Source organism: Nicotiana sylvestris, chromosome 12, assembly GCF_000393655.2.
Source record: "Nicotiana sylvestris chromosome 12, ASM39365v2, whole genome shotgun sequence".
Taxonomy (NCBI): domain Eukaryota; kingdom Viridiplantae; phylum Streptophyta; class Magnoliopsida; order Solanales; family Solanaceae; genus Nicotiana; species Nicotiana sylvestris.
Window position 1 is genome coordinate 61,565,804 of NC_091068.1, and position 72,089 is coordinate 61,637,892.

General features: G+C 38.1%; 3 protein-coding genes across 3 annotated transcripts; 2 read left to right on the top strand and 1 right to left on the bottom strand.

Moving 5' to 3' along the window:
• Positions 1-19,878: 19,878 nt before the first annotated feature.
• On the bottom strand, positions 19,879-25,518 carry LOC138883114 (uncharacterized). Its single transcript, XM_070163774.1, has 2 exons — positions 25,174-25,518; positions 19,879-20,910 (listed from the first exon to the last, which is right to left on the bottom strand). Exons 1-2 carry the CDS (start codon positions 25,516-25,518, stop codon positions 19,879-19,881), a joined length of 1,377 nt encoding a protein of 458 aa, XP_070019875.1.
• Positions 25,519-26,952: 1,434 nt separating this feature from the next.
• Positions 26,953-27,339, top strand: LOC138883115 (uncharacterized). Its single transcript, XM_070163776.1, has one exon. It carries the CDS (start codon positions 26,953-26,955, stop codon positions 27,337-27,339), a length of 387 nt encoding a protein of 128 aa, XP_070019877.1.
• A 2,223-nt stretch (positions 27,340-29,562) lies between these two features.
• LOC138883116 (uncharacterized) lies at positions 29,563-29,907 on the top strand. The gene has a single exon (XM_070163777.1). The coding sequence runs from the start codon at positions 29,563-29,565 to the stop codon at positions 29,905-29,907; it is 345 nt and encodes a 114-aa protein (XP_070019878.1).
• The last annotated feature ends 42,182 nt before the right edge of the window (positions 29,908-72,089 follow it).

Here is a 72,089-nt window from a genome sequence, read left to right on the forward strand (position 1 = left end):
AAATTGATAGCCCTAATTAAAGGGTCAAATCTAGAGATAGTAAGACCCGATATTAGCATATATCACTTGATTTGTGCAAATACCCATTTGGGCTTGAGAAAGCCAAATCGGGCAAAATCACTCAAGCTACCAAGAGGTATAGAGTGAGAAATTGTGTGTGTTTACTATACCAAGAACTATATAAATCAAACTTTCCCTATAGTTTACAACCCGTTAGGCGTCCACCTAGGTCGAAGTCACGACCCTAGATTACTTTATCATTTGAAAAACACTCAAAATAAAAAACATTGTCTTCTAGTTTAATACTTGCAATCATTAGCTAAAAATATAAATAGAAACAACCAATGAATATATGGAAGTACAATCTAAGGCATATCATACATTTACTCTAGTTATATACCGAATCCAAATTCTAACTCCCTAAGGATTCGATCCTGAATCGTGTTGGGTTTATCATTGCTTCGACCACCTCACTTCCTAATTGTGGTGTGAGTTTGGGCGAGATTAATTTTTGGCGCCATTGTCGGAGAGTTAAATGGATTTAGATATATATCTAGGTTTTGTGTATTTTGTATTTCTTTTGTTATGAGTTACTAATTCTGTGTTTGAATTGATTTTAGGTACGAAAATGCCTATCAACAACGATCCCATTGGAAATGTGCCATTTTGGAAAACGTGGATGATGATGAAATGGGTGAGGTTCCTATTGAACCTCAAGCTAATAGACGAGGCCGCCCTCATCACGATATTGTGCCCGCCCCTCCCCCACCTCCACCGAGAGAGGTAGCCCAACGACAATTGCCAAATGATGGTTATGCAAGAGCTATAGTCCCGCACTGCGTTAGGGCGAGCAACTTCCAAATCACCAACGTGATGCTTACACTATTTGAACAATGGAGATTCTTCACTGAGGCTCCGAATCGAAATGCCTACAAGCATTTCAAGGGGTTAGTCGATAGTTGTTGGTGGAGCAAGCAAACAAATGTTTCTGAGGACGCGTTGTTGAGGCTATTTCCCTTTTCTCTACGGGGAAAAACATTGGACTAGTTAGAGAGGTTGCCCAACTATTCTATCACAACTTGGGATGAGTTGGCAGAAAAGTTCATTTCTAAATTCTTCTCTCCGGGACATATGGAAACGCTTCACGATGAGATTCTTGCTGTCAAGCAACAACCTAATAAGCCATTGCACGAGATTTGGGAAAGATATCGTACCATGGTTAAAGAGTGTCCGAAAAATGATATGACTGAGGCCATGATCCAGTAGACTTTCTACAGGGGGATCAACACAACTAATCAATGTGTGGTTTAACTCGCCGGGGCTAACTTCATGAACATGCCATGTGCCAAAGCTTGTAAAATTCATGATGAGATGGCGGATAACCCTTCGGTGTGGGAAAGTATAGCCAATGTGCCACAATGTGACCCTATTGTTATTAACCTACACAAGGAGCTACATGACCATGGGCAAGTGTCATGCCCCAAACTCGGGAGGCGCGATCGGTGCTCAACCGAGTGAACCCGGCCGAGCAAGCCTAATAGACACTTTCTATCCAACTCAATTATGATTAAGGGAAGACATATTTTCATTAATTAGACAAGAGGAGATCATGTATGTACATTACTAAGCCATTTCATTACTTACATTATTGTTAAGTTTCCAAAATCCATTCACATTATGACTCTAGTGGAACGAGAGTCCAAAACACAGCATAATTCGGTGACCTTTCTAATACCCTTATACAATCCACATAATGTCTACGGAGCCTCTACAGATACAAAAGAGAGTCAAAACAATGTCGGCAACAAGGCCCCGACAGCACCTCAAAACATTGTAAAATACGGACAAAAGATGCATAACCCCGGCATGAAATGGGGCTCACCAACACTGCCGCAAGAGGATGATATACTGTTAACGCTGGTCTGCACTGCCTGCTATGGAACCACCTGCATTCATTTAAGGTGCAGCTCCCCTGGCAAAAGGGACGTTAGTACCATTGAATGGTACTAGTATGTATAACTAAATATCATCTCATTAGAAAGAACAATATACAATAAGTAAGTCATAAATTCAATAAAAGCCTTAAACAACACCACAACACCAAATTAAGAAGCACATAAGCTTTCAAGTAAATTCTCCATAGCTTTAAATTGGGACATCATTAGTGTCGATACCTCGTCATTCACAATACCACAATATTTTTATACGGAGTCCGATCACGACCATATCGGCTAGGTTGTCTCATTGGAGACATTCACCACAATCACAATTCCAGTTTCACTTTCCAATTTCAATTTACAGCACAGTACCACCATGTGTGCGGCATGGCATCCGATCACGGCCCGATCGGCTAGGCCGTCTCACCCAAGACATTACCATTTTCCATAAACCATCTCATTTCATATTTCTTTCACATATGTCAATTCATTGGCACGTGTGGCTATAATTATCAGAGCATACATGGTAATTGGCTGCATTTCTTAATCCAAGTTCTTATCCCACATTTCACATTATTATCAATTTCAACAACAAGACTTTCAATTCAAGATAATAATTACACACGTGAGCCATTATAAATCGTTGACATATAGAGATTTTCACATACTTTGGCATAACAATCATTATTAGAACTCGACTTGAAGTTTAGGCATTTTTAGCATATAATCCACATCTTTAACACATCCTCAAATGACAAGTTAGCATAATGAGATCATTGAAATTAATATGGCACATATTCTTTTTTGCAATGTAAGTACATTGGGAGTAGCAATTTCTATAACAATCAATTTTTTAAACTTACACCAATTGCATGGACACCACGAGGGTCCAATTCTAAGAAGACGAGGTTTTAGCCATACATACTTGGATTCCGCCCTTTAGTGTAATTAAAACCTCCCACAACTTTTACAGCTTCAATCTATATCAACATAATTCAATTGTACCAACATTAGTAAACAATTCCCAGGTTTTTGGTCATGTTGGTATTTTATCAAACACCTAAAGTGCTTAGCATTCTACTACCTCTAGTAATGATGTTCTTTCATCCAATAATCCTTCCTTCCTACCAACAAGATATAATAAAACATCCTCTGACTACTAATTGCCTTCTTTAGCACCATTATAATAACCAATGAACTCACATCCACTAAATTTCACTAATTAACTCATTACAAAATCTCTACAACACCCAATAATATAGTTTAATTATTTATGGCTTCGAATCACCATCTCATAAGTGATAGTACTTATTTCTTGCTTATATATTCACTAACAATCCACCATGTAGGTTTAAGGGTGGAAGATTACCTCTTGTAGACCAAATCTTCAAAGTCAACTTTTGGAGTGTTCTTGAGATTTTGAAGAAATTCTATGAAATCTAATCAAAACCTTGTTGTAACTAGTGATTGATAAGTGAAATCATCATAAAAACACACTTAAAAACTCACCTTTATTGTGTATTGGAAGCCTTGGCCGGATGGGTGATGGAGAGAAAACCCCTAGTCCTGAAATTCGTTTATTTTTCTCTCTCCCCATTCAGGTATTAATAGGCCCAGGTGCAGTATTTTTAAACTGGTGCTATCCCTGTGCTATAAGGCTTTAGCTTATTGGTTTGCTAAAATCAGGTACAAAAATTTTCAATTGGTGTTATCCCTGTGATATAAAGCTTTAGCTCACTGCTTTGCTAAAATTCTTAGCTTCCCTCTTGTACTATAGTTGTGCTATGGGGAGATAGCTGACTATATTTTCTTTAATTTTATTGCTTTTAAATTAGAATCCAAGTGGTCCCTATCTTTACAACACTCAAGATTAATGAAATAATTATCCCCAAGTATCCAAATAGCTTTATGCACTCCAGTAATTTCTCGTGTAGTTCGGGTCTACATTAAATTGTATTCCTAAGATCGAAATTGCTCGATTTAGCTATGGAAATTCACGGGCTTTACATCCTCCCCTGCTTAGGATCATTCGTCCTTGAATGAGGAATAGTGTTCATCACTAGCATTTGGTGCATTTCAACTACCACATTACACACCAACAAGCCCCCAAAATTTCCGAAAATTTCGCAAGAGTTTCCTTTTTAACTGGGCCTATCTACCTATCATAGAACCCCAGAAACACATCCTAACAACATATATATAATTCACTGACGTAATATAACTCATAACAATACCAACCACGGCCTCATAAGCAACATATAACCAAAAAGGAACACTTTTACATCAACTGAACAAGTGGTATAGAATTCATAGGAAGTAACTTCATACAAATTATTACATAACTACGCAAACAAACGAGGGTACTTCTTTTTAATTTCTTCCTTGGCCTCCCAAGTAGCCTCTTCAACCTGCTGGTTTCGCCATAGCACTTTTACGGATGTGATTTCTTTATTCTTTATCTTTCGAACTTGCCTATCAAGAAAGGCAACTGGAATTCTTTTCGTATGACAGTTCTTCATTAACCTCGATAGTCTCAACTGGCACAATAAGCGACGGATCCCTGATTACTTTCTTCAACATGGACACATGAAATACCGGGTGCACTAATGACATCTCCGGTGGTAGCTCAATCTTTTACGACACCTGACCAATCCTTTCAATAATTCTATATGACCTAAAATATCTCAGACTCAATTTCCCTTTCTTTCAAAATAGCATTATACGCTTCATGGGGGGAAACCTTCAAGAATACCCAATCATCTTCTTTGTATTCCTAATCTCTACGACGAACATCCGAGTAGGACTTTTGACGACTCTGAGTAGTCTTTAACTGCTCACTAATGGTCTTAACCTTTTTCATAGCTTGATGCATGAGGTCTGGTTCTATCAACTCAGCTTCCCCAATCTTGAAACACCCAATGTGATATCTACATCTCCTACCATATAACACCTCGAACGGGGCCATCTGAATACTAGCATGATAGCTGTTGTTGTAAGAAAATTCAATGAGTGGTAAATGGTCATCCTAGCCACCTTAGAAGTCAAGTATGCAAGAACGCAACTTATCCTCAAATATATGAATACTCCCTTCTGCCTGCCCGTCAGACTATGGATGAAAGGTTGTACTAAGATTCACCTGCGTACCCAAACCTTTCTGAAATTTCTTCCAAAAGTTAGTTGTGAACTGTTCTCCTCAATCCGAAATGATAGAGATTGGAGTACCATGCAACCTGACTATTTCCTTAATATACAACTGAGCATACTATTTCACTGTGTCGGTAGATTTTGATTGGCAAGAAGTGTGTTGATTTTGTCAGTCAGTCCACGATTACCCAAATTGAATCAAACTTGCACAGAGTGAGCGGGAGTCCTACCACAAAGTCCATATTAATCATTTCCCACTTCCACATTGGAATTTTTATATTTTTTGCCAATCCACCAGGCCTTTGATGATTAGTTTTCATTTGCCGACAATTTGGACATTTTCCCACAAAGTTCGCCACATTCCTCTTCATGTCATTCCACCAATAGACTTCCTTAAGATCGTGGTACATTTTCATAGAACCTGGTTGTATAGAATACCTAAAAGCGTGATCTTCAGCCATGATTCTTTCCCAGAGACCATCTACATTTGGAACACATAGTCGCCCAATGTATTGTAGTGTACCATCATTCATGCCAAGAGAAAAAGCCATAGTTTTGTGCTTATGAATTCCCTCCTTCAAATGTTCCAAAATTGGATCATCGTATTACATTTTCTTGACTTCCGCCACAAGCATTGATTTAGCCCTATTCTGCACAATTACCCCTCCTTCATTAGAGTCCGCTAGACGAAACCCGAAATTAGCTAACCGGAGCACCTCCCTGGCCAATGTCCTATGACATACCTCCAAGTGAGCTAATCTCCCCATAGATTTTTGGCTAAGAGCATCCGCCACCACATTGGCTTTTCCCAGGTGATATAGATATCAATATCGTCATCCTTGAGCAACTCAAGTCATCTTCTATGCCTTAAATTCAATTCCTTCTATTTGAAAATTTATTTAAGGCTCTTATGGTCCGTGAATACATCCACATGGACCCCATACAAATAATGATACAAATCTGTAATGAAAGTAACACCGCCGTAAGTTCTAAGTCATGGGTTAGATAATTCTTTTCATGATTCTTAAGTTGCCTAGAAGCATAAGCTATAACCTTGCCATGTTGCATTAATAGACACCCAAGCCTAATTTTTGAAGCATCGTAATGTACCACAAACCCATCAGTACCCTCTGGCAGGGTTAATACCGGCGTCATAGTAAACCTTGATTTCAACTCCTGGAAGCTCCTTTTATAAGCATCGGACCATTGGAACTTAACCTCTTTCTGTGTCAATTTAGTCAATGGAGAGACAAGAGTAGAGAAGCCCTCCACAAACATCCTATAATCCCGGGCAAACCCAAGAAACTGCAAATCTCTATTGGAGTTGTGGGTCCAGGCCAATTCTTCACAACCGAAATCTTTTGAGGATCAACAATAATTCCTTCTCTAGAGACGACATGATCCAAGAATGTAATAGATTCAAGCCAAAGTTCACATTTTGAAAATTTTGCATACAATTAATGTTGTTGAAGAGTCTACAGAACTACTCTAAGATTATCGGCATGGTCTTCCCGACTTCGAGAATACACAAGAATATTGTCAATAAACACTATCACAAAGGAGTCAAGAAAAGGCTTGAAGACTCGATTTATAAAATCCATAAAAGCCGTCGGGGCATTTGTTAACCCAAAAAACATTACCAGAAATTTAAAGTGCCCATACCGGGTCCTGAAAGTTGTTTTCAGAATATCGTACTCCCCTATCTTCAATTGATGATACCCTGAGCATAAATCAATTTTGGAGAAGTACCTAGCACCCTGCAATTGATCAAACAAATCATCTATTCTTGGTAGTAGGTACTTATTTTTGATTGTGACCTTGTTGAGTTGTTGGTAGTCAATAAACATCCGTAGCAATCCATCTTTCTTTCTTACAAAGAGAACCGGTATGCCCAAGGCGACACACTCCGTCAGATGAAACCCTTCTCTAACAAATCCTTCAATTGTTCCTTTAGCTCTTTCAATTTTGCTGGTGACATTCTATAAGGTGGAAAGATGTAGGTTGCGTGTCTGGCATCACATCAATCCCAAAATCAATCTCCCTATCTGGTGGAATCCTAGGGAGCTCATCCAAAAAGATATCTGGAAATTCATTAACAACTGGCACACACTCCAGTGTGGGTGCCTCAACATCGGTGTCCTTAACCCGGACCAAATGGTAAATATATCCTTTGTTAACCATTTTCGTGGCCTTAAGGTATGAAATAACCTTCCCTTTGGCACCACATTATCCCCTTCCATTCAACCACTAGCTCATTTGGGAATTTAAGCCTCATAGTTCTAGTTTGGCAAAACATGAATAAAGCTAATCCATCCCCATTATTACATAAAAATTGGCTATCCCCAATTTAATAAGGTCGGTCATGGTATCCCGACCATATATTGTGACAACATAATTTCTTTAAACTCGTGCGACCATAATAGACTCACCAACCGGAGTAGATACAAAGAACAGCTCATGAAGATGTTCTTGTTCTATCCCAAATTTCATAGCAACATATGGGGTAACATAGGACAATGAGGAACCGGGATCAATAGGAGCATACACATTATGAGTTTGGAAAGACAATATACCTGTGACAACATTTGGATAAATGGAACTCTCTCTCAATATGACCCCTCAAACCACATCTATAACATATGGGTAAGTCCATGTAACAAATCCCTAAGTGCATTTTCCCACACCTGGGCATGGAGGCCTCATTTGCTGTTGGGATCTCCCTCCTGACCGACCTTGCTGGTGGGGTCCCCTATTGCCCTGACTAGGCCTGAAACGACTCCACTGCTGCTGCTGGGTAGGCACTGATGGTTGTGCACTGGCTGAAGACTGAGCAACAGACTGGGATGGCCTTGATGATCCTCCCCTGAAAGCTGATATTCCCACACCAAATGAATCCCCGAAGTTGTCCGTAGATCGGGCCTTGCTGCTACCCTTGCCCTCCATACTGTTCTTCAATTTATGGTTCTCTGTAGCCTAAGCAAATGCTACCATCTTCCCATAGTTCATATCAGAATTTAGGGTAGTTGTAGAAGACTTATTAATAACCAAAGAACTAAGGCCCCTTAAACAATCCTACGCACCCTGACCTCCATAGTGGGTAATATATGAATAGCATACTTGGATAGGCATGCGAACTCCATGTGGTACTACTACACACTCTTGCTCCCTTGCGTTAGATTCCCAAACTCAGTTGCACGGGTTGCCTTTGTCTCAGAAGGCAAGAAATGATCCATAAAAGCGCCAGCAAACTCATTCCACCTTATTGGAGGGCTCCCCTCCTCACTGGAGTCCTCCCACAACTTAAACCACAAATAGGCCACCCCTTTCAGATGGTAGGCAGCCAACTCCACTCCCTCTGTCTTAGTTGCACGCATAACTCTTAGAGTCTTGTGCATCTCATGATTAAATCCTGGGGGTCCTCCTCGGGATTAGCACCCGTGAACACAGGATCTAGCGGAAGAACTCTGTTTACCCTAGAACTGCCAGAATCCCCTTGCTAGCTAGAAGTGCTGGGTGCAACATTTGATCTTTGGGCCTGGGAAGCCACTATCTAAGCCAACATTTGTATGGCTCCCCTAAAGTCCTCATTAGTAACACTAGGCCCAAAAGCTGGGGCTAGAGGTGGAACTGGAACGTTAGTTTGAGGATCGTAGTACCCTCAGCAGATGTAGTAACTGGTGTAGTGGAATCAGACAATATAGTAGTCGGGTAAATTTCCTAACCCCTCGGGTTCTCACCTGCATCATCAATTACAGAATCGACTGCCACTCCTAGGGCATCGTTGGCTCCTTGTCCAGCTCTTGCTCTCTTCTTAGGTGCCATGTACTGAAACTTAGAGCAATGTACGAGTTAAAGGAGAAACAGTCTCACTATTTGTTTTACCGCATGAGTTAGAAACACTCTACTAGACACGGCTCCGAGACATCCTATGAAAGTTTAAAACCTTAGGTTCTAATACCAAGTTTGTCATGCCCCAATCTCGGGAGGCGCGACATGCGCTTAACCGAGTGAACCCGACCGAGCAAGCCTGTTAGGCACTTTCTACCCACCTCACTTACGATCAAGGGAAGACATTCTTTCATTAATTAGACAATAGGAGATCATACATGTACATCACTAAGCCATTTCATTAGTTACATCATTGTTAAGTTTCCAAAATACATACACATTACGACTCTAGTGGAATGAGAGTCCAAAACACAACATAATTTGTTGACCTTTCTAATACCCATATAAAACCCACATAATGTCTATGAAGCCTCTAAAGATACAAAAAAGAGTCATGACAACGCCGGCTACAAGGCCACGATAGTACCTCAAAACATTGTAAAATACAGGAAAAGATGCATAACCCCGAAATGAAATGGGGCTCACCAACATTATTGGAATAGGATGATGTACTGCTAACGTTGGTCAGCACTGCTCGTTATAGAACCACCTACATCCATTTAACACGTAGCACCACCAGCAAAAGGGATGTTAGTACCGTTGAATGGTACTAAAATGTATAACTAAACACCATCTCATTAGAAAGAACAATAATACAAGGAAGTAATCATAAATCCAATAAAAGCATTAAACAACACCACAATACCAAATTAAGGATATGTGACGACCCGACCAGTCATCTAATGAGTTACAACTTCGTTTTCCCTATTTTTGCTTCTTTATACTTCGTTATCCATGTTTTGTGGTATCGGATTGGTTAGATCGAATACGGAATGATCTTGGTAGGGTTTGAGACACTTAGTCTCTTTTAAGGAAGTTTAAGTTGGAAAAGTCAACTGGACGTTGACTTATGTATTAGAGGGCTCGGATGTGAGTTCTGGTGTTTCGGCTAGCTTCGGGAGGGGATTTACGACTTAGGAGTGTGATCGGAATGGGTTTTGGAGGTTCGAAGTTGATTTAGGCTTGAACTGACGAAGTTGATATTTTGGTCATTTTCGGTTGATAGGCGAGGTTTTGATATATGGGTCAGAATGGAATTTCGAGAGATGAAGTAGTTCTGTTGGATTATTTGGGATGTGTGTGCAAAATTTCAGGTCATTCGGACGTGGTTTGGTTGGGTTTTTGATCAAAAGCAGAATTTGGAAGATTTTAGGAACTTTGGCTTGAATTCTATGTGTTTTGGAGGATTTGATGTTGTTTGAGGTATTTTGATGATTGGATCAAGTTTGACTAAGGTATTAGGATATGTTTGTGCTTTTGGTTGAGGTCCCGGGGGCCTCGGGGTGATTTCGGATGGTTAACGGGAAGTTTGGATTGTTGTTGCAACTACAGAATTGTTGTTTCTGGTATTTTCGCACCTGCGGATTTGGGGGCCGCATGTGCGGCACCGCATATGCAGATAGGGGCAGCAGAAGCGACCAGAGGTATGTTTGACTGGGACTACAGAAGCGGCTAGGAGAACTGCATCTGCGATGTCGCAGATGCGGGCAAGGAACCGTAGATGCGGATGGATGGTAACTTAAGCGATTTCAGCAGAAGCGGAGGAATAACCACAAATGTGGTACCACAGAAATAGGTATGGGACCGCAGATGCAAAAAGGTCTGGGGAGCAGGTATAAATTGTCTTCTTCGTAAAATTTCGCTAAGTTTATCATTTTTGAAAACGAGAAAGAGGCTAAGGCACAAGATTTCAAGAGGAATCAAAGGATATCAGTTGGGTAAGTTCCCTAAGCTTAATTACATGGGTTTAAAATCATTTTTCCATTGGTTAATCATGGTTTTAGTGGATATTAAGGAAGACAAATTGGGGATTAGGGCTTCCGTTTAAGAGGACTTTTAATGGGGATTTGAGGGGTCATTTGGACTCTGATTTTAGTGTTCTTGATATGTATTGACTCGTGGGAGGATAAGGATTCTGTTGATGTGAAAATTATCGAATTTGGAGATGTGGGCCCGGGGGTCAGGTTTTGGTAATTTTGGGATTTGTGCCCTTTATTGTTTGTTTTTCCTTGGGCTTCGTTCCCTTGGCAAATTTTGATGTACTCGTTCTGATTTTGGATAGATTCGACGTGAGTGGAAGCCGATTCGAGGGGCAAAGGCATCGTGAGCTAGATATTTGACCAGTTCAAGGTGAGTAATGATTGTAAATGATGTTCTGAGGGTTTGAAACCCGGGATTGCACATCGTAGTGCTATTTGAGGTGGGGCACACGCTTGATGACGAGCGTGGGTCGTGCACTGTTGGGGATTGTGACTAGGTCCGTCCCGATTGATGATTTTACCGCGTATTTGATTGAAAACTATTGTCTATCATTATTATTTGGGTTGAATGCCATATTTGGGCCTAGTGGCAACTATTTGAACCTTCCAGGGCTTTTTATTGATATTTTCCTCACTGTTTTGACTTTATACTTGAACTCAATCATATTATTGTTCCACTATTTTCATACTCAGCCATGTTCACTCAGTTTTAAGACTTAAATGTTATTTTAAATGTTGTTTGGGCTGAGAAACACTGTCTTACTATTGCCCGAGGGGCTTGAGAAGATTTTTGACTGAGTAGGGCAGATGGCTTATGTTGTGAGGAAATACTGATATTGATTTGAGGTCGAGGGCCTGAGATATGTACTCCACGAGGTGGCTTGATTGCTATGAGGCCGAGGGCCTAGTTTTGATGTCACGAGATGGCTTGTTATTGCACTTGGGCCGTAAGGGGCCCCTCCAGGAGTCTGCACACCCCTAGTGAGCGCGGATACCCATTGTGATTGTTAATATCTAATTTTTCCTTATGTATTTCTTTTACATGCAAATTCTTTCAAATATCATATACATACATATATAAGTATGCCCAAGTGTTTTAGTATTTTTTTTCAATTTTTTAAAAGATTTTTAAATTGATTTATTGCTCAATAATTATTCCCAAAATTATCACTTTGGTGAATAACTTATTTTATTTTCATATTTATACCAAAATATAGGTAGGTTACTTTTCATATATTTTTACAAATTAATTTGGTATTTTAAAAGCTAAATTGCATATAATTGCAATTTTAGCCTGCTTTAAGATTTAATAGCATTTTATAATTATGAAACTGGTTCCAATATTTTTAAATTAATATTTATATACTATTAACGGATCCAGTGCTTTTAATTTGCTTTCAAAATCATTTTTTACTATTTTTATAAAATAAAAAGGGAAAACTGGCTATTTAAATTTTGGCCTCAGTTCCTTTCAATTGTAGCCCCATTACATTTAGATTTTAGCCTAAAATTGACCCAATTTCAAACTCAAATTCGAACTAGCCCAATTCCTTTTGACGCAACCCCTAACCCAACTCAAACGACCCAACCCAGTTCCCCATCTACCTTCTTAAATCTAGGCCGTTGATCATTCGGATCAACGGCCACTATTCGCCCTACCATAATTAAACACATGTGACTACCCTAATCCCTCATTCTCACCTGGATCGCCGCCTTTGAATCCCAAACCCTCTCAAATCCTCTAAAAAACTCTCCAAAACCCTAGCCTCCTCCTACCCCCTTTTCAACCACCGGTCACCGGAATCCATGGCTTCTCAGGCCATGGATAGTTGGTACTCACCTATCTTCACCAGTAAGCCAGGGTTGTTCGAAGCTTCGAGGCCTGACCTCGACGATTCCCTCTTCGATCTTCTCAGACTTTTGATTTCATGGCTCCTCCGTCCATGCTCCGACATATTCAAGATTCAGGAGCCTTATTCTTGACCTCTCCGACTCAAGATCGGACCTGTCTCCAAGCCTTTCTCATTTCTAAGGTTACTCCAAAACCCTAAGCTATTCAATGTCCTTTCACCGTTATTTGCTTAGATCTATACTGTATCTATGCTTTTCTTGCCATCTAAAGTGTTTTCCCCAAAAGTTTCTTTTCAAAATCGTTTCTCTTCGATTTTAGGGTTTCTGAAAGGATATTTTGGGAAACATCTTTCTGATTTTTCTTCTTCTTTACTTTATGTGTGTTTGTCCATAACCTGCTGGTATGATTACTCTTTATTACGCATGTACTGTCTTCTACCTTTTCTTTTTCTGCTATGCATGTTAATCCTTGCTTAGTTTTCTTTACTCTTTTACCATGTGTATTTACCGTTAAGTTATTTGATCTTGTTTACTCGACTTTGTTCATGTTCTTAAATGCTTCATCTACTTGTGTTCACGTTTGTATTATCTCCTTCTTCTGAACTTGTTTAGCTTCCAAGTTTTCTCAAATATGTTCTTCATGATTTTTCTTCCTTTGTCATTCAAACATGCTATCATATCTGTTTTGTTGAGACTCTAAAACAAATGACTTGCTCTCTCACTTCCATGTCTGATTTAATTTTGAAACCCTAGGATTTGGGGGGTTTCCTTTGACGATTTTGATTTTTGTGTTCGAGTTAAGGCTCCACTTTGGGACCCTGAACTCTCAGACTCACTATGAGTTTGCAAATTGAACCTGTATCTTTTTGCTTATGATTCTGAACTTCTCTTAGATTAAACTCTTTTCTAAATAATTTGACAATCTCTTCTTGATTCACATATTTGTGTGCTTTATATATGAGAACTCTTCTTTCAAAAGGTTTTGCCAACTACTAATTGATTCCGAATTCCTTTAATGGTGTTTACTTGATTGTTACTGATTTTCCCTAATTGAACCTTTCTTTACCCTTTTTCTGACTTGGTTCATTCGAACAAAGCTTGCAGCTATGATTTTACTGGCTGTTTGATTGATTCCCTTTCCTTATTTTTCACAAACCATGTACCATTGGACTTTTGCCTTAAATAAACCCTGTGTATTTACCCTTATTATGTTACTTTGGAAAAGGTTTTAATCAAATTCTTTCCTTAATTGTCTTATGCCCGTTCGAAATCAGAATCCCTTAACCAAAGGGAGACTTTATGTGATTGATTGCAAACTATTTCCCTTACCTTTTCTTACTTGTTTTCTGCACTATAAAAGGGGACTACCCTTCTACACTTGAACACACTTTGAATTGCATACTCTTACACACACACACTCAATTACAATACTCTTTCAATTCTCTACTCTCTTCTGAGATCTTTTGTACTGCTTACTTACAATTTGGCTTATAAGACTTCTGCTTTCACTTATTTGTTTCCCTGAAACTGGTATGTCCTAATTTTGATTCCAGCATTATCTTATGTGTTTACTTTACAGTTGCTACACTCTTGGCTACTTTCCTGTTCATGTTCTGTATTAAATATGCTACTCTCTATTTGCATCTGCTGTTTGTTGTGAATTCCCCATACCCCTACTCCCTTCTATGTGTTTGAGTTAAGGTTTATGGCATGGCAGTATCCAAATTGCTGCTCAGGTCTGAACCTAATCCTCAATGGATCTTAACTCCGAAAATGTGGCCTAGTAGACTGGTTAGGGTGTGCCAGTACTCCTTATTCTTGGGTATGACCACCAGTTTACGCTGGACTTGCCCTAAATCCCCTCTATTGCACTTTCACTTACTCCTAGCCTCTAATTTCTGCCCCCCCCTCCTATGAGCATTCCCTTGGGACTTTGAGTTACCTCTGAGCTTGGACATTTGGAGGCTGGCCCTTCCACACGGCACTATAATTTGATTCTACAATGACATTTTGGGGTGTAAGCATTGCCTGGAGTTCTTAAAGCTCCTTGGAACTTTGACACATCCCAGATAAGAGAAAGGCTTTGGAAATCTGATCTTTGGAAGTTGGTTTATTTCATATTTCAGACCTGGGGTCTGAACTAGGCTCTCCTTGGTTGGAATCTTTTATTTCTGATATATTTCTTATCTTTTTCTTATTCATTCTGGTCTGTAATTATCTTGTAATAAACTGCTGGGGTGTTAGTGAAAAAAGGAGGGTCAGTCCTGCATGCAAAGGGGTAGATACCAAGTTCATAGGGAATTACTATACTTCTGAAATTCTGCATCTCATGTAGATACCATGTTCATAGGGAATTACTATACTTCTGAAATTTTGCATCCCATGTAGATACCATGTTCATAGGGAATTCGTATACTTCTAAAATTCTGCATTTCATGTAGATACCATGTTCATAGGTTTTTCTGCACTTCATATAGATACCATGTCTATAAGTCGTTTTTGAAATTCTGCATATCATATAGGTAATATTCCTATAGGACTTCCTGCATTTTGCATATGCATCTATCACTAGGCAAGCCTGTTTATAAGATTTAAATAACTAACTGCATATAGATGACCTGCCTATAGGATTTCTGCATGACAATAACAGCGCATAAAATCAGTACCGCCTAGAAAGCATGCCTATAAAAGCTGTCAACCAAACCTGAATCGTCAACTCACTTATAAGCCTAAAATCAGTAGCAATAATTTTTAGCGCCTGCAGATCTTATGTCCTTGTAATTGACAATTCTTTTTTCTGCAATCAGTTTACTTCTTTATTTCTGAAACTAATATATATCATGCCTGTAGGTTCTGTTTAACACTTAGGCAAGCTTTAGGGTAAAAACTATAATTGCATCAGTCTTTGATAATTACAACCAGCAGGCAGGCCTAATTCGGACTTCTTATCTGAAAATATGTGATAAATCAGCCTGCCTTAATATTTATGTTTAATTCAGACCTTATCAGTACGTGTAAGACATGCTAAACTATATGATTTTCTCTGATTTAAGGAGGTTTATTTGAGCCATATTTGCTTACTTGCTTTCCCAATACTTTTTGTATATGTTTTGAATGTCGCCTTTGAATTTTATCTATTTTAAAAAAAACTGCAAAAGCCCCAGCTCCCTCCCCTTTAGGATTAGTAGTCCCATATTCCTCCGGGACTGATAGGATTGGGACGGGTAATAGCATGCAATAAGTAACGATACTATTCCGCGCTTTAATACCTTAATGGGGTGGGAAGGGTAGATATAGAGATGATGACCGATGCGCTAATATCACGTGCGACCCCTCTTTTTTGAGGAGTGATTGTTGTGTATTGCATTGAAGTGATCCATATTAATCGTAAACCTAGGACCCCCTCCCCTTATTAGCTTTCATCTCTTCTCGTGAAACCATTCAAATCTTTTTTTTTTCATAAATTTATGTCCTCTCTACTTACCTTCAAAAATTTTCAACCTAATTGCAATGTTGTATGCAAGTCCTTATTTGAGCCTTGATTGTTTACTTGTAAAGTCACAATTGTAACATGGTCGGGACCACACTAGTCGATCTTGAGGGCTGCCTAACACCTTCCCCTCAAGATAATTTCTAGCCCTTACCTGAACTCTGGTTTTTTCAACTCAAACCTTTCTTAAAATGTCCTAATGCACTATAATCATTAGGTGGCGACTCTTCAAAATTCCAAAACCCTATTCTCGAAATGGAATAGAGTTGTCCTCCCAATGTCGTATACCCGATTTCGACCCATAGAAAAATGGGGCGTCGACAACATGGCGACTCTGCTGAGGAACTTCTTTAGGCTTTTACCATTGCATGTTGCTTGTGACTTTGCTATCTCATTAATTGCTTTATTTACAGTCTTTTATTCTTTCACTACGAAACTGACTTGGCTCTTCATGTCTTTTCTTTCCATTAACTGCTTTCCTTTACTGCTTTATTTCAATACTGTTGTGATTACCGCAATTATTGTAATCATTCATCTTATGAACGTGGAAATACATGTCAATTTGTTTCATTCTTGTAAGCTGCATTTTCAATACCATATGCCACTCGTGCCAAACAAATACCATAGCGACGCTTATAATGAGTGGTTGCACTCTTCCAATATTATCACCCTTTAAAGTTGGCAAAGGCGTATTTGCCGTAAAACCAGTCGATCAGCGGTGCGGTCTACGGTTCCATGCCTTTCCCTCTTGAGTTGTCCGCTCAAGGGTACCTGTCTAATTCCCCAATAGAAACCTTACTCTATTTAACTGTGCATGCATTATGGTAAAACCTAGCCGAGTCAGTTATGTTTTCCTCATAATGACTCATTAAGATAACCTTGTCCAAAGTCCATCGGGTTTCCCTGAAACCTAAACAGACACCTATATGTTCTATACATTTATTTGGAGAACTAAATGTTTTTTATGCTGATTATTGGTATTAAATAGTCGAGTACGGTGGGTGTGAGGTATTAACCCTTTTGTTTTGCAGAAAATGAATGACAAAGTTCCTGACTTCGGTATGGTAAACATACCTTCACTCTTGCAGACTTGGTAGAGAAACCTCCCATCGAGCAACCAAATCAATGAATGGAAAGAGAGAGTCACCAAGGCTAGTGAGAAGCTAGAATACCTGGAGTATAGCTTGCTGGAATTGGAAGGGAAAGTGAGGAAAAGAGTCATCGACTATCAAAATGCTGAGGAAGGCAAAGGAGAACGTCTGGCGATAGCATTTTTACTGTAAAATTTGCGCGAGCTGGAGGACTTGATCAACGAGAACATTCAACCTGAAGAAGGTCCTTCTGGGACCAAGTAGTTAGGAGTCTTTCTTTTCGCTTTTAATGTAATAAGGCCAATGGCTATTAGTGACATTTTTCTTTTCCGCTATTTTAGTGTCGTTTTGGGATTCGTCTTATTTTTGTCAATAAAATGGGGCATTTAGCATTATAAGTTCTCCAAATTAACTTGTCTCTAGGCCTACCTCGGGCACAACGAGGCACCCAAAATAGGACACGATTTATATTCTTGCACAATATGTTTAAATATTGGAACATGTTTTCTTCATAATCCGCACTAACTTGTTACCTTTTTTGTTTTTCTTTTCTTTGATTATTCCCCTCCCCAAAGGTTAGATCATGCATTCTGGCACCATCATCTTACAGTACAAGATCCAAGGGCCCTCCGTCTCATCCTCCTCCGACTCCTATCCGGAACAAGAACAAAGGTAGAATGGGAGATTCAAGTTCCATAAAGGAAATTGAAAGAATTGAGATTCCTCAGGGTACCCCGATTTCTAAGAAAACTGCTGCCTAACTTTATCATTCTCTCCCAAGTTCGAAGAACTGGACCAAGTTCGAAACTTGGCAAATTTATCATTCTCTCCCACCACTCCTGATGTCAACTTTCCAAATGCTCAAAATCCCGCAACTCCATAGAAAACCCCACAACCACAGATGCAACCCACTCATGCTCAACACTGCAACACATGACACGCTCCAAACAATACTCCACTACTCATTCCTGAACCACTGAACACCACAAACAACCACCTCTACAACACTCCCATCTACGTAGATATCGTACCCCACTACACTCAACCAATCTCAAGTGCACCTGAGTCTGATGACAAGGACTCTCTTATCAGAAACTTGGCAGCAGAACTCAAGAAGTTGACTAGCCGAGTCCAGGGAATGGAAGGAAACAAAGGTATAGAGGGGCTGAATTATGAGGACCTCTACATTCAGCCCGATGTTGAACTTCTGGAGGGGCAAAAACCTCCCAAGTTCGAAATGTTCGATGGCACGGGAGATCCCAGAGCCCATTTGAGGACATATTGTGATAAGCTGGTCGGAGCCAGAAGGAATGAGAAAATACATATGAAACTCTTCATGAGAAGTCCGAAGGGGGATGCTTTATCCTGGTACATCAGTCAGGACCCCAAGAAATGGACAAGCTGGGTAGGTATGGCATCGGATTTCATGGATAGGTTCCGATTCAATACAAAGAATGCACCGGATGTATTCTACATCCAAAATTTGAAGAAGAAGCCAACATGATATATTTGTAGTTGATCATTAATCTGAATATAAGTCTAGTTCATATAAATCTAAGATATCTATTTATTCTGATAAAATTAGTTCTGTATAGCCTTGTTCCATTATGTTAATTATTTCAAAAGAAATTAAAATATCATAAATTTTTCTCCTAATGTCGTTATTAAGTTGGTTCAAGGTATATAACATGAGTGTTTTGTAATCATTATTGTTATCTAGTAAATAAGTGGGGTTGTTCATAAGATATTAATATTTTTCCTTATTATTCTTATCATGTGTTTACTAAACATATTCCCTTTAACATCTTTGTTTATTATAGAGTTCATCATGTTTTAATACGTTATACTGAACAATCTTTTCTGGTCACTACCATGTTTTTCTTGCTTCAATCATTTACCCTAACAGCGCCTCAACTCCGTCTACTCCCCTAAACGGCTTCCATGCCTACCGGTTTCGACCTTAGGATGGCATAGTCTGGGCTTAACTACTCTCAGCATTATTAGACATGGCAAACTTTCTCAAGATGTTCTTCATAACAGTACTATAACATGATAAACAGTTAAGATATTCAAGAGATTATTAGGAATATAAAAGTTTAGTTAGACATGATTGTGAATAAACTTACCTGATCTTGTAACTCGTTTGAATGTTCCATAGTTGTTTAAGAGACTTGTAAATAACTCAGATATTTTTTATAAGAGAGAGAAGGTGAGGGTGTGTCCTCTTATCTTCGGATTTACAAACTATATATAGAAAATTGAAACGACTCTTACTGTTTACAAATGACTCTTCATGAACGATCTTTACTGTTCATGAATATGACTCGTACTATTTACTTTACGACTTTTTTACATGACTCTTACTATTCATGAATGACCTTTACTGTTCATGAATATGACTCGTACTATTTACTTTTTGACTTTTTTACATTATTTGTTTTCAATAGTTGTCTTCCTTATTTGTCTTCTTGCTGATATCTTCATTCCAGTTGTACTTCTGGTACATGGTTATCTTCTCCGCTGCATTTTGAACATATATGATCTGGGTATTTGTGTCCTACTAATTTGTAGTATCTCGTCAATAATTTATTGGAAATAAATCCTTTCTTTAGTGCTCTTGTAGTTGGTTGTATCTCTGGTTTTAGTAATGATAAAATTCATTTTTGGACTTCATCCATATCTCCTTGTCGTAGTTCTCTTGAATTTGCATATATCATTAGTTGGTCCCTTGAGTAGTAGCTCCAGATAGCATTTTCTTGTAAATAATTGTTGGCTAGCTCTTGGATAATAGTTGCTATCCCAATTATTCTTTTGTTGGCATAAAAACATGGTATCTCGATTTTCGGTATTTCTGGTTGTTGTTCTATTTCTTCTGGTATTATCATATCTCGTGTCAATCCTATTTTTACAACTTGTATAATAGGTTTTATCTCATCGTATAGTATCTCAGCTGGTGCTGTATAGAATTTTATAAAAAATAAATTTCCTTTTGTAATTCTTTTGAATGTAATAAATGCTTTGTATAGCTCTGGTATTCCACTTATCTCTTCCCCATCATAGGTATATACCGTGCTAAGTAATCCGTAATTGTAACATATTTTTACTAAATTGGCTCTAGTTTTTGGCTGTGCAATAAGCCTATTATATCCTTGGAGTTTTTGGGTTAAATAGTCCTGTGTTGGATCTATTGTAGTAGTTGCTCTGGGGTTCAGGTTTAGGAATGTTTGAATTTTGTATATATTCTTAATATAGGTATGAGTAATATGGTTGTATATTTTGTTATTTTGGTGTAGGCTGTTGGCATAGGTTGAGGTTTGTGGTGTTGTAACTATTGTTTCTTTTGGCCTTTTCGGAGTAATTGGTTTATCAAATATGTTGTTTAAATTGACATTGATATGTGGCTTCTTGTTAACTTGTTTATTTGTACCTGCAGCTGTATATAAACCAACTGTGTTATGGGTTTTTTGGAGTTTCCCAACGTCTCCTTCTAACTCTGGAAGTTTTGAGTCTTCCGATCGACTTAGCTCCGCATTTTTATAGTCATGCTGCTGACTTGACTGGCTTTCTTCTAGCTGTTGCAATCTTTTTCCCATACCATCCATCTGTAAAGATAGAGTAGCAAGGATTGCAAATATATCTTTCGTTTCTTGTCTTTCATCAGTTTGGGTACCTTTGTCTTGATAGGTAGTCTGCAATAACATTCTTGTCAGTCCTTATTACTTCAATTGTAAATGTAAAATTTTGTATATTTAATACAAGCCTTCTTATTTCCTTCGTAGTTACTGAATCTTGTACTTTCCGTGTTATCCACCATTTTACTTGTGTATTATCTGTTCTTACAATAAACTTGTTATAAACGATATATGCCTCAAACGCTAACAAACATTTATATAATCCAAATAATTCTTTCCTATTTATATCCCATTTTAATTGTGGCTCCGTGTATGATCCTGAATAATATCTACAATGGTGTTCAATCTTTTCATTATTATATTTATATTTTAGAACTCCTCCGTAGCTGTGGTCACTAGAATTAGTTTCTACTATGTATATGAACTGTCTTTTTTCATCTGGAAAATATAGTTTTGGTAATTTTTAACACATATTTTTGATCTTCTTTATATGTATTTTATCTTGTTCGTCAAAATGGTATTCTACATCCTTTTTTAATTTTTTGTGTAATGGTTTTAAGTTTTCTGCTAATTTAGGGATATATTCTCTTACTTGGTTAACTAATCCTAAAAATGATTGTAACTTATTTTTTGTATCAAGTGTTTCATTTAAGTTAATTATTTTTTGTACTATATGAGTTTGCATTTTATTCCATTTTTATCTATTTGTATACCTAAGAATTCTATTTGATTTTTCGTCACTTCTGCTTTCTTTTTACTTAAACTAATTCCTGATATTTCTACAATGTGTATGAATTTTTCTAGTAATTTTATATGTTCGTTCTCTGTTCTAGAATATAACAGTATATCATCTATATATATTATGCAATTTTCTAATTGGTCAAAGTAGTTATCCATAAAATGTTGGTATCTACCTAGTGCATTTTTATATCCAAATGGTAATACGTTCCATTCGTAAAATCCTTGTGGTACTGTGAATGCTGTTAACTTTTTAGATTCTTCTTCTAGTTTTAAATGGTAAAATCCTGATTTACAGTCAAATTTACTAAAATAGTTATATCCTTGTATTTGTCTGATTTTTAGTATTTTATTTGGTATCGGATAATTATATGTTTTTGTTTTTGCATTTAAATTTCTATAATCTACAACCATACGACTTTTCCCTCGTTTTTGTTCGCTATGCTTATTTACTATAAATGCTGGGCTAGTGTGTTTACTATTACTTTCTTGTATGTACTTATTGTCTAATAATTCCTGTATGTGTATTTTAAATTCTGTTAGATCATTAAAATTATATTTCAAAGGTTTTTGTGTTATTATACTATTTTCATCTATTAGTTCAATCTTTATTTTTGTTTTATGTTTTTCCCATCCTCGGAGTGGATTATCATTATATAGTAATTCTAATTTATCTTGTAGTAATTTTATTTTATTTATTGAGAAAATGATTATTTCTATATTATGGTTGCTTTGTATTACATTTTCTAATTTTTGGGTAATCTTTTCACTTCCTTTAATCCAGGGTGTTGTTTTTCTTACTTTATTATTTACTCTTTTTGCTCCTAATTTTTGTTTACACGGGGTAGTAAACCACCAATGTGTTTTTGTTATAATATGTGGGTATAATTTATCTAAAAATGGCATTCCTAATAATATATCTTTATTTGTGAATTCGTAACTATATATTTCTTCTATGGTTAATATTTTATCCCATATTTGTATTTTTATATTTCTTGCTTTATATGTTATCATACTTCCTTCATTATTAAATCCTGTTACTACTATGGGGGTTTTTAGCTTTTCCCATTTACTTTCTGGTAAACAATTATGTCTACACATATTAGCTTCTGCTCCTGTATCCACCATAGGTGTATAATATCTATTATAATATCCTTCTACTATTATTTTGGAAAGTATGTATATTTTTGGCATTATATCAAAGTTCTTTTTATTATTATTTTCTTATTTTCATAACTTATTGTTAATTGCCTATCTTCTAATTTATATGGTTTGACTTTTTCTAACCATTTTATCCCTAGTGTAATATTTTTATCTCCTTGATATATTTTAAAATTTATTAATATTGGTATTCCTCCAATAATTAATTCCTTTTCAGTTGTTTCTTCGTTTTTTCTTAACGCTTTTGGTAGTTCTGAATTTTGTTGTTCTATTGTTACTATCTCTTGTTCTGGTATTAGTTCTCTTATAACATAATTCTCTTCCTGCCCTGTATTTATTAGTATTAAATATTTTCTTTGGTCCATTATTCCTGTTATATAATAATGATGTGGGTTTATTTCTTCTATTTTTTGTTCTATTAATTTTTGTGGAGTGGTATAATTTATTCTTTTTGATGTACTTCTTGATGATGTTTCTGGCATTTCATTATTTATTCGTTTTGATGTGCTTAATCTTTCTTTTACTATTTCTAAATCTTCATCCATGTCTATTTCTGTATAACTGTAATCATTGTTGTCTATAACTGATACTATTCTTTCGAATGGATTTTCTATTTTTATTTTATTTATTTTATTTTTAGCTGTTATCTTATGTTTTGTTGTTAAGACATATAGATTTTTACATCTTGCTGTGAATATTTTACTTCCTGGTGCTAATTCTATTCCAGACATTTTCCAGTATAGTACTAATGATTTATCTATATTTTTATCATCTACTGCTACTGAATAGTTAGCACTTATTATAAATTTAAATTTTTGGTATATTAAGTTACCTCTTACGGCACTTATTATACTCTTTTCTATAGGTTGTACAATTCTATCATCTGCCAAGTATATTTCTATAGGGGTATCTATTCCTTCCCTAAAACATGCTTTTATTAGGATCTCCGTTCCTCCTAAGTGTACATATTTTATTGGATTTTTTGCTTTTATATCTTGTATTTCTTTATTTAGTAGTCTTTTATTTAAAATTGGTATTTGTGCTTTACCTTTGATGTATTTACAATCTATTATATGTTCTCTTTGGCTTACTACATAGTATTCTTCTTTTTGTCTTTTAAACCAATTCTTTATTGTTGGTACTTCTAATATTTTGTCTATACTTAGATCCAATTCTTTTCCTTTTATTTGTTCAAATATATTAGCGTCAAATATTATTTTTTGTTCTGAAGATTGTTCATCTTGGTGTTCTTCTTGTTGTATAATTTGTATATCTTTTTCAGTCATAATTTTCTTCGTCTGATTCTTCTATTTCATTATTATTTATATCCTTTTCATTTTCTGAGAACTCGTTTTCTGATATCTCATATATGCTGTCTTCACTGCCTAATTCATAATCTACATATTCTATTTGTGTATATTTATCATTGTCTATCATTATTTCGGTAATTTGTTTCTTCTTTGGGTTTTTTGGTAATCTGCAATCTTTAGCTAAGTGTCCTAGCTTTCCACAATTGTAACAAGTACATTCTGTTAGTTTTTTCTTTTTTCTATATGGTTTTTTATGTTTGTAACTTTTTACATAATATCTTCCTCTTGGTTTCTTATACTTATATTTGGATTTATATCTTTTTCTTTTTCCTTCTTTATTGTAATATTTATCTGTGCAACCAAATTGGGGTGCTATTTTATTTTTGCAGCATGCCAAATTTTTTACTAATATTTTATCCATTTTGATATTTTCTTTATATTTTTCACATAATTCTATAAACCAGTTTTGTAGAAATTTTATTCGAGCTCCTAGAGTATCTGCTAGTTCTGCTTCATTCCAATTTTTTATTATTTTTGAGCTAAACGGTTCTGGTAATTGTGTAAAATATAATTTTCTTATTTCCTTACTTTCATCCTGACTGTATGTTCCTTTATAATAATAGTTTCTAAATGCACAAGTATATTCGTCTATATAACACATATTACATATTGCTAATTTTTTCATTAAATTCCTATTCGTAGTCTTTTCTTTATTTTGTTCTTCTACTTCTGTTGTCATACTACTAAATTCATTTCTTATTGCTATTTCATATTTATTCAATATATCTGTAACTGTTGTTGCAGCTATACCATCAAGTTTTTTATTACTTCTTAATGTATCTAAGCTTTCACTTGTTAAATTTTGTAACCATAATTTTACCGTTCCTATAAGTGTTCTTTCTATATATCCTGGTGTATCAGCTATCACTATTTTATTATCTATTAGTTGTTTTGAGATATACCCTATCCATAATTGGATTATTTTATTTATATCTGCTACACAATCTAGATCTAAAAAATTACATTGTTCAGTTATCTGTCTTGGTGTCCATTTCCTATTTAGCCTTTTATCCCATAATGTTTTGTTTCTATCATATGAATCATAACTTACTCTGTAATAGGTTGGGTTTAGTTGTCTTGGATTTTTTACTCCTGATGTGTTTGGTTTATCCTCGGCCATATCTCCTGTGTTTATTTCTGGATTTGTTTTTATTTTTTCTGTTTTTTCTATAAGTTCTGTGTACGTTTCACTTGTTTCTGAATAGTTTTCTCCTGGATCTTTGTCGTTATCACTTTGGTCATTTATCTCGTTTATGCTTATATTTGGTGGATTATCCTGTACCTCTTCTAACTGTAATTTAAATTTCTCTATCTCATTTGTCAGTCTTAGTTCTTGTTCTTCTTCTTTACGTTTTTCTTTTTCTTTTAGTTTATTAGTATATAGCTGTTTTAGCATTTCTAATTCTTTTTCTAATTCTGTTATTTTAGTGTTTTTTACTTCTTCTATCTGTTGTATTTTTTCTTCAGCTTGCTGTTGTATTTCTTTAATTTCTCGTTTTCTTTTGTTATTCTAACCATTGCGGTTAAACTATCTTCCAGTTTTACAGTTTCTTTTTCTAACATTAAGTTCAGGTTATTTCATATTTTCTTGTATCTTCTTCCTAAGTTGGAAAAAATTACTGTTATTTTTAATACTTCTGGATTTTCATATGTTTTCTCTTCTAGTGCGAACTCTTCTTTATTCATCTTTTATTTTTAAGATAGCAATATATTTATATTCTGTTTTAGATATTATATCTATTAATTCAGATAGCCTAGCTTTGTTTGTTTTTGTAATACTTAAGTATTCATATTCTAGGTCAGTGTTGTCTTCCATGATTTTGCTTCTTAAAGTAAATGTTTATTTATCATAGCTCTGATACCAATTGTGTAAGTGTAGTCGGATGTTGTAAAAAGCGGAATTAACTTGATATATTTGTAGTTGATCATTAATCTGAATATAAGTCAAGTTCATATAAATCTAAGATATCTATTTCTTCTGATAAAATTAGTTCTGTATAGCCTTGTTCCATTATGTTAATTATTTCAAAAGAAATTAAAATATCATAAATTTTTCTCCTAATGTCGTTATTAAGTTGGTTCAAGGTATATAACATGAGTATTTTGTAATCATTATTGTTATCTAGTAAATAAGTGGGGTTGTTCATAAGATATTATTATTTTTCCTTATTATTCTTATCATGTGTTTACTAAACATATTCCCTTTAACCTCTTTGTTTATCATAGAGTTCATCATGTTTTAATAAGTTATACTGAACAATCTTTTATGGTCACTACCATGTTTTTCTTGCTTCAATCATTTACCCTAACAGCGCCTCAACTCTGTCTACTGAACAATCTTTTCTGGTCACTACCATATTTTTCTTGCTTCAATCATTTCTTGCAATGTGTACATGCCGGAACCGGTAGTGCAAAAGGCTAAGGCACCAATGCCAAGGCCTCCTCCTCCATACCCTCAAAGTCTTGCAAAGAAAAACAGTGAGAACCAGTTCAAAAAGTTTATTGATATGATGAAGAGTTTGTCAATTGATGTGCTGTTGGTTGAGGCATTGGAACAGATTCCTTGATATGCAAAACTCATGAAGGATTTAGTAACTAATAAAAGATCAATGAATTGTGAAACTATAAAGATGACTCACCAAGTGAGTGCTATTATGCAGTCAATGGCTCCAAAGTTGGAAGATCCGGGCGTTCACAATCCCTTTCTCTATTGGGAGCGTCGATTTTTCCAAAGCATTATATGATCTCGGGGAAAGTATCAACTTGATGCCCTACTCGGTGTTCAACTTTCAGAAATAGGCAACCAAGACCCACATCCATGAGGTTACAAATGGCAGATCGAACAATCAAGAGCATGTTGGGTATTATTGATGATGTTTTGGTTAGAGTTTATAAGTTCATCCTCCCAGCGGAATTCATTATCCTTGATTGTGAAGGGGACTATAAGGTGCCTATTATTTTGGGTAGACCTCTCCTTGCTATGGGGAAGGCTCTTGTTGATGTGGAGGCTGGTGAGCTCACTTTCCGGGTGGGTGACGAAAAGGTGGTCTTCCATGTGTGCAAATCAATGAGGCAACCAAATAGTAATGAAGTTTGTTCGTTTGTCGATTGGGTGATCGATGGGATAGTTGATGATGCTAGTGCAACAATGAATGTTGAGGACAAATTGGAAGCCGCTTTTCTCAACCTAGATGATGATAAGGAGAGTGATGGTTAGGTGGAGTGTGTAAATGCATTGCATGGCATGGGGTCGTACACTTATATGCCCCGAAATCTATCTTTGTATCTTGAAAACTAGAAGACTCCTCCAACAAAGCCCTCAATCGAGGAGCCTCCTACCTTGGAGCTAAAGCCACTGCACCCGCAACCTCAGGTATGAATTCCTTGGCCCTTCTTCTACTCTACCAGTTATCATGTCTTCATGCTTAACTAACATGCAGGTAGAGTCCACATTGGAGGTGCTACATAGGAGGAAAAGAGAAATCGGTTGGACTTTGGCGGATATCCATGGTATAAGCCTCGCCTTTTGCATGCACAAGATTATTTTGGAGGAGGGTGCCAAACCCTCTGTCGAACATCAAAGAAGATTAAATGAAGCAATGCAAGAGGTGGTGAAGAAGGAGATAATCAAGTGGTTAGATGCCGGGATTGTGTACCCCATTTCTGATTGCTCGTAGACCTCTTTAGTGCAATGTATCCCAAAGAAAGGGGGCATGACTGTGGTTACAAATGACGAGATGAATTGATCCCAACATAAACCGTCATTAGGTGGAGAGTGTGCATGGACTACAGGAAGTTTAACAAAGTTACTCGGAAAGATCATTTCTCGCTTCCATTTCGTGACCAAATGCTTGCTATATTGGTCGGGCATGATTTTTATTACTTTTTGGATGGATACTCTGGTTATAACCAAATCCTTATTACTCTTGAGGACCAAGAGAAAGCCATTTTCACTTGTCCTTATGGTACTCTCTCGTTTTCTACGATGCCTTTTGGGTTGTGCAATGCACCGGCAACATTTCAATGGTGTATGATGGCTATTTTCATCGACATGGTGGAAGATATTCTTGAAGTTTTCATGGATGATTATTCTTTGGTTGGAAATTTGTTTGATGATTGTTTGAACAACTTGGATAGAGTGTTGTCTATATGTGAGGAGACTAAGTTGGTGTTGAACTGGGATTAGTGTCACTCCAAAATCGAGAAATCCATTGTCCTCTGCCGGATTTCAAAACATGGTATTGAGGTTGACCAAGCTAAGGTTGAGGTGAACTCCAAACTCGCTCCTCCTACATCTGTGAAGGGAGTGAGGAGCTTCTTGGGTCATGCGGGTTTTATCCGCCGATTTATTAAGGACTTTTCGAAGGTGGTAAACCCTTTGTATAAACTTTTGGAGAAGGATGCCAACTTCCATTTCAATGAAGATTGTATGAAGGCATTTGAGTTGCTTAAGATCAAGTTAACTACTACTCCTATTATCACCGCACCGGATTGGAGCTTGCCTTTTGAGCTCATGTGCGATGCTAGTGATGTTGCGGTTGGATCAGTGTTGGGAAAAAGAATCAACAAAATCTTCCATCTGGTCTACTATGCTAGAAAGACTATGAATAATGCCCAAGTTAACTACACAGTGACCGAAAATGAGCTACTTGCTATTGTGTTCGCCATGGAGAAGTTTCAACTGTATTTGACGGGTACTAAGGTGATTGTTCACACCGACCATGCGGAGCTTCGGTATTAGATGAGCAAGAAAGATTCTAAGTCAAGGTTGATGCGGTGGGAGCTTCTTGTGCAAGAGTTTGATCTAGAGATTCAAGACCGCTAGGGTAGTAAGAATCAAGTGGCGGACCACTTGTCCCGTTTGGAGGAGGAGGGGAGGCCACATGATGTCCTTAAGATCAATGATTCATTTCCTGACGAGCAACTCCTATCCATTTCAATGAACGGTATTCCATGGTTCGCCGATTTAGCCTATTATTTTGTGACCGGCATTGTACCAAATGAGTTCTCTTCAAGCCAAATGAAGAAGCTCAAATGGCATTGCTTGGATTACTATTGGGATAAGCCGTATCTTTTCCGAATATGTACTGATAGTGTGATCCGACAATGTATGCCGGAATAAGAACAGATGGGAATTCTTGAGGCTTGCCACTATTCATCGTATGGTGGTCACCATGGTAGAGCAAGAATGGATACAAAAGTTTTGACTTGTGAATTTATTGGCCTACCCTCTACAAAGACGCTATTGATCTTAAAGCATTGTGATGAATCCCAAAGGGCCAGTGGAATTTCTAAGAAGAATGCGATTCCCCTTATCACCATTTTAGAGATTGATATCTTTGATATTTGGGGTATTGATTTCATGGGACCCTTTGTGAGCTCTTATGAGAACACTTAAATTTTGGTAGCTATGGATTATGTTTAAAAATGGGTTGATGCCATGGCTTTGCCCAATAATGAAGCTCAAAGTGTGGTGGCCTTCTTGAAAAAGAACATCTTCACAAGGTTTGGGACCCCAAGGGCCATTATAAGTGATGGGGGTTCACATTTTTGCAACCAGACTTTTGATACACTACTTTCCAAGTATGGTGTCACTCATAAAGTCTTAGCCCTCTACCATCCTCAAGCAAGCGGACATGTTGAAGTCTATAACCGGGAGATCAGGAGCATTTTGTCAAAGATCATGAATGCCAAACGGACTGATTGGTCAAGAAAACTTGATGATGATCGTTGGGCTTATAGGATGACCTACAAGATGCCATTGGGATGTCTCCATATCGACTAGTGTTTTGGAAGGCGTGTCATCTTCTGGTAGAACTTCAGCATAAAGCCATGTGGGCATTGAAAAAGTTGAACCTTGAGGAGGATGTCGCTACAAACCTAAGAGTGGCACATTTGAATGAGCTTGATGAATTCTGGTATCGTGCCTACACAAGTTCATCCCTTTACAAGGATAAGATGAAGTACCTCCATGACAAGTATATCCACAACAAGGAGTTCAAAGAAGGTGATCTGGTGCTATTGTTCAATTCCCGGTTGAGGATGTTTCCAGGCAAGTTCAAATCAAAATGGAGTAGGCCCTTTGAAGTAGTGAATGTAACCCCCTTTGGTGCCCTAGATTTGAAAAATAAGAATGATGAGGTTTTTAGAGTCAATGGGCACCGGGTTAAACATTATCTTGCCAAGGTTGATGATGGCCATATTGTGGTAGTTCTCCATTTCTCATGATTAGTAATCTGCATCATGCCGCGATGTTAAATCAGGCACTTCTTGGGAGGCAACCCATGTGTCTCTTTCTTTCTTTTATTTTTCTTCTTTAGATTAGATAGGATTTGTTTTGTGCTAACCAGTTTTGAAGTGTATACAGGAATGGGTGTGCATTGCAGGGACTGTGCATCAAAAAATTGGCTAAGTGTCAAAATGCATTGTCTCTGAAGCTGGTATGTCAAAAACGCTTAAGGAAATGCAGCCGCACACATTTTTGTGCGGTCAACGGCCAGTCATCTCAAGGGAAGGTAAGGAGTGCAGTCTGCGTCAAAACTATGCGGCCGCACTCAGGTCAAATTGTGGGTCCGATGAGTCAATAGTATAAATATAACTTTTCTCATTTGTTTACACTTTTATGACCCTGAACTCAAAATGCTACAGTGCATCCCATTTGTTCTCATTCTTCTCTCATTACATCGACTTAGATTCTCGCCTACTTCTTCACTACTGGTATGCTAATTTCTTAATTAGATTCTTCCTCTTTTGTTTGTGTTGTTCTTATGTCTAAAGTTAATTACAAGCTAAAAAATGTAGTGTTTTGTTGTTTTTGCTTAAAACCATGAGGCTAATTTGTTGATCATTAATTGGGGTCTTGTGTAAGGCCCCGAAAAATTTCGGTAAGTAAATTAGGATTTTGTGGTGCTATGTAGGCTAATTATAATATTATATGTTATATTACCATGATGGGCATCAATTGAATTTGGTAAATAAGTGTATAAGTCTTATAATAAGTAATGTGGTATCCAATGAGGGGCCTAAGTCTAAGACAAATCGGAAAATTTCATAATGGGCTAAAATTCCAAATGAGTTTGCACAAGTTCACACTTTGAATGAGTATATATAAATATATATATATATATAAGTTTTTATGTCATGAACAACCTCTCATGTGAAAGGTCTTCGAGTCTAGTTTCAAACGCTTCAAACCATTTGTCATTTGGACATTCCTACACAAAGTTATGATCTAATTACCAAAGGCTGGAAAAATGTGATCCTGTGTCAGTTCTACGATCGCAAAACCATTATGCGGTCTGCATAATTGATCTGCAATTGCAAACTGGACCAGTGTAGCCCAATTTTGGGCACCAGTTCCGCGATGCATTTTGCAACCCACATTCTTGTTTTGCGGTGCATTATGCGACCGCAGACCCGATTTCAGAGGCTTATTTTTCCTATTTTTATAACCGAACCTCATTTTAATATATGAAGCTTCATTTGGGGTCATTTTCTACTGATTTTAGAGAGAGTTGAGAGCTTATAGAGAGGGGAATAGAAAGAAGGATCCTAGCTTATAATCACCAAATCTTTCTCAAGTTCTCAAGAATCAAGGAAGATAACCACTTGATTGTTCTCCATCCGGGTAAGTCCTTCTTCCAAGATTTCATGTAAGAGGTTAAGGGTTCAAATATGTGGTGGGGATTAGGAATAGGCCATGCATGTGGGACTAAGTTGCAGTATGTGATAGTAAATAACTAATTTGGGTAGTTCCTATTAAAATTGGTTGAGGGAGGAAGGAATTTCCATTTTCAGACCTTGTAGACTACTTCACATGTTAGGTGTTTGATGAAATTCCTAAGAGAGTTACACCATGGATAATCTTCCTAATTATTAATTGATTCCCGCTATCTCCTTGTAGATTTTTATTGCTAGAGGTGTTGGTGGATTGTAGAAACTTAAGGAAATCTAATCAAGGTATGTATGGCTAAAACCCCCTCTTCTTAAAAATTGAGCTCCCATGGCGTCCATATAAATGTTGTAAGTCTGAAAATTTATAGATGTTGTGCTTATTATTTCAAGTGAATTGTTGTTGCAAGATTATATGTGGAAGGTGTGTTTCAATGTGGACAATATGCTGTCCTTGATAATTTGAGAATGTGTGAAAGATGTGAACTACGTGCTATTCTTTGTAAAATTGAGGATGTGGTGAGAACATGAACTATGTGTTAAAATGCCTAAATTTCAAGTTGAGCTTACATTGTGAATATTATGCCGAACTAGGTGAATTTCTCTTTATGCTTACAACTTGAATTGCTATTGTTTGTGCCTATGATCTAGAATGGCATGCTTAATGTTGAAAATGGGAATAATGTGAAACATGAGCCATAAAATGTGGCCTACTGCCAAGTATGATGTGGTAATTGTGCCCCCAAGTGTCGATGGACTAACCTATGTGGAACCAAAAATTGAAGTGAGATGATCAATGGAAAAGGGTAACGTCTTGGTAAGACGGCCTAGCCGATCGGGCCGTGATCAGACACCATGCTACACACATGGTGGTATTGTGTTGAAATTGAAACCAGAAAGAGGAAATGAAATAGTGATTGAGGTATATGTCTCAAACGAGGCAGCTTAGCCGATCGGGCCGTGATTGGATTCCACTCAAGAAAGCGATGGTATTGTGAATGATGATGAACAGTATTAAATACCCCAACCTAAAGTTACGAAAATTATGTGAAAGCTATGTGATTCCTTTTATTTGTTGATATAGTGATTGTTTAAAGCTTTTGTTGAACCCTCATGATTTCTTTGTTCTTGTATGGTTGTTCTTTCTAATGAGATGGTGTTTACTTATACATACTAGTGCTATTCAATGGCACTAACGTCCCTTTTGCTGGGGGCGCTACATCTTTAAATGGATGTAGGTGGTTCCATAGCAGGCAGTGTTGGTCGCAGCTAGTGACGTATCTCCCTTTCAGCTGACTTGGTGAGCCCCACTTCATTTCGGGGTCCTGTACCATTGTTTATCATGTACTTTGTATTTTGAGATATAGCGGGAGCCTTGTTTCCGGCATTTCTATATTACTCTTCAGTTGTGTTTAGAGGCTCCATAGACAAGTTATGGGTGGTGTCGGGTATTGAAAATTTGAACTAGATATGTTGCTATTTGGAAGAATGTTTCCTTCGTATCTATTAATTGTAATAATTTGGATAGTATGGTTGAACTGTTAGTGAAAGACAAAGATAAAAATTGTCAATGTAATGCTCATAAATTAGGATTTTTGGAGTTCATCTCCTTGTTATTCATAAATTAATTTTTGGGTAGAATAAAACCTAATAGGCTTGCTTAGTTGGGCTTGCTCTGTTGAGCGCCGGTCGTGCCCCTCGGTTTTGGGGCGTGACAAACTTGGTATCATAGCCTAAGGTTTTAAAGTGTCCTAGGATGTCTCGGAGCCGTGTCTAGTAGAGTCCTTCTTATAGGTGTGTTGTCGACCACATCTATAAGTTTGAGGCTATTCAGACATTTAGGAATTTCACCCTTCTTTGATACTCCAGATCGTGCAGTAGAATCCAAGATATGGAGCTAATTTCCTCGCTATGTCTTATTCTCTATATGAGTAATCTCGATACCATAATCCACGAGTTTGAAGCATTAAGGAGGGAATGACCCCACTATTGAATCTAAGGGAGATTGCCCAAGCGTTTTTTAGGAGAATGTATCGAGCCATGGAGGGATTGGTAGAACTTGTTGCTAAGGGGAGTACCCTTGTTCCTATTAATGTCACTGCACCACCAGATAATGTAGTATATTAGTATGTGTCCAATGAGCGTTAGGGATGTGAAGTCGAGGGGCATCGATTAAGTTATTGCCCTATCAACCTAAAGTCACCAAGTAAGTCACTCCCTAATACATCATTATGAACAACACAATCATTTTACTCATTGCATGTGTACATCCATATTGAAGAGTCCTCATAAACATTGTCTTAATAAGATGTGAGTCACAAAAACTTGTGTGTACCTACTCCTTGAAGGAGACGTATTGTTTGTGAATTCACTCTATCACAAATTATCTTATTTACATCCTCTTGTGGAATTAAGTTCTATAATTACGTCCTTGAATGGAGTTATAACTCTAGGATTAATACTTCCCATTTTCTTTCCTAAATTCTCAACAGGGGACTACATCCGATGAATTTGTTACAAAATCTTTTTATGGACAACTTTTGCTCATTTGTGCCTATGCATGCACCATCGTAAAGCTTACCTATGTGGTATCAAGTTTCATGTAAAGCATCCCAGTGTTGTGATCCTTCTCGAGTCACTTTTTTACTCACTTGTATATATGGCTTATATGGTTTGAACAGTCACTCTACTCTCTTGCGAGTATCATCATGAAAGTTTCTCACTATCTAGTAGCATAAGAGCATACCTTAACACCTATCACATGAGTGCATGTCAGTCGAAATAGCCACCGTGTGCATAAAGTCTCTCTAAAAATTGAGATCCTCACATCCCCGTCATAGGAAGATCTTGTGTTGCCATCTTAGTATAAATTTCGTGTCCCCTTAGGACATCCCGTATTAAGTAGCTCACTTTGTTCCTAGTATCGTGGTTGCTCGTGGCATGGTCATGTATTGCAGTTGGGAGTTAATATAGCAGAAGCATGTCCAGCTCATAACAAATGTTTATTTTCTCTTTACACCTCCACAACATGTGATAATTGTGTTCCTTAGTTAGTGGATTCATTATACTAGTTTCCCCACACTTGTTCGATAACAATGAGAGAACATATCCTTCTATGTGTCATTGTAACACTTCTTTTCTCATAAGTACCCTTACTAGATTCTACGTTAAGACCAAGCGCACCTTTTGGGGTTATCGTAGCACAACACCTATTTCTCCTATTTTCTGTCTTTCATTAGCATCTGGTTATTTCTCAAGTCATAATCCATGGAGAACTCATTATGAACATCTGCAAACCTTCCATGATTATTTTATACTATCTCATTGGGTTCCCACCTCACTTCAAGTTCATTAAGGGTTGATAGCATGCCGCAATTGCTGAGATTGAATGTTCTACTTTTGATAATAATATCTACACATGTGCTAGTCCAATGATCTGCTTATCAATCTAACTCTCGCCTTTTAGTTTTGGGTTGACCAAGGAGAAATACACCTACTAACACATTCATATGTCAAAGCCTTTCTCTCAGTCAAGTCTTATAGCATCTCCCAATGTGGCTGGAAATAGCTGGTTGTGTAGAAGTGTGTTGTAGTTCTTCATTATGAAGTAGAGTTGCTAACATAATTGGATTTTTGAATTCTAGAGCTATACATCATGTGACTACACACAGAGATCTTCTTTCAAAAATTTAGCTTCGCGTAGTCCCTTTATATTACCACCATTCCTAGTGGTTATAACGTAAAGGTTACTTCCATAGGCTCTCTCACTTTATTTTCATTTACCTTGCATCATGTGTCATTTCTCCATATTTTCAATACGATCTTATCTCATTTTCCCGACTAGCTATCCAACTATATGATTTGATTCAATTCACCTCACCTTTATGTACTCTACAAGCCCCCTTTTCTAAGAAGGACACTGCAAGTGTGTAAATTCCCCTTTACTATAGACTTCTAATGTCTTCAACTCAGTTTAAGCTTGTTGGTTCCAAATGGTGCTCTTTAGTTTTGCTGCCCTACTATCTATTTCATCTGATAACTCCCATTGTAAAACTCATTTTATGTTTTATGGCATCAAAGAGGAAGTGTTATAGCATAAAGGATGGGGACATATTCCTTTTGTTAGAATAAATAAATATTGTTGATATTCCTTGTAGATGTTCTTCTAACAACCATCTACCTGCTCTGCTTGTCCCTGTGACTAGATAACCTAGGTTACTTTTCCCCGATAAATACATTAAGACGTCTCATTCTTTCAAACTTATCCATGTGGGCACTTTGAGGCCTTGTCTATACCAACTCGCAATAGTTTTAAGTACTTTCTGGCCATTGTTAACGATTTTCTATGGCCACGTGGGCTTGTCTCATGGGTTCCAAAAGTAATTATTTCCCTTAAGTTAAAGCTTATATTGCAATGATTTCAAATCAAAGTGCGTCCCTTTTTTCAATAGTCTTAAATGGGTAGGATTGGATGGGTTACGTGGCCTTCTGCTCACTCGGCTTCTAGGATTATTGAAAACGTCATTGTCACCCGGCTACCCCTAGCATTCCACCTCCTTAAGGAGGATAGGGATTTTAATTTTCTTTCTTCCCGGAGCGTTACGTCAACCATTAGAACCCCTCTAACTAATACATGATTTCACCCATATGGTAGGATGTCCTAGCTATGTGGTTTCACTCGTAAAAGGTTGAGATTAGACGCCTTCAGATTTTTGCACATATCATGAGCATATTGATTTGGAAGACAAGTTGTCGTATCTTTAGTTCTGCATATAGGGTCAAAGGAAGGGTTAAGTTGTTTGAAATATGATAATCTCATAAATGTTCAACTTCTTTCCATCCTCATGGGCTTTTGGCATAGATTCCTTGTGTCAGTTAACGTTAGGAGTGTAAATCAACTTCATGTATTTTGAAACCCATATCACATTCAAGGTGCCAGAGTATTCTCATTCTTGATGAGCTAACTTTCCCTACACTCCAGGAGATGACTGGGTCACGTACTTGAATAGTCCTCCTTAATGATTCCTATTGCCCATGTACAAGTTACCCTTATGCCTCATTTGTCTAATAATTGTTGTCGTCACAATGATTAACCATGTCAGTATTGTTAGTAGTAATCTTTGTGTCTCTTAGTATATAACCTTATGAAATACTCTACTCATGATATTAATGGATTCCTGAATAATTCCAGCCCGATCTTGAACTCCGTTGCTCCTTATGGTATTAAATCTATTTGGTATTGAAGGTTCAAACATGTCAAAGAGTGAGCATCCCCATGTGCTCACATATATTCGATAGGTAAATTTTATGGTCAATTTAGGATAGCACATCTTAGCGTAATCATTGAAGGTCATCAAAGGTTTGGTGTGGGTGTTCGCATAGAAAATTAGAATTTAGGAGGGAGAACAGGTTATTCCCAATATATTCCCATGAAGATGTTATGTGAGTTGATAATGGAGGGTACATAAGCCCATTTACCATTAGGCTACACTAGAAGTATGACGTTTCCCCGTAGATGTTTCTCTTATATTTCATGTTTTCATATGTCTATGTCTAAGAAGGTAATTAGAGATCCTTTGTGTATCACCCCGGTGGAAATTATTGGAGGTGAAGTTAATGGATGTCGCGCCCCCCTTTTTTTCCTTTGCGGGGAGGAAGTCCGGGTTTCGACAATCATGGGATGTATTGACTCATTTACTTTTGGGAATTGGGTATTTGAAGAGTCGCCACCTAATGGATTATTGTGCGTTAGGACACCTAGAGTGATTAACTCTTGGGTTGGTTCGTATTACCAGAGATTAGGGTAAGGGCTCAAAATTACCTCGAGGGGAAGGTATTAGGCACACTTCTTGGTCCTCAACTGTGGGTCCCGGCCGAACTTATATATACAAATTAGTCCATACAAATAGTTTAATCAAATAAGTTGTAAATCTCACTGGACAAGTCAAGTAGTGAAGTAAAGGTTTGAACAAATTATATAAAACAAAGTTTCAAATAAGGAGAGGATTTGGGGTAAGGAGGGGTCCTAGGTTGTTTATCTTATAGAATCACCCCACGCAATGTCTGGTAAACACTCCTCAATGAGGGGCTACATGTGACATTAATGTGTACTCATCATATCACATGTCTACCCTTCCCATCCCCTTATTGGTCATGCAAAGCGAGTGTTTGGTCACTGATTCCTATTGCATGTTGCTACCCGTCCCTTCTTAATAGTTCCAAAGGGAATTAGGACCTCTACCTTTAGATGGTTCTAGACATACCCCTAAGGTTTTAAAGGCAAAAATCTAAGGTGACAGTCAAAAAAGCATTTAGGACTTCCACAAAATGGGAGCAATTAAAAGGCTCACAATTCCTCCAAACAAACATACAGGCAGCACGACTCAGACACAAGTAAGGTCTTTATTAATCAAAGTCCTAAGGCAAGATTTCTAAGTGATTATGCAGAAATAAACCATTTTCAGATACAGAAGTCATAACCTATTAGTTGCCTAGGGCCTCTTCTTTAAAAGCTTATTAAAATCAGAGACGTTGAATGACAGTAACAGCTTCAGAGAAATGCAGGTTTTAAAAATGCCCTAAGGCTTGCCTATATGCAGTACTGTGTTTATGTCAATGTAGAAACAAATAAGTTTTCGAAATAGACCCTTTTAATACCTATAGGTAGGATATCCGATGAGATTAAAGCAATTTTGAAAGGTCTAGTTTTAGAAATGCCATCGCTCAATAAGATTAGTTTTAAGAAGTAAACTAGGTGAGATGATTTGACTTATTAAGCCAATTAGATTTTCAGACATAATTACGAATAAAAATTCCTATAGGCGTGGTATCTAGGCGTGTTACTGATTTTAGGCACTTTACAGTAACATGTGAAAGACTTACTAAATTTGAATTATGTCTTATAAGCATGATATCTATACTTGAATTGATTTAAAACATGATGGCTTGGAACCTATAAGCATGGTTTCTAACATGATAAATGCAGAACTTATGCCCACAATCCACAGTATAAATAACAAAGTAAGAGACTCCAAGAAAGCAAACTAAATTATAGATACGAAAGTTTCCCTACAAAGGGCCTGGCATCAACAACCCATAAGGGACGGCTTGCTAAGCTACATAGACAGTTAATTTGTTTATAGTCGCAAAAGTTTTCCTACAAAGGGGCTGGCTTCAACAACCCATAAGGGATGGTTTGCCAAGCTACACAACTCAGAAAACTTTGGTACTATAACCAACGTTAGCTGTTTATAACTCAGAAAACTTTTGTACTACAATAGGCTAACTTTCAAAGAGTATTCATACTCTATTTTCATACATGGACCGGCCTTTCCATCCATTCGAAAGAAAGAACAAGAGGGAAATTTAGAAAGCACTCATATGTAAATATATCACAAAAGATTTACAAAGGTTACAAGATGATCTTCCAACTACTACAAGGCCTCCTTTATATAGGACTAGGAGGTTATTACAAGACAAACTTACATGATTAAATAAACCTATCTTACATGGCAAACTTATCTAAGGGTCTTTCTTGGCATGTGAAGGACTTTAGGCAAAACAACTAAAAAGCTCCTGAAAACATGTGAAAGGGGCGAAATATACATGGTGCATCATGTGAAAGTATGAGGGAACATGTGACTATATGTGAAAGTAGGGTGTTTCATGTGACGAAGCATGTGGAAGCATGTGAAAGCAAGTGAAAGTGGGGCCCGGATAGTAAGGAAAGATGTGGAAATTTGTCTTGGCATGGGTAGATGATTTTGAAGGGTTTTTTGGTGGGTAATGTAGGATTATGGTGGGATTAGTAGGGATTTAGATAATTATCCTTCATTGATTCTAGGGTTGTCTTCTAGGCATCTTTTCAAAGACCTTGTGTAGTAATGTCTGGAACTTGACGGTCCTTATCCATTGTGTTCTTTATCATTTGTATTGAGAGATGTAATTCGCAACTTTAATCTAGAAATGTCGTGAGTGATTTTTTCTCGGATGACTTCGTATGGGGTTTGATACACTTTTGCTGCTTCACGGACTCTTTCCCAGTGAGGATAAGTGTTGGTATAATTCCATCTTGCCCAATCTTTTGGCCATATCTCTCTCGAGATGCACCTATTTTGCTGGAAAAGGATTCTTTGTACCTCGCTATATTCTTCCTCCATTGATAAAATGGACACGGGAAATTTCTAGCAGAATGATGCCTCTGCATGCGCCTGGACATTTCCATTAATAATCTTCACTAGCCTGTGGAACATGAATACCTTTGCTATGTAGGAATCGTTGAAACATTTTATCCAATATCTTCTAGGTTTGAACCATAACAAAAATACTTTAAGGACTGGTGCAATGTTATCAAAATCCTTGAAGACTTTGCATTTGAATTCCATGAAAATATGATACTGATGGCATAGGTACCAGAAAAACCATAATAGTTCTTGTGGAAAATCATTGGCTTGAGCTATGAATATATGGCATAACAGATATTCTGGATTGACCCCATATGGTTTGAGAATGGATCCTCCATGTTGCCGGAAAACTTGGAGCTCATAATAAGTTATTCTTTCCATTATAATTGACGGATCAAAGGTACCCATGAGGCTGAACAACTCCGGTGGATGATCTATTGGCTTTAATGAACTTGTTCCTGGTATATTTGAAAGCATGAAGATTTGGCTAATTAGATTTTGCTTTGACTTCAGTTTTGCTGGGAAAAATCTTTTAGAGAATTCTTCCGGTCGAGACAGAAAATCCGCGAGAATATTATCCTTTCCTTTCAGGTGCTCGACTTGAAATTTGTATGGAGAGAACCATTGAGCCCATCTGAGAGGCTGAGGATTGGGAATAATTTTTGCATTTATATGGATCATTTTTGGGAAGGCCTTCATATCCATCTCTATTAGAAATTCTGTATGAATAAGGAATAAATTGAATTTCTTGATTCCATTCTTTACTATTAGAATTTCCTTGAATGTGGAGTGATAATGTTGCTCAACATCTTTAAACTTTCCACTGGCATATCCGCATATTTTCCTCTGGCCATCTTTCTCTTCAAATAGAACAACACTCCAATAATCATTGCTGGCATTAGTTTGTAGTATCTTCTTTCAATCTGAAAGGATGTAGAGGGACTTGCCATTTTTAGATATCTCCTTTATTTTTCTGACTGCTTCATCCTGTTTCTCTCCCCATGATGGAGCATTTTTCTTGAGCATTTCTATGAACGGTGAAATATATGTAGAGATATTTGGGATAAAATTTCTTACATAATTTATTACACCCAAGAACTGTTGGATCTGGTTTGTTGTGAGGTTGGTATCCGGAAATTTGAGTAATTCCTGACATATATGTGGTCATGGACTATATTCACCTTGGACAAAATGCATTCCGAGAAAATCGATCTCCTTTTGAGCAAGAACCATCTTTTTTGTTTAAAGCATGATCCCGTACTGTGTTACCAATGCCTCAAATTAACGAAGTAAATTGACATGTTCTTCCAATGTATCACTAAATAACAAGATGTCATCAATGTAAACTAAGAAGGTATAGAGGATGGGTTGGAAAATTTTTATCATGGCTTTTTGGAACAAGGAGGGTGCAGTTTTCAACCCGAAGGGCATGACTCTCCATTGGAAGTGATGATCGGGGATGCAAAATCCCGTTTTGGGTCGTTCTTCAGGGTGGATTCCCAATTGCCAAAATCCAGATTTTAAATCAAACTTGGAAAAATATTTGGCCTTGGCTAAGTGGAAGAAAAGAGTGAGTTTATTTGGGATGGGGAATTTATCATCTTGGAGGAAATGATTAAGTGGCTGGTAATTAATAACTAACCTGAGTTTTCCTCTTGTCTGCTCAGCTCTTTTGTTGACATAAAATGCTTCGCATGCCATTGTGAATCTGACGGCTCTATCAGATCAAATTCCAAAAGTTCTTCGCATTCTTTCTTTGCAAGCTGAAAATGATCTGGATTCATGCCTGAATGACTGGCCTTTGTCGCATTGATGTTTTCATTTTTCTTGAAAGGGAGCTTGATAAAAAAACTCTTGGTTTTTCCATAACAGGTTTCTTCATGAAATCCTTGTGGGATTCAGCACATGAATGTTCAATAAGATTTTGCTCAATCTCTTTGATTTGTTCGTCATTGGTGATTTGGAATAGCCTTGGAATCTCAGAATAAACTTTGAAGTGCTTTTTAAAAGCTATCCTGTTAGCCTTGATCTGGAGTTCATCCCTAACATGTCTGTAAATGTAGAATCCAACAATAAGATCTTTTCCTGGTACATTAGACCCTATCAGCTTGGTTCTGTACTTCAATCCTGGAAGGAACTCAATTGTGACTGGATGCTTTGTAATGACGGTGGTAGTCAGGTTACCATTTGATGCAGTGTTAAAATCCTTAAAGTGCGGCACCCATTGATCTTCAGGAAGAACAACAGGATTTATGAGTGATGAAGCAGCTCCGGTGTCGATGAAAGCAATAACTCGAGTTGGTTTATCCCATTTGGATGAATATACCTAGAGTTCTACTTGGGGAATGACTACGAGAGCGTTGATCTCCTCTCGGGCTTCGATCACTGGTTCTGAAATTTGATAGTGATTATTGGCTTGATCTTCATGGACATCAAGAGAGAATAAAGTTTCTTCATTAGGTTCATCATCCACGGAGAATATGGATTGAAGGTCCTCCTCTTTTCTGAGATGTATGCCATTGTAATATTCAATCTCTTCAAGGAGTTTGACAGTTCTTCTCGATTGGGGACAATTTTTAGCGAAATGTCCAATCTTATGGCAAATAAAACATCTGTTTTTCTTGTGAAAATTTCCTGGGCTTATACGTTTGAAATATCTTGTGCGTATCTTGGACCTTGATTTCCCGTCTAGAATTCTTGGCTATCTGAACCTTCTAAATTCTCTTCGTTGCCTAGATGTGTGGCAGGAACATCCTGACCTTGTGATTAGGTCAGATTTGTGGCATGCTTTATCAAGTGTTGGATTGTGTTGGACAATTTGTTTTATGGCAGAGCACTTGGTACAAATATCATCTAATGCAACGAAAATAGCTTGCCTGATATAACCAATTTGAAAGATCGTTATAGACTAAAACTTTTCTTCAATAATGGTCATGGTTCGGCTTGCCAACAACTTTGAAAGGGAAGAGACAAAGGCTTTCTTTAGATCGATGTCTCCACCAATCTCAAAGTATATCTTTGCTATTTTTTGAAAATGCCTGTCAGTGTCATTTTTGTCGAATGATACACACTTCATCTCAAAGAGTTGTCTTCGCATTTTCTCCTATCTTTGGCCAGTATCACTACAGAAAACTTCATGTAGGATTCTGATGTTGAAGTTAAAATCTTGGGAAGTAAGAAAGTATTTTTGTCTTGAATTCCAAATGAGTTCCACCAATCTCTGAGAATTCCTGAGAACCGTGAAGTGAGTTCTGACAGGATGATATACTTTTCTTGTTCCACCAAATTTTTGGTCACCATCCAAGTATAGAAGTCTTGAATCCTTTGAGGCAATCTTGAAACCTTGACATCATCTAAGGTGAAAGTGTGGAAGCCAGTTCCAACTAGTTTTGATGCCATGGGCTCATATCTTCTTTCTGGGATTGGTCATTGCCATTCCTTCTTGTTCCTCTTCTACTTCATATACTTCTGGGTCTCTTGGTTGATTTACAAATATTGGGGTATTGTCATCTTCGGAAGAGTTTGTTGTGGATTCATTATTTGATTGACAGCTATCTTCCATTGTTTCATCGTCTGATGAATTTAGAGATTCCGACCATGGAGTATCTTCTTCTGATATGTATCTTGGCTGGGAGACATAGAGGTCTGGAGCCTTCTGGTTAGAAATCATCAAATTTTTGGGGTTCGATCCTTTTGACTTTCTCCTTGGTCTCGCGTTTTGTTTGTTTGTTTTTGCGCCGCAAGAGCATCCTTCCTTTCCCAAAATATTTTTGCAATATCAAAATCATGTTCTTCTTTTAAGGGTTGGGTGAAAATGATTGGATTTTGTGAGGTAAATGGAAAAGTAGAAAAGGTGTAGTCTAATTTAGGTGGGGAATATGCTTGTGGAGACATAGGGAAGAAGGTAGGTTTTGAGGGGAAAACTGGGGTCTTTTGTGGCTCAAAGTGGTCATTTCTCAAAAGTTGAATTTGTTCTTTGATGGAAATCGTCTCCTTTTGTTGTTGTTGGAAAAATTGGAAAAGTGAAGTTCCTGGAGGACAAATCTCGTATTGTAAATTTGCCAACCTCAGTTCCAAGGCTTTGATTAGTCCGACATGGTGAGACGATGTTTGCTCCATCTTTTTCTCAATTGTTTCCCTTTTGTTCATCATTTTGTTTTATGTATGGGCCACGTTCTTTATGGTGTTGCCAATGTTGTTCAATACCTAGTTTTGGCAGATGGAGTTTTCTGATTGCCAATTGCATTGATATCACTTGTTGGGGGTTTTTCTCCAGTAGGTAGCACTATGTTTTTCTTAGAAATTTTTGGACTATGGCTTATACCCTCCTTTTCAAAAGGTTGGAGTGAAGGAAAATCTAGGGTATGACTAGAGCTTGAAGGACTTAGCATGAATATTTGTGGTTGTGTGGGATTTGTGGTTTTTTGAGTTGGTGAAGTTTCAGGTTCAGGTGGCTTTTTGGATTCTAGGGTATGAGCTGATGGTGATTTGGGTTTGGGTGTAGTTTCACTATCCTCCCAGCATGGAGTGAATTTTTGTGGTAATTTTGGCCATTCCTGAGGTTTGTAACTGATAAGAAATTCATATTTACCTGGATGGCTTAATGAGCCAATTGAAGGATCTTTATTTTCATATTTGGCTCGAAATTGTTTTTCAGTGGTCTTTCCCTTTTTCTTGGATTTTGGTTTGGTTTTGCTGAGGCCGGACCTTTCCCAATGATGCTGGTGTTCATCATATTCTCCAATTGGATCTTCTAAACGGTCTTGGCAGTCGTAATCAAGATCCCAAGGGCAGTGTCCCATAAAGGGGCATTTGAACCACCAAGTCGTTTTTCCTTCTCTATCAAAATTTTGACACCAATCATGTTCTTCCATGATGCTTTGTATATTCCAAAAGAACTCTCCATCAGGTTCATGGTATGTATCTTTTGTATCTTTGGGTTGAATCATTTGGCAAGAAAAGATGGTTTTATTGGGTTTTTTTGAGATGGGAATGGTCAAAGCTCATGTAGACGGTTTTGTCATTTCTTTTGGTAAAAGTTGGTTCACCGGATTGCAGAAATTCCTCCGGTTCTCTTAACTTTTCATAATTTGTGATCCAGGAATCGGGAAGAATTTTGACAAGTTCATCTCTGGAAATTTGTTTGGGTATTTGGGTGCACATGGTGTTTCCTTTGGTAGCATCAATATTTAAGAGTAAAGCAGTTTTTTACTCCGGGAAGGCAAAGATCCATGGCATGATTTTGGACTCGCCACGCCATTTGGTGATGAAGAATGGCTTGGATGGAATCTTTGGCTTGAGGTGCTCCTTGGATTTGGACTTGGATTTTTAGTTCTTCGGTTAAGTATGGATCATAAAGGGACATATTGAAATTTGGAAAGATAGTTATGAAGACACTCCCAGCATTCAGGGTAACTTCTGCAGTACTCAAATTTGCATGTTGGTAATCCAAGTATCTACAACAGGTTGACCTTTTCTTCTGTGATATGTTAAAGCGATTCGAATAGCACCAAAATGGATATGCGTAAAACCATGATCTCTCCATTGCATGAGAAAATCATCTGGGATTTGAAGGGTGATAATTTGTTCCTCTCGAGTGGCAAGAATAAGATGCTGGTCAAATTTTGAAGCAGTAACATATTCTTTAACTCCTTTTGGTCTGTGTTAGACTAAGGAACGAATTTGAGTCCAAGGTGCAAACGATATTTTGGCAAAAGCTGAGCAGGGGCTTATGAGGGGTAGTTCAGTGGAGGATACTTTTTGTTCATCAGGCAGGATATCTATTTCATAAAGGTAATCATATTTTTTGGCCAAGGTTTTATATAGAGTAAGAGACATATTCATTTTTGCTAGGGAAGAGGATGATGGAAATGACTCAGACATATTTAGTAAACTGTTCCTCCATCTGAAAGGATGGGCTGGCTCTGATACCACAGCATAAAGAACAAAGTAAGAGACTCCAAGAAAGCAAACTAAATTATAGATACGAAGTTTCCCTACAGAGGGGCTAGCTTCAACAACCCATAAGGGACGGCTTGCCAAGCTACACAAACAATTGTCCAGAAGGGTGAGAGATCCTATCTGTACCGAAACTTCCTCACTGCATACTTCAAGTATCAATGGGTGGAGTCGAAGCATTGTGACACAAATGTGAGGCCAAAAAGCCTTTCTCCTGGTAACACCTTCAGGGAGCTAACAACCCTAAATTCAAAGGCAAAGCTACTACCTCCACTGGCCAGTCTGAGGAGCCAACGGTAGTGGTTACTAATTCAGTTGTCGAGCCTTCCATAGTAGCAGGTACTTCCACCGGGACAGAAGCCATGTCACCATCTTCATCCTCCGGTCCACTAGCTTCTGCTAGATTAGCAAATCAATTGCTAGTGCCAGCTTCATCTACCTATTCTCAGAATGTGCTGCGAGTCTCCCAAAAATTGGCAAGTCTCAACAACTAGATGCAGGAAGCTACTACAAAGCTAATTGATATTTCTGGTGTTGTTGTCACACAGTCCTCAGCCCCAGAAGAGCCACAAGTACCTCTGTTAGTAGAGGAAGCATTGAAGAAGATTCTAGAAAACCAAAAGACTATTACTGATACTCTAGTGGCGCATGGGAAGGTCATTGTAGACTTGAGCAAATAGGTCAAAAAGATGAAGAAGTATCAAGCATCAAAGTGGTCAGTGGAGAAGTTGACAAAGGAGGTCAAGAAGATTACATTTGCAGGTGATCTACCATTGGACCTACTCATGGATAAAACACTCCCAGCAGCATCGACAGCACCAGAGGCAACAGTCGGCCAGTCTAACGAGTCGGTTGCCACTTCCCACATTGCTGAGGAGATGATTCGGATGCTCAGCAACCCAGTTGACCCTCAGCCTAGGGATGATGAGATACAATTTAAGGCTGAGGTTGCTGATGATCCTATGTAGACTCAGACCCTATAGGTAGTTCTCTTAACTCTCTAACCTTTCCCTATTCTTATTTTTGTTGAACATTGGGGACAATGCTTATTTTTCATTTGGGGGGTGGTCTATTCTGATTATTTGACATTTGGGCTGTAATAACTCTGATATTATTTTTATTTCATCTTTATTTTCCTTCGGTATGTATGTATTGCCTCCATTTGATGTAAATATTCATTTTCCTTATGTATATATTCATTTGACTTCGGTTTGTATACTCTTTTATCTCGCTTTCTGTAGTTTATTTCATAGCTTCTTTAGTTTGTTGTTCTTTAGTATTATAACTTCTTATTTACTTTAGCATCTTCTTTTTAATTTGCTAGCTTCTTTTTACATTTTCAGTGAACAATAAACCTTTGGTTTTTTTAATGTCACAATTCTTTTCAAAGGTGGATTTTGTGTGAACCGGGTGACTCTTCCCAAAGATGGATGGTGAGACAACCTTCTTAAGGGAGTGAGTCCATTTTCTTAAAAACTCTTCCCAAAGATGGATGGTGAGACAACCTTCTTAAGGGAGTGAGTCCATTTTCTTTTATGTTTTGGTAAATATAGTAGTAATGAAAAAAAGGGTTCTCAAGCATGCTTCACTTGGCACCAACTTACCTATGATCGTATGGTTAAAAGCAAGTTGTTGGCAAAAAATAGCTCTAGTTGTGACTCTTTTTACTCTTGTGTTAACTTATGCAATCATTGAGTGGTTTGAATCGAGCCATTTGTGATTCTCAATCTTAGCAAGGGTTGTTGTGTTCCCTCGACTCTGTTTTCTTTAGCAATCCAGAAGCATGAGAGGTGAGATGTTTAGTTGCAAGTCCAAGTACCCGTGCTAATGGTCTACGACTTACCCCGAATGTTTGTCTTGGAAAAATTCTAAGTGTAGCTTGGCTTGAGAAATGGTCGTAGCTCTCCTTGATCCACTTTCAAATTTGAAATCTTCTATGGCCTACTAATGATCCCTAGTCAACCTCTTTAAGCTGAAGCCCTTTTTCTTTCAATACTACGTTACAAGCCTTCATCCGTTTTGTAATGACCCTATCTTGGCACCCGATCTTTCCTTAGCATTCTTGAGAAACAATTTGCAAAAACATAAGCTTGGGGGAGAAAAGAGGGGTTTGAAAATGAAGAAAGGTACAAAGAAGAGAAAGAAATGAAGAAAGGGAAAGGCAAAGAAAAGAAAGAAAGAACAAAAAGAAAAATGCCAAAAAGAAAGTGAATAAAGTGAAGAATTGGAGGGAATCCAAAAGAAAATAAGGAGGAAATTCTGAAGTAAAGAGAAAAGGAGAAGAATGAATGGCATGCTTAAGAAAGAGTGATGTTACGTCTCTCTAGTTCCCCTGAGGAACAAGAAAATGACTCAAATAGTCGAGAAAGTATGAGTCGAAAAGAGAAAAAGGAGTGCTTAAGAAAAGATGAAGCCATTCTATTCCAACAAGTCCTACCTTGATCCAAAAGTCTTCAGTACATCCCGCAAAAGCTCTATATGATTTCAAGGTTAGTGAGCTTACATTATTGGTGATTTACATGAGGGGCAATCTTATGGTACTTAAAGCCACACTTGTGACGTTCTTTTGAGAGAAATGAGCGAACTTTTCACAATCCTTACTTCGAGTGTTACATTCTAAAGTGAGATTTGCTTATGGAATCTCACTCTAAAATGGCTATAAATTTTTCCTTCTGTCTGGCTAAATACTTGGTGAATGTTTTGGTATGCCTTAGCATGTATTTTTTGTATTCATATTAGTTCTCTTTTTTCGAAGTTTTGATTGATTGGAACCTCGTTTGCAATTTTATATGCAACATCAATCGACTACATCTTGAGGATTTGTCGAAGGCTGACGTTATCGAAGCTATCACATTAGTCGATACATGCGTACATATTTTGATATAACCAAAATGCTAAAGATATGGTTTTGAGGCACAAAAGTGTTTTGATATAACCAAAATGCTTCTTTAAATATTTGATACATGCATACATGTTTTGTCGTCGAGGCTCGACTATTCTATATGGACACGGTTCATTCGACCGTTTTCCCCATTACAAAGTTCTACTATCAAGGCCCTCTTAAGCGTGTAGTATCTTTCTCAAAATATAACCTCTGAGAGTGATGCCCCCCTCCCCCAGTATTCGAGGTTGATTGAAAAGAAGCCTTGAATACTTGTTGAATATTCCTTAGGTAGCATGTGGGTGTTGCCTCGTTAAAAACCTTGCAGGTAAAACCCATTTGGGATAAAACCCGATCTAAGGGGAAAGAGTGCAACTTATACTTTAATACCCAAGGTCTTCGAGCTGCAAGGTGCCTCGATATCTCCAATCAAACATCTGTAAGGAGTTAGTTTTAAATACAAATGGAAAAGGGGAGAAGGTCATACCTCAGCAGTAATATCGTTTGAGCAATGATATATTCCAAATGTTTGGTAGTTTCTCACATTCCATTGTGCTAAGTTTATAGGATCCTTTCCCTACGACTCTGAGGACATGGTACAGTCCTTCCCAATTGCGACCTAGTTTCGCTTCATTTGGGTCTCGAGTGTTGAGAGTGACTTTCCTTAGGGCTAAGTCCCTGACTCCAAAATATAGAAAGTACGTCCTTCTATTGTAATACCTTTCGATCTTTTGTTATTGCGCAGCCATTCAAACTAATGCGGCCTCACATTTTTTTATCGAGTAGTTCGAGAAAAGTGTTCATAGCTTTGTGATTTGAGTCCTCAATGGCATGGTGAAATATGACACTAGATTCCCTGACTTCGACTGGGATCAATGCTTCGGAGTCGTATACCAAAGAAAACAGGATCTCCCCCGTGCTCGACTTCGACGTCATTCGATATGCCTATAGCACCTCGGGCAACACTTCTCTCCATTTCCCCTTTGCATCATCTAGCCTTTTCTTTACATTTCGAATGATGGTTTTGTTTGTGGACTTGGCTTGACCATTTGCACTGGGTGGTATGGCGTTGATAGAATCCTTTTGATTTTATGGTCCTCAAGAAATTTTATTTTTTGCTGCCGATGAATTGTTTCCCATTGTCACATGCTATTTCTGCAGGTATCTCGAACCGACATATGATATGGTCCTGTATGAAGTCGATGACTTCTTTTTCTCTTATCTTCTCAGTGGACTGCGCTTCTACCCATTTTATGAAATAGTCAGTCATAAACAAAATAAATTTAGCTTTACCTGGCGCCGTTGGAAGGGGTCGACGATGTGCATTCCCCATTTCATGAATGGCCACGGGGATAGGACCAAATGGAGTTGCTCACCGGGTTGATGGATCATCGGTGCAAATCTTTGGCATTTATCACACCTTTGAACAAACTACTTGGTATCCTTTTCCATGATAGCCCAATATTACCCCGCTCTGAACACCTTGCGAACCAAAGAGTCTGTACCAGAACGGTTCCCACAAGTGCCCTTGTGGATTTCTCGTAATACATAATCGGTGTCACCGGGTCCCAAGCACACTGCTAGTGGTCATTCGAAGTTTCATCTAAACAACATTCAATTTTCATCGAGTGGGAATCGAGCTGCTTTGGCTCGAAGTGCTCTCGACTCTTTTGGGTCCGTAGGGAGCTTCCCGTGTTTCAAGTAGACGATGTACTTATTTCTCTAATCCTACGTTAAGCTTGTTGAATTAATTTCTGCATGGCCTTCCTCGACCACTGACCTCGATAGTTGGACAACAGTCCCCAGGACGATATAATCTTCTTCAACAAATGACCCCAAGTTTGCAAGTGCATCGGCATCTCTATTATATTCTCGAGGTACATGGTCCAGTGTCCATTCCTTGAAGCGGTGCAATGTCACATGAAGCTTGTCCAAGTACCTCTACTTTCGATCCTCTCGAACCTCGAAGCTCCTATTTACTTGATTTACTACCAAAAGGGAGTCACAATTTGCCCCGATGACCTCTACTCCAAGGCTCTTAGCTAATTCTAGACCTGCAATCATGGCCTCATACTCCGCCTCATTATTAATCAATTTAGATGTTTTGATAGATTGCCTAATGACACTGCCCGTAGGTGGTTTTAAAACGATGCCGAGCCCGAATCCTTTCACATTCGAGGCACCGTCTATAAAGAGGGTCTATACCCCCGGTGACATACCCGTTTTTAGCAAGAGTTCCTTTTATACTTCAGGAACGAGGGCAGGCGAGAAATCGTCCACGAAGTCTGCTAAAATTTAAGACTTGATAGTCATTCGGGGTTGATACTTGATATCATACCCCCCAACTTCGATGGCCCATTTGGACAACCAGCCTGATAATTCGGGCTTATGCAAGATATTGTGAAGTGGGTATGTAGTCAATACACATATAGGATAACACTGAAAATATGGTTTTAACTTCCTAGATGTGCTTATCAATGCAAAAGCTAACTTTTCCAAATGTGGGTACCTGGTTTCAGCGTCTTCTAGGGTGCGACTCACATAATAGACAAGAAATTGTGTACCTTGTTCTTCTGAAACCAACATGCCACTTATCGCCACCTCGGACACGGCTAAATACAAGTAGAGTGTCTCATCCTCGTTCGGAGTATGGAGCAGGGGCGGGCTAGAGAGATACCGTTTTAATTCTTCTAAGGCCTATTGGCACTCCAGAGTCCATACGAAGTTGTTCTTCTTCTTGGGTAAGGAAAAGAAGTGATGGCTCCTATCAGATGATCTCGAGATAAATTGGCTTAGGGCAGCTATCCTTCCAGTCAGCCGTTGTAAGGCTTTCACATTGTCCACTATAGTTTTGATGGATTTGATTTTATCGGGGTTGATCTTGATCCCCCTGTTCGACACCATAAAGCCCAAGAACTTGCTTGAGCTGACTACAAAAGCACATTTCTTAGGGTTGGCCTTCATGTTATACTTTCTTAGAATATCGAACATCATTTGCAAATGAGTCAAATGGTCCTCTGCGCGTAGGGACTTAACTAGCATGTCATCAATATAAATTTCCATAGATTTTCCTATTTGATATTCGAATATCTTATTAACTAGGCGTTGATATGTGGCTCCTGCATTTTTTAGCTCGAATGGCATTACATTATAACAATACGTACCATACTTCATGATGAACGATGTCTTTTCCTGGTCCTCTAGGTTCATTTAAATTTGGTTGTACCCGGAGTAGGCATCGAGAAAAGTAAGGATCTCGTGGCCGGTCGTAGTATCGATCAAACGATCAATGTTGGGCAATGGGAAAGAATCTTTAGGGCATGTTTTGTTCAAATCTTTATAGTCCCCACACATTCTAAGTTTGTTTCCATTTTTAGGGAATACTACTACTTAGCTAGACATTCGGGATACTTTATGTCACGCCCCAACTTCGGGAGGCGCGACCAGCGCTCAATCGAGTGAACCCAACTGAGCAAGCCTTATCAACCGCAATCTACCCAACTCGATAGGAATAAGGAAGTCATGCTTACCTTTATTTAAACTAGTAAAGATAGTACATTCAACATCTTAGTTCATTTTATATCACAACATTTAAAACGTGGTTAAACTTCCAAGGTTCCAAACAAGTTATAGTGTAGAAGATAGCAAGAGTACAAGGTTACAACATGGTCCATTGACCTATCCAATACCCATACACAACCCACACAAACGTCTTCGGAGCCTCTAAGGATACAAAAGACGTGATAAAAATGCCGGCAACAAGGCCCCGGCTATACCTCAAAACTGAAAGTCCAAAATAAGAAGATGTACAATATAACCTCTTGAAGGAAAAAGGGGCTCACCAAGACATTGAGAAGAAGGTACTCCGCTATGCACGATCGGCACTATCTGTAATGGATCCACCTACATTCATAAAAAAATTGTAGCGCCCCTGGCAAAAGGGACGTTAGTGCCATCGATTAGCACTAGTATGTATAATTAAACACCATTTTACTAGAAAGAACTATCAAGCAAGTACAAGTAAATCACATGATTAAATCAAATATGCAATTCATTCAATCCTTCATATAATTTCCAAAACTTAGTTTGGGGCATTTCTTTCATATCTTCATCACTGATCTCAATACCACCGCTATCTTAAGCGGAGTCCGATCACGACCCGACCGGCTAGGTTGCCTCATTGGAGGAATATATCTCAATCACTATTTCATTTCCTTTATCCGGAATTCAATATCCACACATTACCACCATGTGTGCGGCATGGTGTCCGATCACGACCCGATCGGCTTGGCTACCTTATCTAGGCGTTGTTCCTTTCTCATTAGTCATCACATCTGAATCTTTATTTCATATATATATCATATCAATTCATTGGCACTCAGGGCCACCATTATCACATCGTTTTCCATTTTCAGTATTCATCTTGCAGTTTGTGATCATAGGCATATACAAAAGTAATTCAAGTTGCAATACAGGTATGTGGGCACATAGCTAGCATGAATAATTCTCAGTTTCTATCTTGGCTTATAGCCGAAGAATTTCAACACATAATTGTATTCTTCATACTTCTCTAATTATCAAGAATGGTACATTACTCACATTGAGGCACATCCTTCACGTATATATGTAGTTAATTGCAAATCAATTAATGCGCAATAACAATCAATAAATTAACCAATTCAAATCTTGCTACACTTTCGTAAACGCCAACGGATCTCAATTTCTAATAAAAAGGGGGTTTCAGGCATACATACTTCAAAGAGCTTTTACTTAAGTTACTACAACGTTCCGGAAATTCTAGAAATGTCCATCTACTTCGAGACATAACAAAATTGAACACAAATTAGGAAGATATTCATAATTCTAGCTTATTTGAGCATTTAATCAAACACCATATGAGCGTTAAATATTTATGGTCCTTTTATAGAGGATTTCATCAACCCACAACCCATACTTTTCAATTTTTAGCTCAACCATGTTCCTACACCTTTTGACAACACATGCAAACAAGATAACAGCTCCAATACCCACAAACTTTCTTGATAAATACCCGCATTTAGCTAAAATTCGAAATTAACTGTTAGGGTGTAGAATCTTACCTCTTTGATGAAGAACCTGAAGGATTTCTTGTTGGATTTCAAGGCTTGAACAAGATTTTGTTTTATGAACAAGGAACTTGAGCTTCTTACTCTCTCTAGATATGCTCTCCCCTCTCTCTAAAAGCTCTAGAAATCCCCAAAATAATGAACCCCAAATGAGTTAAATGAAATGGGGTTCGGGTCTTAAAAAAACCATTTTTGTGCAGTCGCGGGGTGCAGGGCAACATGGGGTGCGGTGAGTCTGTTCAAAATATGTCTGTAATTGAAATTTCATACAATTCTGGATTTCCTACAGGCGCGGCGCATGGGGCGCCGCATGGGGCGCCGCGGTAGTGTAAAATTCTGCGCTGCTTTGGTAATTTGGTCATAACTTGTGGTAGTAGTGTCCAAATGATGAACGGTTTGATGCATTGGAACTAGTCTCAATGAACTTTCATTTGATAGGTTTTACATCGCACAAAACCTTATATAAATAGATATATACTTGTCCAAAGTGAGGTTTTGTGCGTACTCATTTACAACTTTAGTCTATTTGGTAATTTTCCAACTTGTCTTAGACTTAGGCTTCTCCTTAGACCCCAAATCAATTATAATAAGACTTATACACTTATTACCATATCCAAATGATATCCATAATATCATTAATCCTCATTTGTATGCAAGATAAAATAATTAGCCTACCTTGGCACCACGAAATCTTAAATTACTAAGCAAAATTTTCTAGGGCTTTACATTCTCCCCCGCTTAATACCATTCGTCCTCAAATGAGGGTCAAGGTTCATTAATTAGCCATCCTTATGTAATTCCTGCTTTTTCACATCATGAAATATATCAACAGCCCGAATTTGGCTAACTCCTTAAATTTCCGAAAATTTCGCTAGAGTTTCCTTTGTAACTAGGACTATCTACCTCTCAGAGGGCCCTAGATACATATCCTAACAGCATATACATGTTCCATAGACATAGCATAGCTTGTACAACACCAACCATGGTCGCATAGGCAACATATATAACCAAAATGGAATAGTTTAACATAGATCAAATCAAAAGATAAGAGTTCATAGGAACCAAATGCATGAAAGCTATTACATAACTATTCAAACAAATGTGGGTACTTTTTTCTCATTTCTTCCTCAGCTTCCCAAGTGGCTTCCTCAATCTGCTGGTTCCGCCATAACACTTTTACAGAGGCAATTTCCTTATTTCTCAATTTCCGCACTTGTCTATCAAGAATGGCAACTGGAATTTCTTCATAAGGTAGTTCTTCATTAACCTCAATAGATTTAATTGGTACAATAGCGGACGGATCTCCCACTACCTTCTTCAACATAGACACATGGAAGACCGGATGTACCAACGACATCTCGGGTGGCAGCTCGAGCTTGTATGCCACCTGACCAATCCTCTGAATGATTTTGTACGGTCTGATATACCTCGGACTTAATTTCCCTTTCTTCCCGAATTGCATGATGCCCTTCATGGGGGAAACCTTCAAAAATACCCAATCATTTTCTTTGAACTCCAAATCTTTGCGACGAATGTCCGAATAAGACTTTTGGCGACTCTGAGCAGTTTTCAACCTCTCCTTAATAATCTTGACTTTCTCCATGGCCTGATGCATGAGGTCCGGCCCTATCAATTCTGCTTCTCCATCCTCAAACCACCCAATGGGAGACCTGCATCTCCTACCATAGAGTGCCTCGAATGGTGCCATCTGGATACTAGCATGGAAGCTGTTGTTGTAAGCAAATTCTATGAGTGGCAAATGGTCATCCCAGGTACCTTTGAAATCAAGAACACAAGCACGCAACATATCCTCAAGCGTCTGAATGGTCCGCTCTGCCTACCCATTAGTTTGTGGATGGAAGGCTATACTAAGATTTACTTGAGCACCCAAACCTTGCTGAAATTTCTTCCAAAATTTTGTCGTGAATTGAGCCCCTCGATCTGAAATGATTGAGATTGGAGTGTTAGGCAACCTGGCTATTTCTTGGATATAAAGTAGAGCATATTGTTCCTTTGTGTCAGTAGATTTGATTGGCAAGAAGCATGCTGATTTCGTGAGTCGATCCACGGTTACCCAAATTGAGTCAAACTTGCGCGTAGTGCGCGGTAATCCTACCACAAAATCCATATTGATAATTTCCCATTTCCGTATTGGAATTTCTATGCTCTTTATCATTCTTCCAGGCCTTTGATGTTTAGTCTTCACCTACTGACAGTTTGGACATTTTGCCACAAAGTCCGCCACATACCTTTTCATGTTATTTCACCAATAAAATTCTTTGAGATCATGATACATTTTTGTAGAACTTGGGTGTACGGAATACCTAGAAGTGTGAGCTTCTGCCAAAATCCTTTCCCGAAGGCCGTCAGTATCCGGAACACATAGGCGGCCTTGGTACCGTGGGGTACCATCATCCATGCCAAGGGAAAAAGATGTGGTCTTGTGTTTATGAATCCCCTCTTTCAGTTGTGCTAACAATGGATCGTTGAATTGTTTCTCTTTCACTTCCGTCATAAGCGATGATTCAACCCTATTCTGCACAATTACTCCTCGTTTATTAGAGTCCGCTAGGTGAACTCCCAAACTAGACAACTGGTGAACCTCCCTGGCCAATGGCCTCTGATATGCCTACAAATGAGCCAAGCTCCCCATAGATTTTTGACTAAGAGCATCCGCTACAATATTAGCCTTTCCCAGGTGATAGAGAATCTCAATATCATAGTCCTTGAGTAACACGAGCCATCCTCTCTGTCTCAGATTCAACTCCTTTTGTTTAAAAAAAATATATTGAAGGCTCTTGTGGTTCATAAATACATCAACATGGACCCCATACACATAATGTCGCCAAATCTTTATACAAAACTACCGCCGCAAGTTCTAAGTCATGTGTCGAATAGTTCCTTTCATTATTCTTGGGTTGCCTAGAGGCATAAACTATTACCTTAACATGTTGCATCATTAGTGGAAAATCTTTATCACATTTCTCTTACATAAGACCTCGCACGAATCGAGTTGTACAATAATTTCCCTGATATGGTTACAATCTCCTGTGAATATTTGCAACTAACTCTTCTAAATTCTCAACAAAAGACGTTACTGAATGAGTTTTCTTATAGAACCTTCTATTTCAAAGGAATAACATCTTATAGCCTGCACACACCTTAATATCATCAACATGCACGACATTGCATCAAATCTAATGTAACATTGTGCTCAGACCTTTCCTGGTCAACCTTTTTCCTCCTTATGTGCCTTATAGGATTTAAGAAACCACTCCACTTTCCCTTGTGAACATTCTCATGATCTCTCTTTACTGTTCAACACTTCCCAAAACATATATTAACACTATTCATACATATTTAATTCAGAAAGCACCACTGGCCCGAACAATATGTTGGTACCATCTTTTCTTTCTAACTGGAATATTCATTCCCATTCTATTTTGCTCATAATGCATAATTGATGACCTTATTTTGCCACACACTTGTCTACCTCCCGTGAACTTGTAATATCATTGTGCCTTGTTTAATGAGTTTATCATACCACAAATTCACCATCAGTAGTCTCACTTTCCGTTATATGTAGACATGAACTATCTCTAGCTCCTTTAGTTACCATTCAGTGTCACCCAAGTTGGTAGCATTACGGTTAGTCCTTTATACCTTCTATTAACACTTGTGCTCCAGGCGAGTCCACCATTCTGATATGAACTATTTTGCGACAACCATTGACATCTCAATTTATAGATTTTCTTCCCATTTCTTCTCGCCTCATTATTCCTAGTTAGTAAATAGCCACGCACTCTTCCACACATTACGTGGTCTTTTTCCTTAATTTTTTTTCATCCAGCTCACCTCTTAACTCTTGTTAGGATATCAGTGGGAAAGTGTGTTCATCATCATATCACTTAACACTTCTTTGCTTGTAAGATTCTTTAGAGGCTCTCCATCAAGCCCAAATACCCTCTTGGGTTATTATAGCATCACATTTATTTCTCCCACTCGTTTCGCCTTTCTTAACGCCTTGGTACTTTGGTTACATCACAAATCTATGATTAACCCATTCTAAAAACTCGCAACCTTCCATATTTGGCGTATAGTACTTCTTTAGGTTCCATTATTCCTAACCCTCTAACAAGTATAAAATCCCTTTACAAACGTACTCTTAGTTTTTAAGATCGTTGACCCTATCATTCACATTGCCATGTATGAAGAATTTACCTTCCTTAACCTTCCATTTTTTTGGGGGTACTAGTGGTCTATCATTAGCATATCCTTTCAGATAATCACGTTATCCATTATCACCTTTCTAGACTACGCATGTCTACAACAAAATATTCAAACATCATACCTACATGGTCTTACTTTTGTTTCATTGTATTTAAGTGGCCTTACTATGGCCCTTCCTCCCCCACTTAGGGCAAATGCCCCGGATTTTGACACAAGTCTTGAATTTAGCAACTTCATGGACATATGTTTCATATCTCTATCCCTCACATATATCTTCGACTATTAGGGAAATTGAAGTCAACATTGTATTAACCTCATAAGTTCTCTACTCTTATTCAGCCACACGAACTTGGGATTCCAATTCCTCATGTCAATATCCTTTAGGAGTGTAACACAACTTCATACACTTATGGTATTCTTATAACATTCATAGCATAATGGTCTTCTCATTATGGGTTCAATTGACTCTCATTTCATGACTTCTTGTCTACCGTGAGAGACCTACATGTTTGTCATTACTCTCCTGGTCATGCCTTACATATATCACATGCTTATATAACAAATTTTTCTTTATACCTTAGGATCGTATACATGCTTCCCACACTGTCAACAGGTGCCATATAAGCTCGCGTCTCATTTATCAAGTCAATGTCTCTTTGGAGGTGGGTGATCAATCTAAACACTTTTCTCATATAAAGTATGCTTCTGGTACTATGTACGTATCTCATATATCCGTACAATTTGTTCAACATGACACACGTGCCATCTCATTAATATTCAAGCCTTTCCCATTGGTCATTCCATATGACAACATTACTTTATATAGACGTAAGAGCGTTTCAACTTATCTCGAATCTCAACGCACGAGTTAGAAAACAATCTTATAGTCAAACTTTATCGCACGATCTGTAGTGTTGAAGAAGGGTAACATTCCTAAATGTCCATGTAGCCTCCAAATTATAGATATGGTTGACAACAAACCAATAAGAAGGACTCTACTAGACACGGCTCTGAGACATCCTAGGACACTTTAAAACCTTAGGCTCTGATACCAAGTTTGTCACACCCCAACTTCGGGAGGCGCGACCAGCGCTCAATCGAGTGAACCCAACTGAGCAAGCCTGATCAACCACTATCTACCCAACTCGATAGGAATAAGGAAGCCATGCTTTATTTAAATAAGGAAAGATAGTACATTCAACATCTCAGTTCATTTTATATCACAACATTTAAAACGTGATTAAACTTCCAAGGTTCCATACAAGTTATAGTGTAGAAGAAAGCAAGAGTACAAGGTTACAACATGGTCCATTGACCTATCCAATACCCATACATTACCCACAGAAACGTCTATGGAGCCTCTAAGGATACAAAAGAAGTGACAACAACACTGGCAACAAGGCCCGGGCTATACCTCAAAAGTGAAAGTCCAAAATAAGAAGATGTACAATATAACCCCTTGAAGGAGAAAGGGGCTCACCAAGACTTGGAGAAGTAGGTACTCCGCTATGCGCGATCGGCACTATCTGTAATGGATCCACCTACATTTATAAAAAAATTTTAGCGCCCCTGGCAAAAGGGACGTTAGTGCCATCAATTAGACCTAGTATGTATAACAAACACCATTTTACTAGAAAGAACTATCAAGCAAGTACAAGTAAATCACACGAGTAAATCAAATATGAAATTCATTCAATCCTTCATATAATTTCCAAAACTTAGTTTGGGGCATTTCTTTCATATCTTCATCACTGTTCTCAATACCACCGCTATCTTGAGCGGAGTCCGATCACGACCCGACCGGCTAGGTTGCCTCATTGGAGGAATATATCTCAATCACTATTTCATTTCCCTTATCCTGAATTCAATATCAGCACATTACCACCATGTGTACTGCATGGTGTCCGATCACGACCCGATCGGCTAGGCCGCCTTATCTAGGCATTGTTCCTTTCTCATTAGTGATCACATCTAAATCTTTATTTCATATATATATCATATCAATTCCTTGTAACTCAGGGCCACCATTATCAAATCGTTTTCCATTTTCAGTATTCATCTTGTAGGTTGTGATCATAGGCATATACAAAAGTAATTCAAGTTGCAGTACAGGTAAGTGGGCACATAGCTAGCATGCATAATTCTCATTTCTATCTTGGCTTATTGCCTAAGCATTTCAACACATAATTATATCCTTCATACTTCTCTAATTATCAAGAATGGTACATTACTCACATTGAGGCACATCCTTCACGTATATGTGTAGTTAATTGCAAATCAATTAATGCGCAATAACAATCAATACATTAACCAATTCAAATCTTACCACACTTTCGTAAATGCCAACGGAGCTCAATTTCTAATAAAAAGTGGGTTTTAGCCATACATACCTCAAAGAGCTTTTCCTTAAGTTACTACAACGTTCCGGAAATTCTAGCAATGTCCATCTACTTCGAGACATAGCAAAATTGAACATAAATTAGGAAGATATTCATAATTCTAGCTCATTTGAGCATTTTATCAAACACCATATGAGCGTTAAATCTTTATGGTCCTTTTATAGAGGATTTCATCAACCCACAACCCATACTTTTCCAATTTTAGCATGTTCCTACACCTTTTGACAACACATGCAAACAAGATAAAATACCCACAAACTTTCTTGATAAATACCCGCCTTTAGCTAAAATTTGATATTAAGAGTTAGGGTGTAGAATCTTACCTCTTTGATGAAGAACTTAAAGGATTTCTTGTTGGATTTCAGGGCTTGAACAAGATTTTTTTTTATGAACAAGGGACTTGATCTTCATCCTCTCTCTAGATATGCTCTCCCCTCTCTCTTAAAGCTCCAGAAATCCCCAAAATAATGAACCCCAAATGAGGTAAATGAAATGGGGTTCGGGTCTTAAAAAAACATTTTTGTGCAGCCGCGGCGTGTGGGGCGCCGCGAGGTGCGAGGCGTCTATTCAAAATATGTCTAGAATTGAAATTTCGGACCATTCTGGAATTCCTACAGGCGCGGCGCATGGGGCGCCGCGGTAGTGTAAAATTCTGCGCTGCTTTGGTAATTTGGTCATAACTTCTGGTAGGAGTGTCCAAATGATGAATGGTTTGAAGCGTTGAATTAGACTCAATGAAATTTCATTTGATAGGTTGTTCATTGCACAAAACCTTATATAAATAGATATATACTTGTCCAAAGTGAGGTCTTGTGCGTACTCATTTACAACTTTAGTCTATTTGGTAATTTTCCAACTTGTCTTAGACTTAGGCTTCTCCTTAGACCCCAAATCAATTATAATAAGACTTATACACTTATTACCATATCCAAATGATATCCATAATATCATTAATCCTCATTTTCATGCAAGATAAAATAATTAGCCTACCTTGGCACCACAAAATCTTAAATTACTAAGCAAAATTTTCTGGGGCTTTACACTTTACTTCCCTAATGGACCCTATCTTAAGAAATTTGTTTACCTCTTCTTTGATGAATGCATGCTTTATCTCGGACTGAGGTCTCCTCTTTTGCTTCACTGGTTTAAATTTGGGATCGACACTTAGTCGATGGGTAGTTATCTCCGGTGGGATCCCTGTCATATCTAAGTGAGACTAGGCCAAGAAATCAATGTAATCGACGAGAAATTGAATGAGATTTTTCTTGAGTCCAGGGGTAAACCCCATCCCAAGGTGTACCTTTCGTTCTGGAAGATGCTCGATCAATATGGCCTGCTCGAGTTCTTCGACCGTGGATTTTGTTGCATCCGATTCCGCGGGGGCAACGAAGGCTCGAGGGGTGAGGAAATCTTCTTCGTCGTCCTCGACCACCTATTCATCATCCACTTGTCCCTCGGGCTCGACCGAGGGTACGGGATGTGCTTTCTATTTGGCGACCTATTTGTCCTTTGACTTCTCCGATGTGGATGGTTTCGATACCTATGCCAAGTCATGTACTGCAAACATCTCCTTAGCTGCATGCTGCTCTCCATATACTGTTTTTATGCCATCCTTTGTTGGGAACTTCATCATTTGATGAAGGTTTGAAGGCCCTGTCCTTATGCTATGGATTCCCGGCAATCCAAGTAAAGCATTATACTTCATATCTCCTTCGATGACATGAAACTTGGTGTCTTGTATGGTTCTGGCCACATTGACTGGGAGGATGATTGCCCCCTCTTCATCGTTTCACTTGCCATGTTGAATCCATTTAGGGCTCAAGAGGTAGGTACAATTTGGTCAAGCAGCTCGAGTTCCTCCACGACCCTTAATCTTATTATATTTGTTGAGCTACCTAGATCCACAAGAACACATTTAACTTGAACTTTATTTAAAAGGATAGAAATTACCAATGCATTATTGTGAGACTGAGATAGGGCCTCGATGTCTTCCTCGTTGAATGTGAGGGTATCCTCGGGTATGTAGTCCCGAGTCTGTTTCTCCCTTGTAATGGATACTTTGGTACGTTTGAATATAGGTCCCTATGGGACGTCGACTCCATCGATGATCATGTGAATGACATGTTGAGGTTCTTCAGGTTCATTCTTCCTGTTTGCATCTCTTTCTCGAAAATCATTCTTGGCTCAGTCGCTGAGAAATTCACGAAGATACCCCTCGTTGACCAACCAGGCTACTTCCTCTCTAAGCTGCATGCAATCCTCAGTCATATGACCATGAGTACCATGATACTTGCACATCAAGTTGGGGTTCCACTGAGAAGGATTGGTCTGTATAGGCTTGGGCCATCTAGTATCTCGAATTTTGCCAATGGCTGAGACGACGCCCGAGAAATCGATGCTAAATTTGTACTCCGATAATTGGGGTGCCTCTACCGGTTCCAAGTGCTTATGAAACCCGATTTTGCTCATGAGTCCCCGGGAATTTTTACCTCGATCTGCTCTTCTATCATTTCGAGGTATGTTATGCCTTGAAATGTTCATTCCATCCTCGATGTATAGCTGATATATTTCCTTATCCGACCTTGACCCCCGTCTGCATTTCATGACTCATTTGCTAGTAACTTGCTTGGATAAACTGAGCCCGAGGGGGCGTCGTCCTCAACCATAATTTTTGATTGGTACCTGTTATGCACATCCATCCGAGTCACAGTGAGATACTCGATCAAGTTCTGCTTCAGCTTCTTCGAAGCTATCGAACTTCAATCATTTAGCCCCTGAGTGAAGGCTTGTATGACCCAGTCATCAGAGACTGGTGGTAACTCCATTCGTTTTAACTGGAAACGGGACACAAACTCCCTCAACATCTCGTTCTCCCTTTGCTTTATTTTGAATACATCGGATTTCCTTGTTGCAACTTTTATGGCACCAGTGTGTGCCTTTACAAATGAATCTTCCAACATGGCAAACGAATCAATAGACTTCGGGGGTAAGTTATGATACCAAATCATGGCACCCTTAGATAGAGTTTCCCCAAACCTTTTTAGCAAAACAGACTCAATCTCATCGTCTTCCAAATCATTTTTGTTTATACCATAAGTATATGTGGTGATGTGCTCGTTGGGATCAGTGGTGATGTGCTCATTGGGATCAGCGGTTTCGTTGTATTTTTGGATATATGGCATCCGAACTTCATCGGGATGGGCTTTGTAGCCGCACTCTGGGGGAATGGTTTTTGCAAGAACTTATTCGAGTCTAGTCCTGTCAAAATTAGAGGTGCTCCCAGTATCTGGTCGATCCTAGAGTTGTATGTTTCCACCTTTTTTGTCATTTTCTTCAATCTTCTTTTCTCCGGTCTTGATCCTTTTGGTGAGCTCTTTGGGCATTCTCATAACCATGGGGTCAGTCCCCAAGCCTCTTTCAGCGGGCCTTTCAAACACTATTTCCACACACCGAGTGTTCTCTAGTTCGGCGGTATTTGTAGTTCTATTCTGACTCTGAAGTTGAGCGAAGGAGACTTGTTGAGCTTGCAGCATCTTGAATATCACTTGGAGGGTGACTCCCCCTACTTTTATTCCTGGCATTCCTTGGTCCTTAGCTGGATTTCCCTATGTGCATTCCTTACGGGGTCGGTACCTGCGTCCGTGTTTAGAGTATTATGTGAATTGATATCAACTGGCTCCATATTTGGCACTCCCTTGGGGTTTATGGGTGGTACCCGAACCTTATGCCACTATTTTTTCTAAGTCTCTCACTGTCATGAGCAGGTGCGTTTTGGGTGCTAGACATATCTTAGCCTGAAATCAAAGAATCTTTGACAAGAAAAAGTGTAAAGAATAACATGTGATATTAGAAAACTAGCACTAAAATAATCACTATTATCTTTAGCCCCACGGTGGATTCCAAAGTGTTTACCTCGAAAAATATGAGTAACAATTAAAGATAATTTATGGTTTTAAAAATATGTGATTTATTCCAATACTAGTGAACATACTGGTAATAATAGGTTTAAGTAAGACAAATAGATGAAGCAAACCAGTGTTGTTAGAGTAACAATGACCTGAGCTCGATTATCTCGGGGCCTCAAGGTGAGTTAAGAGCAAATAAAGTAAGAATAGTAAAGTTAAAACAATAAAGCTGAAGAATAATTGTGGAACAAAGTAGAATGTTCTATTGCAGTGAATAGTGTATTCTTTACAAATGATTGGGGTCCCCTTTATATAGGAGGAGAAAACACCAATATAGTATATTCCTCATTTTGGTAAAGGATTCTATTGGTACAGTTGTATAACAACCTAGTACGGACTCGTACTATTTCGTACAAATCTCATCCTTTAATTTATGCCCTGATCCACGTGTCCTTGAGAAATTCCCCCTTTTCTTGAATGTTATCGAAATTGTACTGCCCTCGATGTAGGTCAGTCTAGGCCTTCGATTTACTCCCTCGAGTTGTGGACTTCTTAGTCGGACTCGATCCCTACTTCGAGTCGCCAGACTCGAATTTATAGCCCAATGTAAGGCTTCAAATTTGGGCTCCTTGATTTTGACCATACACAATATGTAATCTAAATCCTAACTCATTGTGGATTCGATCTCGACTCGTGTTGGGTTATTATTGCTATGACCGCCTCATTGTCAAATTGTGGTGTGAGTTTGGGTAATATTACTATTCCTGAATGTCACGCCAAGAAGGTGACGTTGGCTATGCCATGTTTTCCATGGTTGGAGTGGATGGGTACTTTGGATTATGTTCCTAGCAGGTTAATGTCTTTCCTTAAGGCACAACATATGGTTGGAAAGAGGTGTGAGGCATATTTAGCCTTTGTGAGAGATGTCAGTGTTGATACTCATATCGTTGAGTCAGTTCTAGTAGTGAGGGACTATCTAGATGTATTTCCAGTGGATCTTTCGGGCATGCCGCCCGATAGGGATATTGAATTATTGTCGGGCACTCAGCCCATTTCTATTCACCATATCGTATGGCATAGCAGAGCGGAAGGAGTTAAAGGAGAAGTTGTAAGAGTTGCTTGATAAGGGTTTCATTTAGCCTAGTTAGTAAAGAAGAAGGATGGTTCTATGCGCAAGTGTATTGATTATCGCTAGTTAAAAAAAGGTTATAGTGAAGAACAGGTATTCATTGTCATGCATTGATGACTTATTTGATAAGCTACAAGGTGCTTGGGTGTTCTCAAACATTGATTTGTGGTCAGGCTATCATCAGTTAAATATTTGGAGCCGGATATTCTTAAGACTTCCTTGAAGACTCGTCATAGTCATTACGAGTTCCTTATGTCATTTCGGCTGACCAATGCCCTAGAAGCATTCATGCACTTGATGAATAGTGTATTCCAGACCCTATCTTGACTCATTCATCATTGACAACTATCACGCCCCAACCTCGGGGAGCGCGACCGGCGCCCAACCGTGTGGACCCCGTCGAGCAAGCTTGTTAGACACTTCCTACCCAACTAGCATATAATCAAGAGAAGGCGCGTTACCATTAGTTGAACAGTGGAAATATCATATATACAAACATTACTAATTCATTTCGTTTCATTTTACTACAGCATAGTTAAGCTCCCAAAATACATACACTTTACGACTTAGCGGAACAAGAGTCCAAAACACAACATAATCCATATGCCCTTTCTAGCACCCATACACAACCCAGATAATGTCTAAGGAGCCTCTGAAGATACAACAGTTATGATAATATCGGTAACAAGGCCCTGGTTATACCTCAAAACGTGATAAATATATAAATAGAAGATACACCACATGACCCCGGGATGAAATGGGGCTCACCAAATCGCCTAGGAATATGATGATGATGATGTACCACTAGTTGCGATCAACAATATCTGCTATGGAACCACCTACGTCTATTTAAAGATGTAGCGCCCCAAGCAAAATGATGTAGTACTGTCGAATAGTGCTAGTATGTAAATCTAAACACCAATCTTAATAAAATGAACAATGAAACAAAGGGGAAATAGTCATGATATACAATAAGAGTTTCCAACAATACTAAAACAAAGGGGAAATAGTCATGATATACATAAGTTCTCAGTTCAATTGCCATCTTATTAGGTAGGTAATCTTTAGTGTCATCTACCACAATCCACAATACCACCGTGTTCTTACAGGGAGTCCGATCTCGACCCGATCGGCTAGCTCATCCCATTTGAGACATCAACCATATCCACAATTTCACTCATCATTTCTAGCACAGTTACCACCATGTGTGCAGCATGGCGTCCGATCATGGCCCGATCGGCTAGGCCATCTCACTTAAGACATCATCCTTTCAATCAATTATCTCACTTCATATTTCTTTCCCATCTTTCAATACATTGGCATGAGTGTCCTCAGTTATTAAGTTGTTCTTGACACTTGGTTGTATTTCACAATTCAAGTTTCCCATTTTCATATTCAATAACACTATCATCCCCAAAAATAAGGTCTATCATGTAAGGCATTTCCACACACATAAAGAAAAAGCATGGAAAATCCTTAGCACCCCGAGGCTTTTCATATAAATTGGCATAGCAACCTTTATTTGGTTCTTGACATGAATTCTTAACCTTTCTCAACACATATTCCACATTTTAAACACATCCACAAATGGCAAGATTACATGATAAACATTTATAGCAAATATTGAACATATATCTCTCAATACAACACATTAGGGCAGTCAATTCTAGTATGATCGATTTGGGGACTTACACCAACTACACCACACCAAGGGTTTCGATTCTAAGAAGAAGGGGGTTTATCCATAAATACCTCAATTGAGCCTCTTAAAATTTTAAGATGTTTTGGAATTAGCAACTTCAATCTATTTTAGCAATATAGCAAAAATTAAACCCAAAATTAGTAAAACGATCGTAATTCTAGCTCACTTGAGCACTCTATCTAACACTTTGTGTGTATTAAGGTTTCATGGCCCTTTTTTATGAAATACTATGCCTTCTTCATCAAAATTCATGTCCCTTTTCCATCTTTTACTCACAACCTTTCCACATACCTTAAGAATACATGCATGCAAGCTAAGCACTCCCATCCCCATGAATTTCCTTTCTAGTGCCCATTCTAATTTCATGTTCATATTAAGAATTTTGGTGATAGAATCTTACCTCTTAAGAAGATGAATTGGGTGCCTCTTTTGACAATCTTCAAGGTCTAAACAAGAATTTAAGAGTAATTTTGATGAAGAACACTTCCTCCCTCTATGACTCCCTTTCTCACTCTAAAAGTACCAGGAAATGGGCTAAAAATGAGGTATGGCATGTGATATATTGACATAGGATTGGATCTAGAAATTAGAAATTTGGATCCCCGATATGGATTTGCGGTGGCATATGCGACCGCATAATGGCTATGAGGTCCGCAAGACGACCGCGAAAAGGGCCCTCAAGGACTTCAATTTTCTTCCTCGGTCGGTGGTCGCATAATGCGCCAAAGAACCTCCCTTCACAAAATTCCAAGGACGTTTATGCGACCAAAGTCCGGCCCACAAAGTAGTTATGTGGTCGCATAATTGGCCGCGAAACTGACCTCAAAGTTGGCCAAAACAACTGCCTCACTCTATGGCCATTCTACGGCTCGCAGAGAGATTATGCGGCTGCATAATGGGCCAGAAATGCACACTTATGCAAAATATTTTCCTTTAACTCTATAGCGTATGATTCAATCCAAAAAGTGCTTGCCGCGAATTCCAAAACATGAGGATCGCGCTTCAGACCTTGACAGAAAAGAAGTTGTATGCAAAATTTTCAAAGTGTGAATTTTGGCTTGATTTGATGGCGTTTTGGGTCATGTAGTGATGAGTGAGAGGATCATGGCAGATCTAAACTAGATTGAAGCAGTGTAGAGTTGTCCCAGACCGTGAGATCCTGAGTATTCTTGGCTTGGCAGGGTATTACCGTCATTCGTAGAGGTTTATCATCTATTGCTGCACCTATGACTACATTGACCTAGAAGGAGGCTCCATTCAGGTGGACCGAGGAGTGTGAGGAGGGCTTACAAAAGCTTAAGACTGCTTTGACCACAACCCAGAGTGTTGGTATTGCCTATGGGTTCGGGGTCTTATATTGTGTACTGTGATGCACTGCGTGTTAGCCTCAGCATAGTATTGCTGCAGGACGACAAGCCTATGCGTCTAGACATCTAAACGTGCATGAGAAGAATTATCCTATCCATGACCTTCAGTCGGCGGCTAGTTGAGAGAGTTGACTGTAGTTTGACTTTTGTCTAGACGACATTGGAATGGAGTTTTAATAATTCCAATATCTTCCTATGGTTATTTTAGACTAAGGAGAGTGTCAAAATGTTGATTTGGAGGTCCGTAGGTTGTTTCGGCTTGAATTGGCGGAAGTCAGAAAGCTGAAGGTTTGGATGATTTGAAAGTTTGATCAGGAGTTGAGTTTATCAATGTCGGGATCAATTTATGATTTTTGAGCAGTAATAGGTCAGTCATGTCATGTATGACATATGTGCAAAGTTTGAAGTCAATAGGAGTTGTTCAGGTATGAATCGACATTAGTTTTAGAATTCGGAAGTTCATAAGTTAATTAGGCTTGAATCGATGCGTGATTTCTGGTTCTAGTATTATTTGATGTGATTTTCTGCTTCGAGTGTGTTCTTATGATGTTTTAGGACTTGTTGGTATGTTTGGTTCAGATCTCAGGGTCCTCAGGTTCAATTCGGATCATGTTCGGCGTATTTCAGAACCCTGAAGATAGCTGAATCATCTGTTGTTAGTTCCTGTGTACACGATCGCGAGTGGAAGTTCGCGATCACGAAGAGCAATTTTTTAACTGGTAAGCGATATGAGTTATGTGTCATACCTCCCTTTTTACCTACCCCGGAAAGGGTATAAGGGAGTTTTTTCCAACTTAAAGTGACAATCGAAACGGGATTATTTATCTAAGAATTAGAGTCGCCACTTGGGATAATTTATGGTGTCCCAAGTCACCGGTTCAAATCCCAGATCGAGGAAAAATTTGACTCTGTATTACAGTCCGCGAACCAGAAATTCGGGTAAGGAATTCTTTTAACCCGGGAGAAGGTGTTAGGCATTCCCGAATTCCGTGGTATTAGTACGGTCGCTCAACTGTTATTATTGTCCTATTTATCTGATTTTTAGAACGCTTTCAAATCTATGTGCGTTTTTACCTGCTTTTATTTAATTTTAGGAAGATTTCAACGTTATACAAAATACGTCTTTGGATCACGCCACATGAAATGCACCCATGATCCGTGACATATTTTGTTTAACGTTGTTAGAATTTGGATTTGGGTCACATGAAATGCACACCCGACAGTTTAGGAAGGTAAGTTATAAAAGTAACGCGCCTAAAGCAACTACGCATTTGCAACTTTGCGAGGGCCAAGAAAATTGCTAAATGGCGCGCCTCGAATTCTAAGGATCGACACAAGATTAATTAAATGAGGGCAATGCAATGGTCATTTTTGTTGGTCATGGCGCACCTCAGTTCTAAATTAAAGAGGCATTCAAACTAAGCTTTGGACGGCCATAAGCTATTTTGCGTTATTTAGTATGGCTAACCTCATTCTGAAAAAAAATTAATTGTTTAAAGAAAACTGCAGGATTCGTAATTACTCAGTTATTGCCTAATGGATTTGTTGAAGGCGAAAAGAAAGTACACTTCATTTTAAATAAAAACTCAAGCCCAATCAACAAGCCCAGTCTGTATGGGTCATGTGAAAATAGAATATTTTGAGATACACATGTCGAACATCCACAACAACTGAAAGCAATCAGATTTTTAACATGCCAAATTAAGATTAAACCAAAAGCCATTGCAAACTTTGGGGCTCGTAGTAGGCCCGTCATGATGAAGGTCTACAAAACCAAAACAGCTCAAAGGTGTGCATTCGTACTTGAGAATGCTTTCGCCACTTGGGCTGGCTTTAAGCCCAGATTTTACAAACTAACAATTAATTTAGATTAAAAGCTAAGTGGGATTAAACCTACAATTATTCCTGACTCTTAGCTAAGGGACACAAATTGCCTAATTAATTTCCATATTTACAATTGTCTTAACATAGAATAATTGACCAAATGTTCCCAAATCAAACCATCACTAATCCATTATGGCTCATGAGTAAACATATTGGAACTATGAACATCAGTCCTTTAAATAACTTCACAAGAACAGTCATACAAATTTCAAATTCATTCAAACCTTGGCATAATCCATGTACATGATAAACGGAGACTTGTAAAGGGGCCTAATGAACAAACATGATCTCAAACCTTAGGCTCATGGGCAAACATGTTTATAAAACAACATCAATACACGTACAAGCAAAACACCTAACATTTTAATGGATTCAGATAAACATTAGAACCAAAACCTTACTAATTTTTGACAGAAACTTAAGCAAAAAATATGTGATCCAGAGCACAAATCAAAATAAACTGAATAATTGAGGCCTACAGTTCATTTGCCATACAAACAATCCACAAACCTACTCATACACCTTCTAAATATGTTATTAAATGTTGAAACTAAACAATTGGCGAAAACACAAACCCCATTTTATAATACCAGTACAGCTCGTTTAACATCTACCATTACCAATCTACTACATGGTATTTAAACAGTAAGGAAAAGAACAAAGAGAAACTATGGCAAATATAGCCTATATTCCATCGGATTCCACTTGATTCTCATAACCAACATTCAATCACTATTTCTGGACTAAGTAAATACCTGGAAATGAAAGTAAAGGGGATAAGATCAGCAGTAGCAACAACAGTATCCAGCAGCAGAAAGAAACCACAGAAAAAAACAGCTTTAAACCAAAGACTGATGCTCAAAAATCAAAAATCCACAACTAGAACTTCAAACCAAGATTTTAAACCACCAGATTCAAATCATTTGAGCCCAAATAAGTTAGAAACTATTTCAGGAATTAGAAACTGAAGAGATCACAGAAAGAATTCAATCAAACAGTGAAAAACAGTCGTTTGTATTTTTGGATTTTTATCTCCTAGGTTTCTCTCTTATTCTGTCCTCCCTCTTAAACTTCTATATCTTTGTTTCTTTTTCTTAGGACTCTATATTCTGTCCCTTCTCCTTCAGACTTTTCCTAAGCAAGGTTTATATAGAATCTCTTAAGGCAGCCTAAAATCAATTCCCTATTCACAAATGCCCCTTCCCCAATTTCTTAATTGATTCCACTTAATCCTTTGCTCTATATTTTATTCAATAATGCACTTCTAAACCCTATCACTATTAGAAGCTTCTTAATTAGTTAGGTAAGGTTCACACAACCTAAATAATCCCTAGGCTACCCTTACAACCCCCGTTAATTACTCAAACCTAACAAACGGGTCAAATTTACCCAAAGTCCTTGAGATACTGTCTGTAATCCAAACCAATTTCTGCGATCATATGGAAGGCATAAAATAAAATCGGCTACTTAAATGGATTCAACATACGACTGATTAATAACAACTACTATATGACTGATTAATATCAACAAACAAACATGAAATTAATTAGGTT

Bases quoted from the DNA above. Each gene is read 5' to 3' on its own strand.
- LOC138883114 (XM_070163774.1), bottom strand. From the start codon at position 25,518: ATGCTAAAACAGCTATATACTAATAAACTAAAAGAAAAAGAAAAACGT. The intron at 20,911-25,173 runs GTAAGTTATGAT...ATGTTATTGCAG, and splicing joins TAAACCCAACCTATTACAGA to ACTACCTATCAAGACAAAGG.
- LOC138883115 (XM_070163776.1), top strand. From the start codon at position 26,953: ATGGCAGATCGAACAATCAAGAGCATGTTGGGTATTATTGATGATGTT.
- LOC138883116 (XM_070163777.1), top strand. From the start codon at position 29,563: ATGGCTTTGCCCAATAATGAAGCTCAAAGTGTGGTGGCCTTCTTGAAA.